This window comes from Cyprinodon tularosa, unplaced genomic scaffold, assembly GCF_016077235.1.
Source record: "Cyprinodon tularosa strain WSP-4 unplaced genomic scaffold, ASM1607723v1 ctg466, whole genome shotgun sequence".
Classification (NCBI taxonomy): domain Eukaryota; kingdom Metazoa; phylum Chordata; class Actinopteri; order Cyprinodontiformes; family Cyprinodontidae; genus Cyprinodon; species Cyprinodon tularosa.
In genome coordinates, this window is record NW_024039192.1 from 143,358 (window position 1) to 215,446 (window position 72,089).

The 72,089-nt window shown below is 40.2% G+C and overlaps 5 protein-coding genes across 5 annotated transcripts; 3 read left to right on the forward strand and 2 right to left on the reverse strand.

Annotated features, from left to right (window-relative positions):
- Positions 1-1,187: 1,187 nt before the first annotated feature.
- Positions 1,188-2,340, forward strand: zgc:112437 (uncharacterized protein LOC550468 homolog). Its single transcript, XM_038301331.1, has one exon. It carries the CDS (start codon positions 1,289-1,291, stop codon positions 1,919-1,921), a length of 633 nt encoding a protein of 210 aa, XP_038157259.1. The 5' UTR covers positions 1,188-1,288; the 3' UTR covers positions 1,922-2,340.
- Positions 2,341-2,831: 491 nt separating this feature from the next.
- LOC119794021 (claudin-4-like) lies at positions 2,832-5,023 on the reverse strand. The gene has a single exon (XM_038301353.1). The coding sequence runs from the start codon at positions 4,894-4,896 to the stop codon at positions 4,261-4,263; it is 636 nt and encodes a 211-aa protein (XP_038157281.1). The 5' UTR covers positions 4,897-5,023; the 3' UTR covers positions 2,832-4,260.
- Positions 5,024-9,458: 4,435 nt separating this feature from the next.
- On the reverse strand, positions 9,459-10,569 carry LOC119794024 (claudin-4-like). Its single transcript, XM_038301357.1, has one exon. It carries the CDS (start codon positions 10,438-10,440, stop codon positions 9,796-9,798), a length of 645 nt encoding a protein of 214 aa, XP_038157285.1. The 5' UTR covers positions 10,441-10,569; the 3' UTR covers positions 9,459-9,795.
- Positions 10,570-27,013: 16,444 nt separating this feature from the next.
- Positions 27,014-28,158, forward strand: cldn3d (claudin 3d). Its single transcript, XM_038301358.1, has one exon. The coding sequence runs from the start codon at positions 27,266-27,268 to the stop codon at positions 27,935-27,937; it is 672 nt and encodes a 223-aa protein (XP_038157286.1). The 5' UTR covers positions 27,014-27,265; the 3' UTR covers positions 27,938-28,158.
- A 32,385-nt stretch (positions 28,159-60,543) lies between these two features.
- LOC119793994 (claudin-3-like) lies at positions 60,544-62,260 on the forward strand. The gene has a single exon (XM_038301329.1). The coding sequence runs from the start codon at positions 60,693-60,695 to the stop codon at positions 61,341-61,343; it is 651 nt and encodes a 216-aa protein (XP_038157257.1). The 5' UTR covers positions 60,544-60,692; the 3' UTR covers positions 61,344-62,260.
- The last annotated feature ends 9,829 nt before the right edge of the window (positions 62,261-72,089 follow it).

A 72,089-nucleotide genomic window follows, 5' to 3' on the forward strand; every position in this document is an offset into this window, starting at 1 on the left:
TTATCCATGGAGGAGAGTTTGAATCAATGAGCAACACTCAAGTTCTTTTTTTCCCTTTACATAAGAAGGACACTGCTGAACTTTTCTGTGGTCCAAAGGTCACATAACTACAAGCAATGTTTTATGTTTACTGGACACATCTGTGTTTCGTAACACTACAGCCACTGAGCTGCAGTCATAGAAATATTAACCAAAAACTCTAAAGCTGGCTGCGCAATCCACTCCAGCTTGTGTTCCTTTATTTTCTCCCCTTTGGTTAAACTGCAGTATGCCAAGGAAAGCATTTCCCAACTCCCACTCTAGCAATGATTGTCTAAGTCAAAACCTGACATCTTTGTGCTTAAAAATACAACTTTTTCTCTGTCTTGTGGAATGTTCAATGGACTGGAAAACTGACTTTTTGGTTGTTATTAGCTGTGAACCATTCTTATCAAATTCATTAGCAATTAAAAATTTGTATCCTTCAATTCAATTCAGTTTATTTATATAGCACCAATTCACAACACATTTCAACTCAAAGCACTTTACAGTTCACCAGATCATGCAGTCAAATTGATTAAAAGTTTTCTATCTAAGGAAAACCAGTGGATTGCATCGACTCATTGACTCTTCTGCAATCTCTCACACTAAGAATGCTTGTAGCGACAGTGGAGTGGAAAATCTTCCTTTTAACAGGAAGAAACCTCCAGCAAAACCAGGCTCGGTGTGAGCGGCCATCTGCTGAGGCCGACTGGGGTTCAAGTAGAAAGAAAGCATCCATACAGAAAGAAGCAGAGACACAAAAGGCAACTGTAATGACTCCTTTTGACCTCCTTTAATTAATAACTCTTAGGTATGTTGGTCATGACTGGCTGCAAAGTATTTAAAAAATTTATAATTTTGGTGAAAGAAATATATTTCCATATATGTTATTCTGGAAATTTAACAGAACCCAGGAAAAGGAAACTGCATTTTAGAATTTTTAAGAATAACGCGTCATTTTTACATTTGTTTCACAAGTAACATATAGGTGAATGTTTTAAAGTCTTAATCATCTTTTGTGATGTTTTTTTCTTCTTTTTGATACAGGCTGTAGCTCCTTTTTCCTCTTCAAGCGGATCTTTTTGGGGTTGAACTAAAGGGGTTCTTTTTTTTTCTTCTTGAGGGAAACACCTCTCAGGACAAAGCATGTGAATGCTGGAGCCAGAGCCCACCCCGACAGCCTCACATAACAGTTCTTCGCAGCAAGCAGAACCTCAGTTGGGAGCCAGGCGAAGAACAGAGACACCAAGTACTAACAGCAACAGAGATGGCATCTTTAGGACTGCAGATTCTTGGGGTTGCTTTGGCCATGCTTGGGTGGCTAGGAAACATCCTGATCTGTGTGTTGCCCCTTTGGAAGGTCTCTGCCTTTATTGGGAACAACATCGTTGTGGCCCAGACCATATGGGAAGGCCTGTGGATGAGCTGCGTGGTGCAGAGCACAGGTCAGATGCAGTGCAAGGTCTACGACTCCCTCCTGGCTCTGCCTCCAGACCTCCAGGCAGCTCGGGCCATGATCGTCATCGCTATCCTCTTCTCTCTGTTTGGCCTTCTGTTGTCTGTGGTTGGCGGCAAATGCACAACCTGCATCGAGGATGAAAGAACCAAAGCCAGGGTGTGCATCTCTGCAGGGATCTTCTTCCTCCTAAGCGGGGCTCTGTGCCTTGTGACTGTGTCTCTGCCAGCCAACAGCATCATCAAAGACTTCTACAGCCCTTTGATTCCAGATGCTCAAAGAAGAGAGCTTGGTGCCTGTTTGTATGTTGGCTGGGGAGCAGCAGGACTGCTGCTGCTCGGCGGGTCTCTCCTGTGCTGTCAGTGCCCAGCAGGAAGGGAGCGCTACAACGGAGGGAAATACTCTGCCCCTAAATCCACAGCACCAGCAAAGGAGTTTGTCTGAGCTGCTGAAGAACAGAAAGAAGCTCTCGCTGAGAAGGAAACAACGGAACCAGTCTCTACTCAAGATGAAATCTGCATTTTGACTAATTTTCTTTGACTAACACAGACTCCTTTTCTGTTGATGAAAGATGGATGGATTAACTCGTGAAATTTTAAGATTTTTCAGCTACTTTCTTAATTCTTCATTGCAATGTCAGATATTTTCTAACTCAATAGACTTTCTTTTTTTTTGAAATACAAGCACTTGTTTTCTATCTAAGCTTTCTGTTTTTTTTTTATAAAATAAACACATTTTTTGTCAAAAATGTCTTCTTCTTTTTTTTAGAAGAAACTACGGTATGTTATCTTTAATTAGCAGGCATCTCCTGTTATGTTTTACAAACAAAAAATAAAACGTGTGCTGCACTAAACTTAAACCTACATAAGACAATTATTTCTTTATCCAGATATATTTACCTAAAAATTAGTTGTGAATGAAATAGGGGCCTATGGGCCATGTGCACAAATGACTAGTTCTCTATTAATGACTAAATTTGTCTTGCACCACAGGTGGGTTATGCAGACACTGGAAAAAAAAAAAAGAATAAACACATATCATGTTGAGTATGAGTGATTATATTTCATCAACCAATGTTTTAGAATTGCTTTGCTCTTCTAAATAAAATTCCAGAGACTTATAGTTGCTTTAATTAAACTTAGCTAAATACAAATACTTTTATGGAAAAATAGCCTGTTTTACTGCAAGGAAAAGACAACAAAAAATCTCCAAAAATACCAAATCACACAAAGGAATTGTAAAGTTTTTCCATTACTTAATATGGTAAATGGGTTATTGTGTTTTAAGTATTCTTTGTTGTTAAGCATGTTACAACAGAAATCATAAATCAGTTTTAGATAGAAATATACTGTAGTTTTAAAGTACATTCAAATTCTATTTTATTTGCAACATCATGAAACATTTTGACAGCAAATGTGATGGTTTTGAATTTAACCTTATAACTCTTATACAGCTAAGGCAGCACATTCCTTTTAAAAGTGACCTTTGAGGAAAAAAAAGCAAAGAAATCATTTTGCCAAACTGTTTTTTTAATCAAGGTAAAATACAAACTAAAGATTAAAACCCGCTGGTGAAACATGACACATCAATAGTTATATAACTGCATTTTCTTCCAGCATTGTGCTAAAAAAAATGAAAAAAGCGATAAACAGTAAGGTTCTTTTTTGGCTGGGCTTTTTAAAAATCTTTTAATTCCTTAATAAATGCATCTATATGTGAAGAATTAAAGATGTTCAAAGCATTGCATTTTCCTAACCAGGCTGAGCAGATGTCCTATCACAGAGCAAGCTGAAAACATTCATGCTTTCAACACATTAAACTGTTCCCTGGCAACATGGGTTCAAGCAAACGCAGCCCTCTGTTGTCTTCCCAGTGACATCCATTTTACTCGAGACAGAAACACTAAATCAGTGTCTCCACACAAGCGCAGTCCATTACAGCATGGCCAACATCTCAGTCGGTTACAGTAAATTCCCAGGCGGCTCCTCAGCTGGATTCCTGTGAGTCTTATCACACAGCAAACAGTGTTCTCACAGAGGAAACGTCAATTTAAACATATGTTGAAGACATTTGGAAGATATTTGAAAATTCTGCAGTGTTCTGCAACTCTTCATACAGTGCTGCTCATTTAATGTCCATTTACAATTGTGTCATTGTGGAGAAATAGTGCAGTTAAAAACAGATCTTAGAACCATTACATATAAGCAATGCCCAACCCAGGCTATTCTGGGCAAGAATTTGATGTTTTCTTTGAAATCTTTAAAATTTTATCACTTGCAAAAATGTAAAATTCCTTTAATGTGCTTCAGGATTTTCTATATGTATGGAAACTAAATCCAACAAAAAAAAAATAGATCATTACAACTTGGAGGTCTTAATTTCGGTTTATTTTTTAAATTAAAAATAATAAAAGTACTTTAAAAAAAAAAAAAAGCAAAAGAGATTTTTTAGTATTTGATCCAATAATCAGAGCAGACAATGGGAAATTTGGTTGATTCAAGTTTCTGGCTGACTGGTTGGTACATCCTTCATAAAGGTTCACACGACTCAGATTCATCATAGCTTTGCTTATTTATCATAAGACAAAATATAAGTAAAATATCATTGGTTAAATAATGGCTTTAAAAGGCTACTCAAAAATCTTGCTAAAATATTTTAATCATCACAATTTAATAAAAAAGACTTCATGACTAAGAAAGAGCTAAGAAATAAAATGAAATGTTTTTTTTTTTAGCTATTACTATTATTTCAAAGTGACTTAAAAATGCCTCTAACCAAAGAGCTTACACATAGTCCATATTTGATGACACGGTCCTTGCAGGGCCGAACTTGGCTGGCGTGTACGGTCTGTTGTCTTTTGGGGGGCAGTTGTTGCAGAGCAGACCTCCTCCTAGAAGCAACAGGCCTGCAGAACCCCACCCAATGTAGAGTGCAGCTCCCAGCTCCCGTCTCTGTGCGGCAATCACCATGGGGTTGTAGAAGTCTCTGATGATTGCATGAGCTGACCAGGAGACGGGTATGAGGATCATCACGGCTGTTATAATGAAGATCACCCCAGAGACGATGCAGGCTTTGGCTTTGGACGCCTCGTCCTCCATGCAGTTGGTGCACTTCCCTCCAACAACGGCCATGAGCATACCAAACACCCCTACGATCACAGAGATGATCACCATAGCCCTGGCAGCCTGCATGTCACTAGGTAGAGCCAGCATGGAGTCGTATACCTTGCACTGCATCTGTCCTGTGCTCTGGACAACGCAGGTCATCCACAGACCCTCCCAGATCACTTGTGCGGTGACGATGTTTGCCCCCACGAAAGCGGTGACCCTCCACATAGGCAGAGCGCAGGTGATGATGGTGCCCAGCCAGCCAATGAAGGACAGCAGGATACCAAGAATCTGAAGCCCCTGAGAAGCCATGATGAAGCCAAATGAGTGAAATAGTAATTTTTTTCTTCTTTGTGGGGTTTTACAGCTCCGTGGTCCCACCTGTTTGGATATGCTTCCTCCACTCTGAACCTTCGAAAGTTTCGGTTGTGTGACAATAAATAGCTCCCGTTGTGGTCGAGACTTCTGGGTGGAGTTTCTGTTCTAATAGACAAAAGGTGGGTGAAAGCTGAACCCTGATATCTTCAGACTCTTACACACAACTCATTGTTATTGAAAGCAAGGCTTCAAGATTAGGAACAATGGCTTAGTTTGCAGCTGTGTTTAACCAAACACACACACATTTAGGTCAGCTTAGGCCTCAAGCAAATGTGAATACTTATGTTACTGCTGTAGATTTAGCTTCAAAACAAGCTTAAAGATGGATTCTTCAACAAAAGGACAAATCCAGATAAGATAAATTAACAATGATATTTTTTTCTTTACTTCAGGGTTGATAACTGCATATTTACAGCCAGGAACATTAAAGATGCATTAAAGGAAACGTCTGAAGTGTTGTTGTTGAGACTAGAGTCTGTAGGACACCAACATTTTATTACCCTATATGAGTTGGTAGAAGAGTGGACTAATCCTGGGAATGATAGGGGCTTGAATCTAGTTGCTTTATCTAATTTAGGCTAAAATTGTGACCATACAAATGCCATATGCTTTGATTTTATTATTTCTTTTAACTCATCCTTTCTCAGTTATAAAAAAACAAAAACAACTGTAAAGGTGTGAGGCCTTAAGTTTTTTTTTTCTGGGTTAACCACTGTGCAATAAGGATGTCTCTTTCAATTCATTTCATTTCACTTTATTTATATAGCGGCAATTCGTAACACATGTCATCTGAAGGCACTTTCCAGTTCACCAGATCATCCAGTCAAATTGATTCAAATTTTTCTAAGGAAAACCAGTTGATTGCATCGACTCATTGACTCTTCTGCAATCCCTCACACTAAGCATGCTTGTAGCGACAGTGGAGAGGAAAATCTTCCTTTTAACAGGAAGAAACCTCCTGCAGAACCAGGCTCAGTGTGAGCGGCCATCTGCCGAGGCCGGCTGGGGTTCAAGGAGACAGAAGCAGAGATAAAAAAAAGGCAACTGTAAAAGGCGGCCCCGTCCAGGAAACACACAGCCAGGCAGACGAGCTCCGAGCCAGCTCCCATGTCATAGGATGAAGAGAGCACATCGAGCCAGTCACAGTTAGTGAAACATGACTATATCTATAAACAAAGGTGTTGATGGCAGCAGGACAGCTGATATGTCTCTTCAGGATGGAGTCACAGCCAAACAGGAGCAGATCAGACTTTAACAAAGTAGACATTAACAGCCTGTGGAGTAATCAGTAAGTTGAACTGAAAGATTGTTGCTTACGGTGGCTGTGCTAGTACTGCAATCATTTCGTTGCCCGTAGTGTTTCATATTTTAGTCTCTGCATTTCTTACTTTCATGGGGGAGCTTATAGATCCCTTCAGGCGAATTGTATTGTCCAGCTGTTGCTGTTTTGTTTGCAGCTCTACAGTCTTTTTATCCTTTTAACTCTAGGCCCCAAACAGTTGGCTAGCTTCCCTTTTGTATCACAAGCATGAAACGGTGCATTCTGCTCCATATCGAGCATCAATATCTATATCAAACATTTCCACAACATGCTAGCATTATTCTATATGGACTCTGATAGAGTTATCTAATGATGTCTGGTAGCACGAGTTTGCTCAGAAAGAAATGAGATTTTCGACTTAGACGCACTTTAATGTGGTTTTGTATACACAGAGTGTATAGAAAAATAAAATTTCGTTTATCCAGCTTTCCAACAGTAAATGAGGAGAAGCTTCGCTGTGAAATGAACATTTTCATCCATAAAGTGCAGCAGTGATCAAAAGTAAACAGGGTGGGAGAAACATGGTGCAAAAACGCATTGATGTCGAAGGTTCAGAGCAGTACAAAAATAAATATATATGGTGCAAAATGCAGTAAAAATATTTGAGTTGAGTTTTATTTTGAAGATTCACTATGTAGTGTAAGAATGATGTTATCAGTATGATTCAGAGTCTCGATTTGCAACATGATTTAGAGTTTTTTCAACAGTTCAAAAGTCTAAAGTCAGTGGGGAAAAAGCTGTTACAGAATCTGCTGATCCTGCATCCAATGCTGCGATGCCTCCTCCCAGAGGGCAGCAGGGACAGCAGTCCATGGCGGGGGTGTGAGGGGTTGCTGATGATGTTACGGGCTCGGGACACACAGCGCTGGGATGAAATGTGATCAGTTCTGTCAATAATGATTCACATAGAATTCAGCAAACACACAATTAATGGCAGAAGGATCAAATCTTCATAAATAGCCGAACAGTAAATAAACTGATATTTAACACTCCATCATTTTCAAATTATTTTCTTGATCAGTAGTTAAAAATGCTGAAAGAGGTGAACTTTTAAAATATAATATGATGAAACAGAAATGCACTGAAATAAATGTGGGTACAAATTAGAGCGTCACAATCTTGCTGTCAGTATCTAAGCACAGCTTTAAAAAAAAGTTTATTCTCTCTCAAGTTAAGGGTAGAAAACTATGATTTTCCTAAAATATTTTTAGAATTTTGTTTTGTTTTGTTGGTTTGGTTGAACCAGTGTGTTAGGAACAAATTGCACTTTGTAAGTGCTTGTGCTTTTTAATGAATAACAATTTCTATTCATCAGCAGACATTATAGCTGGTCATTTCCATGCTTGAACTTCAATGTTCACACTAAGTCTATCAAGATGTGACTAATTTGATGGATTTTCTAGACCAGCGGTCCCCAACCTTTTTTCAGACAATATTTTCAACGACCGGCCTTTAAAGTGTGGGGGGTAAATACGATCAAATAAAATGATACAACTGGCATAAAATTAAATACAAACAGCATAAAAATAAAACTCACAATTATGTTGAATTAGTGGGAGCCCTGAGCTTGTTTCTCCGAAACAAACCGGTCCCATCTAGGCGTAATCGGAGACAATGACACACGAATTGTGCTCCTGATGTCCAGTCTTCCCAGTCTAGCTCTGTTTTGGTCGCTGTAACCGCAGAAAATCCCGCCTCACAAAGATAGGATGTTATAGATAGGATGCGTCTTGACCTGAATTAACCTGTGTCAAGAGGCACAGATGCTGATGTAATTGGGAGATAATACCCCAATGTCTTATATTTTTCAAAATAAAACATCACTCAGACTCTGATCGTCGATAAATCATAAATATATATTTTTTTCTGTGCGGCCCGGTACCAAATGACCGACGGACCGGTAACGGTCCGCGGCCCGGTGGTTGGGGACCGCTGTTCTAGACTAAAGTCTGATTGATCTTAAGCTTAACAATTGTAAACTTTAATCTGGCATTTTAAGATTTATTTCATATTTTCCTGTATCTGTTATTAAAGCACTTCTGTTTCAGTGTCTATAAAAGGTACTAATTGGAAGAACCTGGAAGATATTAAAGGTTAAAAGTAACCTTTAAAAACTGATTTAAATTACATGTGGCCCCTGACTTAAACTCATGTGAATGTTTTTTAGTTGCTTTGCCTGATATCAAACTGAGGAGGGAGTAAAATACGCGGGCAACGGCACAGACGCATCAAACAATTGCAGCTTATCACCCAAATTAAATAATCAAAATAACCAGAGGAGACAAAACAAAAAACATTTAACATATGAAGGTTTTCTTTGCTGTACAGCCAATAAATCATGTTTAAATTTATTATTTTACAATAGTTATTATGGTTACAAATAGTTTTGTAAATTTGTATAATTTTGTATATTTTTATTAGATATTATCTTGCTCATTACCTATTTGAAAGAATGTCTTGGTTGAAGAAAGAAAAATCTGTTAAATATGAATGAATTACGTTCTTAACTTCTAAAAGAAATGTAATAATCTGGGTTAATAATAACTTGAAAGATGGATCAAAAAGATTGCAACACCTTCTACCTTGGTTTAATAATCTGAAGGGGTTAGGTTTAACAAAGCCCTCTTTTCATGGTGTTGGTAAAGGAAATGTTCACACTCCTGACATGGCTTAGACGATTGAAATCATTGTGTGATAAAAGCTTACCTGTAATATTTTCAAAGAAACCTTTTATTCACAAAAAAACACCCTATATTGTTTGTTTTGTGTAGGGAAACACAATGAACTTAAGATAAATAAAGATAAGGCGTGAATATTTCTGCTAATAACTTGAAAAATTGCCCTTCAGATGTTGACTGTCTCAGTTCCCCTGCTCGGAGGCTGAACATTTAAACAAAGGCGGTCAGCACTCATCTTACTTGATTTTCCAGCCACACCTAAACCTGATCAACAGGAAAGACAAACAAAGGGCGTCTTTACACTGCTGGGCGGCTATTTCTTTTCAGATGGGCTTTTGTTTTGATTGAAACCTTTGTCAATCATTAAATATGTAAATATTAGGATAAATTTCAAAATATCTACTGTTAGAAAGCTTATAAAATATTTAAATTACATCATTCATGAACTCCAGTGAAAGATTGTTTTTTGAGAAAATGTTGTGACATCACACACTGACTCAGAGGTGTAAACAAAAGCATTTTTATTTACAAAACAACTACCACACAAAAAAAAACAACACTTGGCTGATGAGTAATTTTCCACATACAAATAACCAAAACAGAGCTTTCAAAAATAGTTACAGTCAGAAAGAGACGTAGTGATGTAAATATAAAGCTAGAGAAATGCATACTAAGGTCCACACATCATTTAACACCATAAATACAAGTAATGAACACGTCAAAGGAAATTTGTTCTTTGGGTGTGGTTCTTATCAGGATGAAGCGTTCTATCATTTTCACTCCCGACCCAGCAGCACCAGTTCATTAGTCCCAGTAAAATTCTCCAGAGCTGCTTTAAACATAGTCTTTTCCGGAAACAGGAGCCGAGGCATCAGATCTGGCGGCTGCGTACCTTGCAGAGTAGCCATCTTTATCATTGCGGGGGCAGTTACTACAGAGCATCCCCCCACCAATCAGCATCAATGCAGATGCACCCCAGCCGATGTAGAGTGCGGCCCCCAGCTCTTTCTTCTGCGACTGGTTCAGTATAGGGCTGTAAAAGTTTTGTATGATGGTGTGGGCCGTCCAACAGACAGGGATGAGACAGAGAACCCCGGCTATGATGAAGATGACTCCGGAAGCGATGCCCACCTTGATCTTTTTGGACTCTTCCTTCACACAGTTGGTACACTTCCCCCCGGCTACTGAAAGCAGGATGGCCAAGATGCCCACGATGATGGAGACTATAGTGAGGGCCCGGGCCGCCTGGAGGTCAGCGCTGAGGGCCAGCATTGAGTCGTAGACTTTACACTGCATCTGGCCCGTGCTCTGGACCACACAGTTCATCCAGATCCCTTCCCAGGTGATCTGCGACGTCACAATGTTGCTGCCGATAAAAGCCGAGACTTTCCACATGGGAAGGGCGCACACGATGATGGCACCAATCCAGCCGATGATCCCCAGAGCAGAGCCCAGGATCTGAAACCCAGTAGAAACCATTATGGTTGAATCTTTTCTTTCCTTGTGCTTTTGAAGTTCTCTCTTTTTCTCTTCTGGACGTAGGCCGTTTGACTCCTTGAGCTCCTTTGGCGTCAGATGAGCTTGCTGAATGGGTCAGGATTCAGAGGAGAGCAGGTAAATAAGCCATGAGGGGGAGGAGCTGTGGAGAAATACAGCACACCCTCATCAGTCCCTGAGAGGCAGATCCTCCCCTACCCCTCTGAACAATACTACAACTTGTTCACCATCTCTCATTTTAAACTATTGAGCTTAGTGGAAAACATCCCTCCAAAAAAACTAACCTTCTAATGATGATTAATCTCAAAGCTCTAAAATTCAAAATAAAACAATAGATTTTATTATTTATCGATCATCTTTCTTCCAGCAGTCACACCTGAAAATCAAGGTGGGTGGAGCCACATCCTCCGGCGCCGCTGACTCAATGTGTTTGAAATGACAACATGTGTGCCGGATGTAATGACCAAATATGGCTGCATATTTTTTCACTTACTACTCATTCAATTCCAATGAAGGATGTTTTGTACCATGATGTCACTCATGCTAAATCTACGCTTTCTGTTTGAATGTGTAGAAAAATCTTATTCACTTCCTCTAGTAAACCCAAATTGATGTTTTAATTTGTGACGCTTGTTTAAGGTCACTTTATCAGAGGTGAAATTAGTGGCACCCTCGCTTGTTCTTATAAACAAAAGACTCTCTTAATTTAATCTAGTAATTTATATCCTTCTGTTTCTCAGGTTGTTACAAAATATAGTTTAAATTTTTCTTTCTAATCCTGTCTATGGCCAAAGGTGTATAAAATAATTCTGTTTCGATGAACTTTTCTCTAAGAACTTGTTGCTTTCAGAAGATCAGTCAACTCTTATGTATTACTGTAATAGGACGCCACCTGTGTAACAAATCCTGTTTAAAAATTTTGCTTCTAAATATTCTACTGTGAATTGTAAGTGGTTTTATAACAAAGTAGAAGTAGATTTGAAATGACAGCAACTAAGTGAAACTTCTGCAGAGTCTATCAGCACATATGTAAAAACTGCATGATCATAGATAAGCTATAGAGAGCTACATGAAGTTTCTGCATTCTATCCATACAGCAGGAAGTGCAATGCAAAACACTGGGTGCAGGGGAGTAAAGCAAACTCCTGCTGAACTCTTCAGCTATGGAGGCATGTTCCCAATGTGTACTTGTCTCTATTGTGCCAAGTTTGGTGGGGAGAGGGTGATGTTGTGGGGTTGTTTATCAGGAGGTGGGCGTGGCCTCTTAAGTGGAAGAAACTCTTAAGTTTCAGCATGCCCAGAGATTTTGGACCATTCCATGTTGTCAGCTTTGTGGGAACGGTTAAGGCACCCCCCTTTTCCTCTGTGCAACAGTGCATGAAGTAAGGTTCAGAATGACAAGGAGGAGAACTACCGGTAGTGTTGCCCAAGTGCATTTCTTTTTAAACAACCGTTGAGGCAGCACTGTAAAAACGACAACTCAAAATTGTTCACCTTACTAAGATTTTTGCATTCACTGACAATAAAATTGCCAGTTGGAACTTGAACTGTCTTTTGTGAGCCAGTTGAACTCACTTTCATAAGTTTCTGATGAAAAGTTAATCTTATTCTATAAATTAAGTTGAGTTTACTTAGAAGTTGTAGTTGACACCCAGTCCGAGCAAGGTCAACTTATCTGCACATGCTCATTTCAAATTTGTCATGGCAACCGGCTGCTACAGGGTTTCCATGGATTTTCCCAGGAGCTCCCTTCTAAAGTTTGGTTCAGCCATTTGGTCACTCTGCTGGCGGTAACTTTCCCTGAGGACTCGTCCAAGAGAAAACTAAGGCACTGGTTTCCTGTTATCTCTGGCAATATTGCATTATTTGTAAGGTTTTAACAGGAGTTGGAAAGTAAAAGACTATATGCTAAAACCTGATTTGCTTTAAGCATAAGATTACTTGTGTACATTGTGGAATTGTAAACCTGTTTTTGCCAAAGTGGTTCAAATAAACATGCAAAATTTAACTGGTTTACTGTCAGGGCTGTGGCGCAGTGGGTAGCACTGCTGCCCTGCAGCAAGAAGGTTCTGGGTTTGATTCCTGGCCCGGGGGTCTTTCTGCATGGAGTTTGCATGTTCTCCCTGAGCATGTGTGGGTTCTCTCTGGGTACTCCGGCTTCCTCCCACAGTCCAAAAACATGACGGTTAGGTTGATTTGCTTCTCTAAATTGTCCTTAGGTGTGAGTGTTTGCATGAATGGTTGTTAGTCCTGTGTGTACCCTGCCCCACTTGGGACAAGTGTGTAAGAAAATGGATGGATGGTTTACTGTCAGTGGATGATTTAATGGGAGGGATTCAAACTCAAAAATGTAAGTTATTACAGGGGATGGTAATCTGAATTTAAAATAACTTTTTACAGATAATCTGAACTTAAAATAATAAGTTTTTACAGACTTGAAAGTTACTTGAATTAAAAAAACTTAGTTGGCAGAACTTGAAAAACTTAGCTGACACAACTTAATAAGTTGATGCCTTCAACTCAAAAATTCTGTGAGCCGGTTACCTTGAAATTTTGAGTTGAACTAACTTTTTCGTTTTTACAGTGTGTGTTGTTTTGTTTTAAGTCAAGGGTATAATCCAGGTAAAAAACTGCTTGCCAAAACTCAGTGACCTTCAAACCTGCTGGTGAAGATTCCCAATTCTCAGTCATTTTGGAATGACCTTCAAATCAAAACCAGACATTTTGTCTTAGCTGAACATAAACAAAGTGCATTATTTGAATAATGCATGATCAATGCATGTATTTTCTAATTTATGTGGAAAAAAAAAGGGCTTTTCTTAAATAACATCAACACTTTTGGCTAATCAAACTCATTATTAAAAGTTTTTTTATAAACTTTTAGCAGAAAACAACAGTATAAAGGCCAAAAATAACCGTTCCATTTCGGGATTAAACTTGTTTTATGGACAGAATCCTACTTTTTGGCTTTCAAATGGGAAAAAAAACTTTAATTTGACAATTCCTTGAATTTAACTACATTTAACTACAATTGTTAGCAACTGTAATCTTATACGCTTTATTGAATATCAGCATTTTCTAAATGATCAATAAGAAAACTGCTTGCACATTTTGCTAACATGCAGAGTAGAAAGTATTAAGTACATCCATCCATTTTCTCCCGCTTAGTCCTTGTCAGGTTTGCGGTGGGGCTGGTGCTTATCTCCAGCAGTCTATTGATGAAAGCAGGGTGAACCCTGGACAGGTTGCCAGTCTGTTGCAGGGAAACACAAAGACACACAACCATGCACACTCACACTTATTCCAAAGGACAATTTAGAGAAGCCAGAGTACCCAGAGGGAACCCACATGTGTACAAGGAGAACATGCAAACTCCATGCAAAAAGACCCCAGGCCAGGAATCAAACCCAAAAATCTTTGTCCTGCAAGGCAACAGTGCTAACCACTGCAACACAGTGCAGCCTAGTATGAAGTACTGAAAGTTTAATATCCTCACTGTTTCATAAATATGGTGGAAAGTGCTACTTATCTGTAAGATTAATGAGCACCAGGAATTGAGCAGATACATTTTCCTTCATCTGATCTTTACCCAACAGTTTTAAAAACAGTTATAAAAACAAACAGAATGTTTATCTTGGAAAGTAGATTTCAGATCCTCTAAACTGAATATCCAATGCAACCTTCTAAATACTCCAACAACTGCATGGATGATTGATGGTATGTTGTTTTGTTTTATTCATGAATTCATTAGATAAAAAGCTTTCTCATAAGTGAGAATGTAGAAAATAACCTTACTGCTTTAGTTTACTGCCATGCAGCTCAGTGGATGTAGGCTGCTATACGGCATGCATCTACACTAAACTAAAGCTATGAGCCTACAGAAATAGAAAATGTAGTTTAGGGAGAAGGGAAAAATCTTTTTAATATTTCCAAGAAATGAACAAAATAATGAAAAAATGAAAGTAGGAAAAAAGATGAGGTCAAAAGGTCAAAGAGGGACTGGATGTTTTTTGCGGATCAAACTGAAGGCTGATTGTGTAAGACGGATGTATGGGCCAAAAAGAATGTTTTGTTCTCAAAGGATCGCTGGAAAATAGCCTGAACTGCGTGTTAAATTGCTTTGAATGGTAACTACCATCAAATAGCAGCCTGTTTAACGGGGGATTTGATGTGTCTTTTGAACGCTGAACTGAGAATGGAACTCTGTTTGGCTCCTCTATGTGCTTTTCTCCACTTTGACCAAAAGGAGGCACTGTCTTCTACTTTAATAGCATTTCTATCATCTCTGTATGTTTGTTCTGCTTGTCAGATATGACTGCAAAGTATGACTGAATATAATCCATGTTAAAGTATAAGCCCTGGCTCCGAAGAAAACAGTCACATTAGCTCTTTTAAACTTCAGTGAAAATTTGCTTCCAGGCAGTTTTTGCAAATTTCTTTTAAACATAATTTAGAAGATACTTCATAACAAAAATAGAAATTGAAATTTGAAATTTTATCATCCCACAAGTTGAAGCTTATATCTGCTTAGTTCATGATAAATCTCACTCCCTTTCTAAAACTACTGTAGCTTTAATTAATTAATTGAACAATCAACCACTGACCTAAAAAATGATGTCAGAGGAAATCCCCATTTTTTGAATAATTTTCACACACAAAAAAAAATAATAATAAATAATTAAAAGCTATAGTATTAAATTGTGTTTTATAAAAATGATGAAGCTCAAAGCAGGTGTGGGGAAATCAGCTGAAACGTTTTATAGTTTTTTGCTTTGTTTGATTAATGGGAGGAACATGTTTACGAGCCGCGGTAAGAACAAGACCAACTATTCTTAGCTCCTCGTTACAACATTTAAAGAGCTTGTTAACCTCGTTAGGACCTGGTAGGCTTTTTACTGGTGCGATGCACTTGTTTTCTGTAATCTATAATCAGGGTTTCGACTGACAGCAGAACAGTCAGAGGTTTTATTTAAAGCAACACTAAGGGTAGGGAATGGAGATAGAAACATTTAGTTTGAAAACCTGTGTTACTTAAATGCTAAAGCTTGCTTAAAATGCAATAGTCTACATTAAAACATTCTAAACAGAAACTTATTTTGCCATTTTTGACAAAAAAATTAGGCCTGGGTTTTTAAAAAACAACACCAAACATTACATGCTAAGTCCCGCCCTGCTTTTGTCTCTTCCAAGCAAATCTTTTTGCATGTCTGCAGCAACCAATAACATGATAAGGACCAATAATGCAATAAATTGGCCATGTTAAAAGTAATAAAATCATTGCGGTAATAACTTCACTTATTTTTTTATGGACTGTAATTCCTTTTATCCACCGAGGTTCTTTTTTTTTTTTTTTTTGTTCGGTGTTTATTTTTAACCACCACAAGCCTGCATATTACTCCATATTAGAGGAAAATAAATGTCCTGCTTGCTAAGCTGATACCAGATGTGGAGAAAAAAAACGCTCAGACTTTCTTATCATTTCTTGTCATTTAGAATGTTTTTAGAGCATAAACAGTAGTGTATAGGATTTCCTGAAAGCGCGCACATGCGCGTTCACGCCGCTACGGAAGCCGGCAGACCAGACCAGCGCATTCAGCTCGGCAAAGAACTCATGCTCTTCCTCAACACTGAAGTCCTCAGACATTTTTCTTTCGTTGTTTCTTTCTTTGCACAGGTAAACAGCACATTTCTTCTTCTACGCTTGCATTATTGGCAGAGCAGACGCTGAATGCGCACTTTCATCTGGTTTGGTGTGCCGGCTTCCGTAGCGTCGTGAACGCGCATGTGCGCGCTTTCAGGAAATCCTATACACTACTGTTTATGCTCTAAAAACATTCTAAATGACTTTGTTTCGAGTAAATTATGGACGCTACCCACTCAGGACACTTGGAATACATTGGACGAGCAGTATGGAAGAATATTGACACGTTTTTTGTGGACTTTTATGGACCTTTCTGTCTCGGGCACCATAGACCTCCATTATTTGAATGTCAGCAGACAGCAAGAAGCCTCCCAGATCTCCAGATGCATTTGAGACATCAAAAAAGTACTCCAGAGTGTTGTTCAGCATGGGGGTGAGTAGAAAATGAAGGCTAATCATGTTTTGGGTGTACTATTCCTTTAACAATCCAACCTCTCTGATGGGCTTTCAAATACAAGCAGCATATTAGATGTTTCATTAAGGATAAAGGACTCTGCTGTACAGATCAGTGTGAGAATGGAAGAAGGTTTTCATGTGCTACATACAGATTTTCTTTTAAGCAGCCTTACATCATGACTTATTAAAGGCAAGGTTTGAGATTAAATTTTTTATATCCTCATCTCTCCCATGTGCAGTTTTCTATACTTAACAAAAGGGCAGCATCTTCACTGGCTGCTGCCTCAGGCACCTGTGCTCCATTGTATGTTGTTTTACTGATGGGGTGTTCTGGAACTATTTAAAGGCACAGCGCAGACTTTGTGACCTAAAGATTTGACAAATATGAGTTCTTTTAAATGATTCCTCAGGCCAATCTCTATCAATGCTTCGAGCGGAGTTCCCCTCTTGAAATGCCGACTATGTAAGTTAGCAACAGTGGTTGGCCAGGTCATGTGACCTGGAAGAACGTTTTCGCTTTAGGGCCACATGCTCTTATAGTATAATCATTGAGCTAAGGCTTTTGCTGTAGGATTTTTCTGCCTACTTGACATTTGGTCATGGCTGAGGCAGAAAGTTACAGGTCTAGTGTCCCTTGTGGCCAAAAGTTGCACAGTGTGGCTTTAATTTCCTTCGGGCTTAAACAGTAGTTTTGAATATAGTTAAGTTCGTTTCGCATTTCCAAACATTCTGCTTTAACTCATTTTAACTTACAGAGAAAAATTGAAGAAGCACTTTTATAGGTGGGCGAATGAGACAAAGCAGATATTATAGTTCTGCTTTTACTGCACAGATTACACTACCATCCATTAACTTGAATAGGTTTTCTGAAAATGTAATTTTATACATGAGTTTTGTGGGGGAATATGTAACCAAAACAAACTATGGCTTACTTCTGGTTTTAGGGAGCTGAATTGGATCAAACAAAAGGCTCACAGCCGAGGAAACTGGGTCTAATCTAAGTAGACAAGAACAACTACATCCGCAGGCCAAAAAAAACTGCCTCTTAGGTAGGAATCAAACTAGAGTATGGAATGCTTTGAAAACCTGAGTACCCACAGGAGCCCTCAACTAAGATAAAAGGTTACAGTGAGTGAGAAGATCCCAAGTACTTGATATAAACACCACAAACTGCTACTCTGAGGAAGACCCCTTAGCCCCATGTAGCTCCTCAGGTGCAGAGAGTTTCTCCCTGAGATGGGTTAAAGGCACATTGATAATTTCCTTGTAAGGTTTTCTTTTGTACAATAGCTAATAAAGTTAATTATTCTCATAAGCATAACAACTTCCACCACACATTTGAAAAAAAGCCATTTACACTTCCTACAAACTTGATCACATTTCACTCTAACACAAAAGCACAAAATATCCCCCGGATGGATACGCCTCTATCAAGTCTCTGGAGCTGTGAGATTCATACACCTGAATCTGATGTGATTGCAAAATATTACAAATTAATTGATAAACATCTATCCAATAAAATAATACTTTTAGCCAATACTGTTGCATCTGTTTGCGAAAACTAATAAAAACCGTTTATGTTTCAACTTAGTTAAAAATTTCGTCTAAAATTTAAACCAACCTTTTAACATATGATATGTGCTCACTCTATTCTAATATGTCTGCAGTATTTTCATCACACAAACTAATAGCAGGTGGCATACTTGTCAAATTCGTTGAACACTCTCTTATGTTTTGCAAGAAGTTGTTAAAAAAGTCAGTTTTTCTTAAAATTACAAGCAGATGAATAAATATGATTTAACTGTAATTTGAACCAAAAACTGATTTTATTAACAATTCTTGCAAAATTTGTGAAAATGCAAAGGACCTTAATATTAGTTTGATTGTCTCTTGTGGACTATATTTACTTTCATTTGAAAGGAATGTGTAGCCTACATCTAATGACTTGAATTTTTTTACAGGATTTCAGTGTTTTCATAAGCATACATCTAGATAACTCATTGGAACATAATTTAACTTAAAACGTGCTTTTAACTGGCATGCTTGCATTCTTTAAATGCAAATTACTTTAATACTGATCTTGCATTCAGTACTTTTTATTTACGAATGGGATATAGTATTACAGCACAACACATCTAACCTATTCTTTCTTTTCTGCCTTTATTTGCCTTCTCTGATAAGCACATCTTTCCAGTTCCTCTAATACCTCCACAGTCAACTGATGAGTTTCCAGTCCCCTTTTAGGATATACTTCGGTTACTATGATCACTGTGTTGCCATCAATTACATGTTTAATCACTGATTTTTTTCACTGGTATTTCCCAGAAACATAAGCTGTTCATTTACCCATATACACGTCTTTGTTTTCCTTTTTATTATAGATTTTTCGTTTCCGTTCATATAAGCTTCGTGGAATATTGGGAGGAGTTAAGTCCCTGAGAGTTGTTGAGACAAAGAAGTAAACAAGGAAATGGATAATCCTTGTGCAAACTGAAACTCATTTATATGTTGTCACTGATAAAACCACGCAGCGAAACCTACCATAGTACATTTAGTTTCAGTATAAAAGTATGGAGGCAGGACCAAATCTGATATCATTAAAAATAAAAGCAGCTTAAAAGAAAATGAAAATATAACAAAATATACATATATAACAATGCAGATAAAAGCTCGTATTTACATCTTCAGAAGGCAGACTTTTTTATGGCAAGATATGCTGACTGAAAAGATACATTTTAATCTTCTAGATCTAAGCCATAAAGCAAAAAAAGAATAAAATAGGAAAATATATTATTTCTATTTAAAAGGAGAAGTCCTCTCAAATCAAAAATTGAGAGGATCCCGTTATTTTAGGATGCCAACCGTTCCTTCAAATATATGTCAGAAATACTTCACATTCAATAATTTTAAAACATATTTTCTGTTATCCCATCCCATTCTAGATACAAACCATTTTTTTCCTAGCAAATAGATTTCCATTGCCGGTTTTTAATGTAGTCTTAATAAAACCTTTCCTTAAGAAACCTTCTCTCCATTTAAATGATTTGACCAATTATTAAAACTTTAGTGTTATCTTTGCTCAGCACTACCACTTTAAATTCCTATTTAACAGGTTTTAAGAACTTTGTTTTTTCATCTCCAGAATATTGCAGAAAAATAAAAATATCCAGTCCAGGAGTGGCGCTCAAAAACTATTCCATGTGTTTGTTACTGTAAGGCTGTACTATTATAATTCATTACTATCAGGAAATATTTAAAAGCCTTCACCTGATACTGAAGCTGAAGCCAGAGTTTCTGATAAGAACTAAAAGTAAAGATATCTGTAAAGATTTTCAGTCATCCAGGTCATAATCAAGCCGGCTTGACATGAAGTAGGCTTGAAAAGTAGACGAGTTCAGTCTGGGAAACTGGTCGTCAAGATTTCTAGAAGATGTTTCGCCTCTCATTCAAAAGGCTTCTTCAGTTCTAACTAGAGGTGGGGAGCACTGAGACTAATATACTGTAGGTGTAACAAAGAAGAAGGGGAAAAAACAAAACAAAGTCTCCCATAGTGGCGAACTTATACATGGAAGAAGTGGAAAGCAGAGCTCCACACTCATACATGGGGGGGAAAAAAAACCCAGTCACTGGTTCAGACGCGTGAATGAAACATGGGTCAAAATAAAGACCAAGGATATCAACACGTTCACAGACAACATCAAAACAGTGGACAGAAAACATCAAGTTCACTCGGGAAGGTATTAAAGATGACAGCCTTGCCTTCCTGGAGCTCAACATAGACGTCTACAGGCAACCACCACACACACCGACCAGTACCTCCATTTTGACTCACTGGAACACAAACTACGCACCATCAGAACCCTCCAGACACAAGCAGAAACCATTCCCACCATCAACAGATGGAAGATGAGAGAACAGGGACATTTCAGGATAGCCATGAAGAACTGTTGTTAACCCAAATGGGCTTTTCTTAAAAAAAACAACAAGAAGAGGTCTGCTGAGAGGGAAGAAAAGAGCAGAAGGAGCACCATCATTCCATATGTGGCTGAAAAACTCAGTAAGATTTTCAACCAGCATCGGATACCTGTGCACTTCAAAACCGGGAACACCCTGAGACAAAAACTGGTTCACCCCAAAGACAAGACACCCAGAAACAAGACCGACATGTTTCACGCTGTTCAGTGTAGTGAACAGTGTGCAGACCTGTAAATTTGAAAGACCAAGCAACCGCTTTATAGGCACATAGCTCAACACATGAGGGCCAAAGTTGTAGAGGAATTTCTAGAATTTCTGAAAGCAGAATGGGAGGCAGATCTTTTAGTTATCAGGCTCCTATCCGGTGGAACCAACTGGCTCAGGTTATCCTGAGCTATCTCTATAGGTATAGGCTTAGACTTCTGGAGGACAAAGGGACCCATATTTCATCATTCTGCTTCATTCTATCTCTATTCTCCCACTCTGCAGAATCTGTTAGTTCAATCTCTAACGTTCTGCTCTCTCTACTTTTTCTCATAGTAGCTTCATCTGGTCTGTTCCTGTTTGGCTGTGACTCCATCCTGGAGAGAAACATCTGCTGTGCTGCCATCAACACCTTTGTTTATAGATGTTCGGAGTTTGTCTGCCTGGCTGCGTGTTTCCTGGACAGGGCCGCCTTTTACAGTTGCCTTTTGTATCTCTGCCTATTCCTAGTAAAAGGGAGTTTTTCCTCTCCACTGTCGCTTCAGGAATGCTTTGTGTGTGTGATTGCATTTGAGTCAATGAGTTACTACGATCACCTGGTTTTCCTTAGATAAAAAACTTTGAATCAGTTTGACTGTATGATCTGGTGAACTGTAAAGTGCCTTGAGATGACGTGTTCTGAATTGGCGTTATATATATAAACTGAAATGAATCGAGTCAGCCGTTCACCTACCTATAAAATCTAAAGGACACACATTTGAAGACAACAACAGCCATATTCTGGCCAAAGAAGAAAGATGGTTTGAGTGAGAGGTTAACACCTCACCCGCCCTCACCTGACTCTCACTTCAATGACGCATTGACTGAAACCACTCAAACGGCGGAGTTAACGACCCATCAGAACCTCTTAACAACCATTAACATGCCCCATGTTTCCTCCTTGGCCCTTCTTGTGGGGGGCATCAGAGCCAAATTTTGTTCCCCTTAATTCTTTGTTAGACCTATAGTAGATCAGTCTCAGTGCTCCCCACCACTAGGTAAAACTGAAGAAGCCTCTTGGATGAGAGGTGAAGTGTCTTCGAGAAAACTTCAAGTCCAGTTGCCTAAACTGGACTTTTTTAACCAGTTTTTGAACATTTATGGCTAGGATGTACATACCTTGTTTCTTTGTGCTTCAGGGTCAGGTACTTTAACAATGTATGAAACAAAATCTGCTTAAAAAAAGTCTAAAATAAAGCCCATTGTCATTATTATTACCTTCTTTGGGCCAGGAATAAGTCTTGTACTCAATGGTTTTCTTCCAAAGACTTCTAAGAAATATGATGTTGAAATATTCTGGGAGCTTTAGATAAATAAGAAATGTATATTGGACCTTGAGTCTGTAATAATAAATCAATCAATTTACAGCAGCTGCATTTTCCTCCACAGACGGGTTTATCGTTGGATTGCCAACTTGAACTTCTGGCCAGAGAAAAAACACATAATAACTAGTCAGCATTTCAAAGCAGAATGTTTTCAAGATGACTTGGACACCAGATACAGCACTGGGACTTGATCAACAGCCGATACTGTGACATCACAAACCAGTAGGTGGCAGTAGTGTTCTTTTATAAACATGGATGTCTCCAGTGAAGCAAATTCAAATGAAATTACTCTTAATTAAAAACACCTTTCATTTATTGAACAGTATGTAATAATTTCATATTTAAACTACTTTCAGAATTTTGAATTTTGAATATTACTGGACTTTTCCTTTAACTAAATAGATCACATGATTATCCGGGGAGGTACGTTGATGTCAACGCTTCATGTTTTTCCCCCCTTACAAAGTTCATTGCTTTATTTCATGAGCAACAAGAAACTGTCAAGTAAAATGAGAAAATTGTCTTAGCAAACCACTCAGATATAAATTCTATAAATGTACAGCTCATTCTTGGTATGGTTAAAATGCAAGAAGGAATGACGTCACTGGTTTATATGAGCAAATAAAGGATCAGGAAGGGAGCTCTTACTGTGTGTAATCATTACTCATAGACAAGTTGTTTTTTTCTTTTCGTTCTTACCTTATTTAAAGAAAACCGTCCAAAAATATATTTCTAGACAATTTCCTATTTGCGAAAATTAAGAAATAGCATGAAAAGATTGGGTCAAGGTCAAGAAAAATAATGATTGTGCAGAATCTATGCATGAACACATTATCCATGTAAGACCAAGGCATTGATAGCATTTTCTCTAGGTCCAAAATGGTGGTTCCAAGAGAGAATTCATATTCCTATTCTAATCGGATCCTAACAGATCCTTATCTGTTACATTAAAATTATCTTTTGATTTAAAAGATACTTTAAATATAACAAGGTGTGTGTTAAAAATACTTTTCATGTAATATTCTTATTCTTAATGTCTTGTTTTTATTATGTACAAGGGCGTAAACATCATATTTACCAGAAATAAAGGCTTGAAAAAACTTTTTTTTATATATATATTTTAAATATTTTTTGCTTATTCAGTTAAGTAATAAAATAATACATTGGAATTTATAAAATGGTATTAAAAGTGTGCAACTGACTTGGTAAAATATAAGAATAGGAGTGTCAAGGCAGGTTATTTATATAGCACATTTCAATAGCAAGAAAATTTAAAGTGCTTTACGTAGAAAACAGAAAAAGACAATAGGAAAGGTAGATTGCATAAAGTGTCTGAATATGGTAATTAAATAATATATGAACTCAATAAAATAAATGAAAAAGAGAATAAAAATAAATAAGATAAAAATAAGATAATTTTTAAAAATAATGATAAAATAATTAATAGGAAAATTTATAGATTCTGACCCTTGGTGTTTAGAGTAAACCTCAGAGGTCTGGATGGTTGATAGAATGACAACAGGTCTGTAATGTATTTTAGTACAGTAAGAGAAGTATTTTAAATTATATTATCTGAGATACAAGGAGACAATAAAAGGATTCAAGTGAAGTGCTCCACTGTCATAGTTTTAGTGAGGACGCAGGCAGCAGCGTCATGGATCAACTGCAGCTTTCTGGACGACTATTTAAACAGACACCTTTGCAATCAGTTCTACCAAATATGAATGCATTGATTATTTTTCAAAGATCCTGTTGAGACATTAGTTCATTAATGCTGGAGATGTTCTTAAGGTGATAGAGGAGCAACTTTTTTTTACTGTCTTTATGAAGGTTCAGATTCGAGTCCATCCCTACACCCAGATTCTGAGCCTGATTAGTGGTTTCCAGCTGTATTGACTGAATGAGTGAGACAATCTAAGAAAACTTTGGATGCAATCTGAAGTAAGAATATCTGATCAACTCAGAGCCTTATACAGTATGATAAATTATATTTATATAAGTAAAGATAAACCCATGAAAAGGCAGAATTATCCTATCCATCATATAGTATATACTTCTCTTACTTAGCGACCATCTCTAACAATAAGGAAATCATACACCCATATTCTTTTATGTTTCTAAGACGTTGTTGACTGTTTCAACATGTCTGGCTGTTAGAGGACTTTAGGACCCTGTTGGCATTAACACAGCCACGTCTTTATCTTTTACACGTGTGCTGTTAGCACGCTTAATATGTTCGCCCTACACAGCTGCGATAAAAAAAAAGCTGAGCAAGAGACAAGACAGAATAAAAGCATTCAGTTGGAATAATTGTTAATGTAAGAAGAAGAGCAAAATATTTTTTGCTTTGCAAACCATTTAGTATAGAATATATTTTCCAACATGCTTAAACATGGAGAAATAACAGAAGGTAAAAATCGATGAGTCATACTTTTTGCTTCTGTCCTTGTTCTTACCTAGTTTGACCTACTTTCATTTCATTTACAGGACCTCGGGAATGATAACAGGATAACCTCTGTAAGGTCCATTAACCTTTAGAGAACTTTGTTTTATTGTTGCTTGCATTAAAACTACCATAAGTAAAGTTTAGAGACAGATGGATGGATGGATGGATGGATGGATGGATGGATGGATGGATGGATGGATGGATGGATGGATGGATGGATGGATGGATGGGAACATTTTAAAATTTTTATCTATAAAGACTAAAGTCGATTGTCCAATACAGTTCATATTGTCAGTACAGTTTTTTTAATAGGCACTAACTATGTTGTTTAAAGTAGACTATTCTGTAGGCTTATGGGTCACTGAAACATTTTAGAAATAAAGCGGTGCTGTGAAACGTGAATGAGTCCAAGTGTTGTAACAAATATTAGGTCTTTGGCTGATAAGTAACCCCTATTAGAAGATAGCTGGCACTCCTGCTGTTTGACCTGCACTTATAGGAATGTAGAAATTAATATGTTTATTATTAACCTGCCGCCAAGATCCAGTACAGACTGAATTATCATGATACTTGTTGTTTCCCTGACACAACCACTATGTTAAGTCTCATTCAGGTCATGACACAAAATGCATAAAGATTTCTAGACTATCGTTACATTTATATAAAACTGCTAACTAAAATCAAGTAGCATGGCATTATCCTTTTTATTTGAGATAGAAAAGCATTTTTTTGTCTGCTGCTAAAACAGGATTCAGTCTATCATTTCAGCTGCAATATTTTCTAAACAACCCATTGGCAAAAGTATAGGATAAATATCTGCTAGATTGTTTTAAACATGCTTATATTGCATAATATACTTTTCTCTCATTTACCTCATCTCAAGTAAGAGAATGTACATGCTTGGAAACATGTATCCCCCCTGCCATTTGTTGGTAGAACTATGCAGACTCCCCTTATATGCTTATGATGTGTGAAATCACCCAGTCTCATAAAAGTACAGGCCTTTGTAATTGTTTTTTTAATTTCAGGTAAAGAGACAAACCCTCCGTTGCAGGATGTTTCAGTAATAAACATGGAAGAAATAATTCGAACAGGTCTGATATATAACAGTATGGAGATTGTTAAATGTTAATGTCTGCTCTGTAATGTACCAGGTGCATCCTCACCTCTGCATCTTGATATCAGAATTATGCCTCAAGGGGAACTTTGAAATAAATTATGATACTGCCATAAAACCTGTGCTGCTAAAGTATATATGCTGTACATATACTATTTACCCAACTGTATTCAACAGTAACATATATAGCGATTAATTTATTCTTTCTGAGGATCTCTTTGTCACAAATAGGATTCTAGGAGAGTTTTATCAACAGCCTGCATGAAGCAGACTAGGGGGAGGAGGGATGGAAAAGAGCAGGTAAGGTTATGGAAGAAGGGGTTACAATGCAGAATTAATCAAGTATTAAAATAGCAAGATTGTTTTTTTGTTTTTGTTTTACCAAATCCAGTGAGTGGGAGACCATCTAAGCGTATTTTGTCCTGGGTGCAGGTGAGGCATGTAGAAAATGTAAAGTAGAATGGTTAAGCACATGGTTATGAAAGGTTTGTTTGGGGTCTAAATAGTTAACCCTTTAACCTTTCTGGCTGTGTCTGTAAACACACAAACACAGCAAGAAAATGGAGGCAAATGGTCCTTTGTAGAAGTGAAAAGAGGCTATGAATTGCTAAAAGAGGTCTATAAGTCTATGAGATACTTTCATGAGAAAAAAATATAAACCCAACCTTGTGTTTTTATTGTATTTTTCATGGTGTGTAACTTTATAAAAAGATTTGTTAAAGATATTTTCCTTTTCACTGCTAAAGAGGGTAGAAGTTGTTCTCAGAGATCACAGTAAACACCTATAAAATGCATTTTCAGACATTTGTAGTTTGCCATTAACTACCATTGCACTGTGTGAAAGTGTGACCCAGTACAAGTTTTACCCATGAATAACTGTAACATATTGACAAAGCAATAAAGTTGTTATATTCAGCCAACAAACTCAGAATTAAAATTGAAACATACAACAGAAAGCAAAAAAACGTGTATTAATATTTACCCTTTTTCATCTCACAACACTAAAATTGCTCTGAGCAAACTGACACTAGAACCTCAAAGACACACGTCTTTATGAAGCTGTTTGTGCATCCAAAAAGGCTGCTTATAGTCCCTCATCAGCCACATGAATAGCTCTACTCTGGCAACTTATTAAACTACAGGCAGCAATAAAACAGGCACACCTGCAGCTACCATGGAGCAAAGGTTAAACCACAGAAACACTCATCTGGAAAAAAAAGGCTGAAAAACAGCATCAACACACCCAGGTGATAAAGGAGGCCAAGGACAAGAAGGTCTCTGATTGGCTTGATTTGAACCGTGAAGCCATCTCCTACTGTAGGAGGGTTAGTTCCAGCTCATAATAAAATAGGTTTATCCACCATTTATGAGCCACAGTTCAACGGGAAACGTCTGAAGCAACACATTCGAAAGACACTATAGTGGAAACTTTTCTCAATCCGGCAGCTGAACTTAATTTTTAAGGAGAAATCATACCGACTGGAAAAGGAAACAAGTACGATAAGCTTGGAACAAAAAAAGCAGATACCGCTTACTCTTTGAGGAAGACTAGAAGGGAAGGGACGTCTACCTCTGGAGCAGGAAAGGACATAAAAAGACAAAGAATGGGGTCATTTGGACTTGAGCTGGCTGGCATTAGTCTGTCAGTGGTGGGCTGGCTGCTGAGCCTGGTGAGTTGCTTTCTGCCCATGTGGAGGGTCTCAGCCTTCATTGGCGCCAACATCGTCACCGCTCAGGTGTACTGGGAAGGTCTGTGGATGAGCTGTGTATTCCAAAGCACGGGCCAGATGCAGTGCAAGGTCTATGACTCCATGCTGGCTCTACCGCAAGACCTCCAGGCAGCTCGGGCCCTCACCGTTATCACCATCGTCATAGGAGTGGTGGCTCTTCTCATATCCTTGGTGGGAGCCAAGTGTACCAACTGCATCGAGGAGGAGGTGGTTAAAGCCAGGGTGATGGTGTCCTCAGGAGCGGCGTTCATCACGGCAGCCGTGGCAGAGATCGTGCCCGTTTCCTGGTCTGCGCACACCATTATCATGGAGTTCTACAATCCAGTTATCCCCTCCGGGCAGAAGATGGAGATCGGAGCAGCGCTGTACCTGGGATGGGCTGCCGCAGCACTACTTTTAATCGGGGGGGCCATTCTTTGCTGCAGTTGCCCCCCACAGGAGGAGAAACAGCTGAGGTACAACATAGCACCTCAGAGTCGTATGGCATACTCTGCCGCTCCCAGGTCAACGACTCAAAGCTCCTACAATAGAAGAGACTATGTCTGAGAGAGACGAGCCAAAAAAAAAATAAATCTGTTGTTTAGATTGAGTTTTGACATTCAGTCGTTATTTATACATGTTCAGATAATTCATTTGTTTAACCATAAACAACAGTTAAACAATTGTGTTTTGTAGATTACTAGAAATAACAATAGGCATATATGTTTTTATACATTTGAAAGGATTGAAAACCTTCCACATAATGCTGTTTACATATGTTCACTAAAGAAAGCAAAGAAAGCATCCTGTTATAAGAGGTTGCAGAATTACATTTTTGTTAAAGAGACACAGTAAAACCCATCTGTGCCCATAACCTGAGGTTCTCTTGGAAATGTGCATATCGATGTGTAGAGGTTATTGCACTGTCAGAGCAGATTGTAGCTGGAATAAATATTGTATTTTATCATTTTCTGGATGGATTTGAAAACTGTAAACAGGGGCTGCGCGCCAGCTCTCAGCTTAATGGGAAAGAAGGTCAAAATGACGGAGTTGACTGTAAAATAGAGTGAGGGAAGTAGTCGGGATAAGATCTGTTTGGTTTGCTTGATATGTGCTTTATTCCACATGTTTTACTGCTATTATATTTTCTTTTCCTTTGTTGTCACTTTTTTAATTGTTGAAGCTAATGTATCTGACTTTTGTTTAGCATATCTCTGAACTTTGTTATGTGTTTCTTGATATTTTTAAATGTATATGGAAAATGCCACAATATTTTTTCCTTATTGAAAGTGTCTGTGATGCCACAATAACATGAGATATTTTGTATTTACATTATGATTCTAAATAAAATAAATTAATAGAGATTTTTTTCAGTGAAATATCTGTCTGTTTTTTTTTTTTTTGAAATTCACATTGTATTTTAATTGTAATTGCCTAATTTTATTTTCAAAAAGCTTGAGATTTCAATAAATATTTGAATAAATCTGGTCATAAAGGACCATGATAAAAAGAAATATTTTGTATCTACATCTTCTTATGATTCTAAAAAAATAAAATAAATTGACAAATTTTCACAATAATACTTTTCTGGACCATTTTTTGTTTTGAAATTCACATTGTATTTTATTTGCAATTGCCTAATTTTATTTGCAAAAAGCTTGAGAGTTAAATAAATATTTGAATAAATGTGGTCATAAAGGACCACAATAAAAATAAATATTTTGTATCTACATCTTCTTATGATTCTAAAAAAATAAAATAAATTAACTAATTTTCACAGTAATACTTTTCTGGACCATTTTTTATTTTGAAATTCACATTGTGTTTTAATTGTAATTGCCTAATTTTATTTGCAAAAAGCTTGAGATTTAAATAAATATTTGAATAAATGTGGTCATAAAGGACCACGATAAAAATAAATATTTTGTATCTACATCTTCTTATGATTCTAAAAAAATTGATTAAATACACTCACCGGCCACTTTATTAGGTACACCTGTCCAACTGCTCGTTAACACTTAATTTCTACGCAGCCAATCACATGGCGGCAACTCAGTGCATTTAGGCATGTAGACATGGTCAAGACAATCTCCTGCAGTTCAAACCGAGCATCAGTATGGGGAAGAAAGGTGATTGGAGTGACTTTGAACATGGCATGATTGTTGGTGCCAGAAGGGCTGGTCTGAGTATTTCAGAAACTGCTGATCTACTGGGATTTTCACGCACAACCATCTCTAGGGTTTACAGAGAATGGTCCGAAAAAGAAAAAACATCCAGTGAGCGGCAGTTCTGTGGGCGGAAATGCCTTGTTGATGCCAGAGGTCAGAGGAGAATGGCCAGACTGGTTCGAGCTGATAGAAGGGCAACAGTGACTCAAATAACCACCCGTTACAACCAAGGTGGGCAGAAGAGCATCTCTGAACGCACAGTACGTCAAACTTTGAGGCAGATGGGCTACAGCAGCAGAAGACCACACCGGGTGCCACTCCTTTCAGCTAAGAACAGGAAACTGAGGCTACAATTTGCACAAGCTCATGGAAATTGGACATAAGAAGATTGGAAAAACGTTGCCTGGTCTGATGAGTCTCGATTTCTGCTGCGACATTCGGATGGTAGGGTCAGAATTTGGCGTCTACAACATGAAAGCATGGATCCATCCTGCCTTGTATCAACGGTTCAGGCTGGTGGTGGTGGTGTCATGGTGTGGGGAATATTTTCTTGGCACTCTTTGGGCCCCTTGGTACCAATTGAGCATCGTTGCAACGCCACAGACTACCTGAGTATTGTTGCTGACCATGTCCATCCCTTTATGACCACAATGTACCCAACTTCTGATGGCTACTTTCAGCAGGATAATGCGCCATGTCATAAAGCTGGAATCATCTCAGACTGGTTTCTTGAACATGACAATGAGTTCACTGTACTCAAATGGCCTAAATAAAGTGGACGGTGAGTGTAGAAAGAGATAAATAGAAAGAGATTTTCACAGAAAAACATTTCTGGACCATTTTTTGTTTTGAAATTCACATTGTACTTTATTTGCAATTGCCAAATTTTATTGGCAAAAACACTGAGATTTAAATATTTGATTTAATCAAATAAAGATAAATCAATGCGATCTTAAATTGAAGAGGCATTTTTTTCATTTAATGTTTTTTTTTTATAGACTTTTCCTGGTTAAAAATTATGTAACAGATTTTGCCAAGGAAAAAGTATGAAAAGCGCTACACTAAGATGAAGTGTGACGAGACACCAATGATATATGTGACGGGGCAGCGCGGTCCCTCCCGCTGATACGCATGCACGCACACATACATACACAGAGAAATGCACGTGCGCACACACCCATTCAACTGCGAGTCCCTTCCCGTGTATGATAGTTACAGATCAATCGCTTTACTTACTTACATTTGCCTCTTGTGTGATGTGGCACGACCAAGGGTGCACACTTGGTGATGCTCATTAATCGGAACTCATACATTTACCCTTAAACACATACACACGTTTGCACTTACCCATGGAGCGTTGTTTGAGAGAAAGTGGGCGGGGCATTTTCAGGGTTTTTTCTTTCCTGTTTGTTTTTCCTCATAAAGGAAGTCAGTGATTTCCGCTGGCAAATTTAATTGTATTTTTTTTAAGATAGTAACTTCAGAATGGAAACAGAAAATTATTATTTTTTTTTTTTCTAGGAATAAATGGTTTTTTTATTTTTATTTATTTTTTTTCCCTTATTATTATTAAAACCAATACTCAATTGTTTGCTGATCTAATTGTAGGGCGGGGCTTAGGATTTATAAGGAGAGCTGCTGCCCTTACTGAGTCAGTCTGGCCTTGTTACAGAGAATGTAACATTGCTGTGCAGCACAAAAGGTATTTTTGTCTGAAATGATGTAAATACTACATTTGTTTCCATATTATTTGGTTTTTTTTGCATTTTCCCCTGCCTCTCTGCTCTTATTTTTGGGAGGTGTGAAATAAATATGATAAACTGAAGACGTCGACATGCCCTCCATGATTTTTTTTCTCATGATTTTGGAGCCAAGTTGACCGTATCGAGGTCTAACACAGAGGCTGTTAGGAAGAACCCACGACAGATGGTGTCAGGAGTGGGATGGCATGTCGAAGGAAAACCATCCGCCTCCCAAAGCAGAGGACTGGACTGCGCTCTCAGCAGCAAGAGGAAGCTTCCACAGAAACAGCATGGGAAACTCAACTGTCTACATCCGCAGATGAGAAGATGGAGCAGCCACAGACTCAATTTGGTGAGTCAGGGAAGGAAATCGTGTCTCTGCTACAAAACTTCATGGAAGCACAGCAGAAAAAGGAGGACTCATTGATAAACATTCTTCAAGACCTGAAAAGATCTATTCAGCCAGCAGTACAGAAACCTCCATCGAGTACTGGCTAAGTAAGTAGTCCAAGATATCATCTGCCAACTCCAGCCTCACGTCGACCGTTTGATTCAAGCTCATCATCATCCTCCTCCTCCTCTTCTTCAACCCCAACTGAGTCCAGAAATAGTCGGTCAAGACAAAGGTTTCTTTGGGAGGGTCATTCGGATCCAAAGATGCTCCCATACGCAGCTGGTGAGGATATAGAGGACTATTTAATGCGGTTTGAACGTATTGCCAAAACCTGGAAATGGCCAGAGACAGAATGGGCATGCCGACTTGTTCCATTGCTTTCTGGTAAGGCGTTAGCAGCCTACACAGCAATGGATGAAGACAGGGCCCACTGCTATAATGAACTGAAAGCAGCATTATTGGCAAAATTTGACATATCTCCAGAGACCTACAGGCAGCGGTTCCGGTCAACTGTGGTTCCACCTGATGAAAGCCCGGCAGAAACCTACTCCCGACTGAAGGGGCTTTTCCGACGCTGGATTCGACCTACACAGCCCACTAAGGAGCAGATTGGAGAGGCCATCATTCTGGAGCAGTTCCTGCGAGTTCTACCGCCTGAGATGAGGACATGGGTGAAGGAACACGAGCCGAAAGATGGACAGCATGCAGCAAAACTGGCGACACAGTTCCTGAATGCACGCAAGGGAGGCGGCGGTTCAAACTTCATCAGCAGGAACCACAGGGTTACAGCGCAGCCGGTCCAACTGAAAGCTACAATAGAACGAAGCAACCGGGACTTTCCAGGTAACTTCTCCAGGGAACCAGACCACCACCAGCTGGGTAAGAACCTTGTTTGTTATTATTGCCAACAACCGGGCCACAAAGCTTCTGTGTGTCCAGTGCGCAAAGCTAAGGTCACGGGGGCCTGTTATCCACCCCGGCTTGAAGAGGGGATTGTTGGGACTGAAAATATTGGCAGACACTATCAACAAATAACTGTTAATGGACAAAATGTGACTGCTCTTTTGGACACTGGAAGTTTCATCTCGCTCATAAAGCAGAGTCTGGTACCAGTGGGCCAGACAGATTATGGAAGAAAAGGGGACATTTTGTGTGTCCATGGTGACAAACATACATACCCAAAAGCAGACTTAACAGTTGTCATTGATGAGCAACCATATCTGTTGACATTTGGTGTTACTGAAAACTTGCCAGTAGATGTAATTTTTGGTCGGGATTTACCAGTGCTTTTTGACTTGTTGAAGGAAAAGCAGTCCAATCAGATGGATTTTGATAAGGAGGTCAATACCCAAGTAAATGTTAATATCTCTTGTCCGGTGGTCACCAGAGCCCATGTAAAGGACGGTGTCCAACCATTACCAGACCTAGACAGTAGTTTATGTGAGGGTGGCACAAAAGGGCCAAGAAAAACTCGAAGCCAACGGCGTTTTGAAAAAAGTTAAGGTTAAAAGAACCTGATCAGATAGATGCATTGTGGGACATACCAGAAAACATTTCTCTGTTACAACAAGAGGATGAGAGTTTGAAACCACTATTCCTTAAGGCTCAAAAAGAAAAAAATGGAAATTGTGTGGTTGAACCAAGGTATGTTGTTGAACGTGATGTGTTGTATAACATTGAAAATAAGCGCAAACGTTTGGTAATCCCCGCTAGATGTAGACCTCTCATTATGTATTTGGCACACACATTGCCATGGGCGGGACATCTGGGTCGCCATAAAACATATATACGTGCAGGTGCACGCTTTTACTGGCCAACAATGTACACCGATATTCAGACTTATTGCGCCACCTGCCCGGTATGTCAAAAAACATGTGCCACCCACAAAGCTGATAGGGCATTTCTTCAACCCCTGCCTGTCATTTCTACACCATTTCGCAGGATTGCCATGGACATTGTGGGCCCACTAATAAAAAGCAGCAGCGGCCATCAGTACATCTTGGTTGTGTCGGATTATGCTACGCGGTTTCCTGAGGCTTTTCCACTTCGTACCATCTCTGCTCCCATGGTTCTCCGGGCTTTAATGCAGCTGTTTTCTAGGGTTGGGATCCCAGATGAAATCATAACCGACCAAGGTACAAACTTTACCTCCAAGCTTATGCAACTGTTTTACAAACAGCTTGGTATTTCTCCAATAAAAACCACACCATATCACCCACAAACTGACGGTCTTGTTGAAAGATTTAATCAAACATTAAAAAGGATGCTCCAGAAGTTTGTGGATGACACTGGTAAGGACTGGGACCGCTGGCTGCCTTACCTTCTGTTTGCTTACAGAGAGGTTCCCCAGGCATCAACTGGCTTCTCACCCTTCGAATTGCTGTATGGCTGGGATGTCCAGGGGCCTTTGGATTTGCTCCGAAAAGGTTGGGAGTCACCATCTGCAGGTGAAGACAATAAAGGGATTGTCCAGTTTGTGCTGGAGATGCGGGAACGACTTTCCAGGTACCAGGAAGAAGCAGAACTCAACTTACGGGAGGCACAGAAGAACCAAAAGGCTTGGTATGACAAGCATGCCCGTCATCATGAGTTCCAACCTGGGCAGAAGGTTTTGTTGCTTCTTCCTACCTCCAGCAATAAACTTCTAGCAAGGTGGCAGGGACCATACACAATCAGCCGGAAGATGGGTCCTGTTACCTATGAGGTACACCATCCAGACAAGAAAAAGAATCACCAGACTTACCATGTCAACTTATTGAAAGAATGGAAGGAGTCACCATTTCACCACAGTACCAAAGTTCTGATGGTCCATAAAGTTGACCTAGAGGACGATGAGGACACCGATCCAGAAGGTCTGATGACAACTGCTCCTCCTAAACTGGCACATCTGCAAGCAGAACAAGTCCTACAGCTCCAAGGTGTGTTTAAAGAAGTTTCCTCTCTTTTTTCACCCATTCCAGGCAAAACCACCCTGGCTCAACATGACATCAGGCTGAAGGACAAAACACCGGTTCGCCAGCGCCCTTACAGGGTTCCCCAGCAACTGGTGGGAAAATTGCAACTTGAAATAAAAGAAATGTTAAAACTTGGAGTGATTGAGCCTTCTAATTCAGAATGGTGCAGCCCAGTTGTCATTACTTTCAAGAAGGATGGGTCACTGCGTATATGTATCGACTTCAGAAAAATCAATGCAATTTGCGAGTTTGATGCTTATCCAATGCCTCGAGTGGATGAATTGCTGGAGAAGATTGGTACTGCCAAATATATCACCACGCTTGACCTATGTAAAGGCTACTGGCAGATTCCTCTTGAGAAGAGTTCCAGGCCTTATACAGCTTTCAGAGTGCCAGCTGGATTGTTCCAGTTTACTGTGATGCCATTTGGGCTACATGGGGCACCAGCCACCTTTCAGAGGCTGATGGACAAAGTTCTTCAGGGCTGTGATCATTGCAGTGCAGCCTACCTTGACGATGTGGTGGTCTTTAGCAATTCGTGGGACGACCATGTCCAACATTTGTCCCTGATCTTAGGAAAGATCCAGGAAGCGGGATTAACCCTCAACCCTTCAAAGTGCGAGTGGGCACAAAAAGAGGCCCGATACTTGGGCTATTGTCTGGGAGGAGGAGAGATTCGACCACAAGTGGATAAAGTGGAAGCCATAAAGAACTGTCCTAGACCTCGAACCAAAAAAGAAGTCCGGTCCTTTCTGGGGCTGGCTGGTTGGTACAGACGTTTTGTAACTCACTTTGCAACTATTGCAGCTCCACTAACATCACTGACAGGAAAGGACAAAAGGAACCCTGTAACTTGGTCAGATGAATGTGAAAAGGCATTCAGCATCCTGAAGACACTGCTTTGTTCTTTTCCTGTGTTAAAGAGCCCAGACTTTGATAAAAGGTTCCTAGTACGGGTTGATGCCTCTGCAGTTGGCTTGGGAGCAGTTCTGGTCCAAGGAAACCCAGGAGATGAACATCCACTGCTGTATCTTAGCCGCAAGTTACACCCACGGGAGACCAGGTATTCTACTGTAGAAAAAGAGGGCCTGGCCATCATTTGGCACTAGAAAGCTTGAGATACTATTTGCTGGGACGTGAATTTGACTTGGAAACTGACCACAGAGCCCTAACCTGGATAAACTCCATGAAGGACCATAATAGTAGGCTCACCCGATGGTACCTTTCACTACAACCATTTAGATTTAATGTTCAGCATCGATCTGGCAAAACCAATGTAGTGGCTGATTACCTGTCCAGGTTGCCACACTTCGTCAACCTTAGGGAGGAGGAAGATAATGTGACGGGGCAGCGCGGTCCCTCCCGCTGATACGAATGCACGCACACATACATACACAGAGAAATGCACGTGCGCACACACCCATTCAACTGCGAGTCCCTTCCCGTGTATGATAGTTACAGATCAATCGCTTTACTCACTTACATTTGCCTCTTGTGTGATGTGGCACGACCAAGGGTGCACACTTGGTGATGCTCATTAATCGGAACTCATACATTTACCCTTAAACACATACACACGTTTGCACTTACCCATGGAGCGTTGTTTGAGAGAAAGTGGGCGGGGCATTTTCAGGGTTTTTTCTTTCCTGTTTGTTTTTCCTCATAAAGGAAGTCAGTGATTTCCGCTGGCAAATTTAATTGTATTTTTTTTAAGATAGTAACTTCAGAATGGAAACAGAAAATTATTATTATTTTTTTTTTCTAGGAATAAATGGTGTTTTTATTTTTATTTTTTTTTTTTCCCTTATTATTATTAAAACCAATACTCAATTGTTTGCTGATCTAATTGTAGGGCGGGGCTTAGGATTTATAAGGAGAGCTGCTGCCCTTACTGAGTCAGTCTGGCCTGGTTACAGAGAAGGTAACATTGCTGTGCAGCACAAAAGGTATTTTTGTCTGAAATGATGTAAATACTACATTTGTTTCCATATTATTTGTTTTTTTTTTTGCATTTTCCCCTGCCTCTCTGCTCTTATTTTTGGGAGGTGTGAAATAAATATGATAAACTGAAGACGTCGACATGCCCTCCCTGATTTTTTTTCTCATGATTTTGGAGCCAAGTTGACCGTATCGAGGTCTAACACAGAGGCTGTTAGGAAGAACCCACGACAATATAGTAGAAAACACGCTAGCAAACACACAACCGACACAACCAGATTTGAGTTATGATGCTAACCTGGGAAATGAAGCTGAAAGACTCTTATCAGCTCCAGTAAACCAACTCGGGGGGCCACACCTTCTCTGAGGCCACTAATCCTTCAAGATCCCCTTCATTTAGCTTCTGGCCTTTTCTCTCACACACGCAAGCAAACGTTAACCCACCTCCACCCCATCTCCTCCCTCATTCTCAGACTATTCTCAGGCAAACTCACCCTCTGGATTATTCCACCACCGGGGGGAAGAATACTCAAATCATTTTATCGGTTACACATCCAAGCGTAGGTTGATTCACAGCATTGAAGTTTTCTGCGGGGGCCTGAGCGCCAAATAACTTATTTCTTTATCAGCCTCTATCTCCTTGAAGACCAGTCGGCCTCGGCAGATGGCCTCTCACACTGAGCCTCGTTCTGCTTGAGGTATCTTCCTAATAAAAGGGAGTTTTCCTCTCCACTGTCACTCCATGCATGCTCAGTGTGAGGGATTTCCAGAGAGTCGATTGAGTCCTCGCAATCAGCTAGTTTTCCTTAGATAGAAACCTTTTGAAGAATATTACTGTGTTACCTGTATAAATAAATGATTATTTTCTAATTGCAGCTTTTTTCTTTCTGAGTCTCTACAAGTTGAATTATTATAAAAGAGCTGTGAGAAATTAGATAAGAATATATATTTCCTTAGATCTAAAAACAAAAATCATTTCTGTAAACAAACAAGTGTTTTACATTGATCTGATAGCTTTTTTCTATCACCTATAACCTATATCCTGAGACCTGGGGATGTTCTAAGATGTACACCATACCTGTACTAATTGTTTTATGGAAGACCTGTAAAAGAATGTGTGTCACGGAGGAGTAACCCATGCCATCAGATAAGAATGCAGAGAAACAACCAGTAATTACATCCGGCTGACTGGCTTACAGACCTGTGTTTCTCTGTTATTCACTCTGTGCTTAATCTTACCTGTAGGTGTTTGTTTTTTCCAAGGAAGAATATCTTTCCAGAGTGGGATCAAAAGCTCTAATCAAGAGCTATTGTACAAACAAAAGGGTAACAAAAGAAAACCATTGAAGTCATGAGGTCATTGAATTCCCCTATTTTGTGCTTTTAGTTTTGATTTAAAGAATTTGTTCTCAAATTAATAGTTTTTCTATGCTATTGTCCCTGGATTTTTCTATTGACTTGTCACAGTGCTTCTATATTCTGTTTACTGCACTTTGTATACCTGTTTTGTGTTTTTTTTTTGTCATCCAATAAATATCTTTGAAAAAGAAAAAAATATTTGTATAGCACAATTCAGTACATAGACAATTCAAAGTGTTTAATTAAGCAGTTAAAAAGTAGTCAACTGAAAGTGCAATCACATTTTTAATCCCACTCGTATTTAAGCAACTGCCTAGTATTGCCTAATAGTAAATCCCCCCCTGGTTTGCGCCCATGGCGACCAACAAGCTTCCTAGAAGACCATCCATCCATCCATCCATCCATCCATCCATCCATCCATCCATCCTTCCATCCATCCATCCATCCATCCATCCATCCATCCATCCATCCATCCATCTATCCATCCATCCATCCATCCATTATCTGACACGCTTCTCCCGCATGGGGTCGTAAGGTGCCTATCTCCAGCAGTCAATGGGCGAGAGGCGGGGTCCACCCTGGACAGGTCCCCAGTCCATCGGAGGGCCTTCCTAGAAGACATGAAGCTATTATGTCATGAAAATTTTTTTGTAAGTAAGTTGAGCGTTAATGGTGCTCAATGTTCAGTAAATGAAGAATCTTTAGTTTTTGCGTTTTGATGTTTTTATTTCATTAACTTTGTTTTGTTTTATTGATTGCTGGATTGTGTAAGAAAGGCAATTTTAAACTCAAACTTTCTTTCTTTCTGTTTTTTCTTTTTTTGGCGGGCAGCAAATAGAAGCAAGGTTAATACTGCGACTGCGGAGTTTAGACCACGGCCACGACCAACATGTAAATGCAAACCTTTTATTGATTGCTGGATTGTGTAATAAAGGCAATTTTAAACTCAAACTCTCTCTTTTTCTTTCTTTGTTTCTGTCTTTCTTTCTATTTTTTCTTTTTCTCTTTTTGGCGGGCAATAAATAGAAGCAAGGTTAATACTGCAAAGTTTAGAGAAGTCTTGTGCTTTTTATGCAGGCCGGGCGCCTCCAGCCGCATTGCTGCCCCCCTCAACACACAGGCTTGTGACATATCATGGGCATTATTACGCAGAGAAAGTTCAGCATAGGACAGTTTTAGAAGACTCTGAGACGTGGGCATATGCTGGATAAATCGTCAAGGTGTGACAGCGCCATTAGTGGATAGCTGTGAAACCGAAAGTCATTTTAGGTTCATTATTGAGAGGGACATAAGTAATAATTGACATGTTATTTTCAAAGAACCATCAAAACAAGACATACATGATATTATTATTTTAGTGATAGACACTGAATTAAGTTTGGTTGAATGATAGAAATCATAAAAAAAAACTTTTAATTATTAAAAAACTTTTTTGATCTTTTAGCACTATAGTCTGACCTTATTGTTTTCGTAAACCACTCAAAGCAAATAAAAAAGTTAATACAAGTTATCCATGTGATTTGTTACTGTGTTATTTAAGCCACTTCCTAGACCTGTGACATTTATATTCTGTAAAACATATCACACTGCTTAACACACAGCAGACTTCCGCAGATTTCTTTTTACTCCATTTTTAATATTCCAAATCTTACATAGCTTGCTTGAAAATCATAAATAAAAGTAAAGTGAAGGTAAACAAGCAAATGTAATCAAGGTAGATGCATAATAAATTGTTCAGTGTCTGTCTTCTTCCTGATCCACAGATAAGAATTATTTGAATAGTCAAATGTTTTAGCCTGAGGTTCATGAGGATGTGGTTCCAACACTTTTTCTAGAACTGAATATGGAGCTAACCTCTGTAGTCTTTATTAAAAAAAAAGTAAAGTCTGTCTATTTTTAAGGTTTGGCTTAAAACTTTCCTTTTTGGTAAAGCTTATAGTTAGAGTGGCTCAGATTATCCTGAGCTATCTCTATAGTTATGCTGTTATAGGCTTAGACTACTGGAGGACATAAGGACCTCTATTTCATAATTTTGTTTCATTCTATCTCTATTCTTCCACTCTGCATAATCTGTTAGTTCAGTCTCTAACGTTCTGCTCTCTCTGCTTTTTCTCATAGTAGCTTTGCCTCATCTGTTCCTGTTTGGCTGTGACTTCATCCTGGAGAGAAATATCAGCTGTGCTGCTGTCATCAACACCTTTGTTTATAGATGTTCGGAGATTGGCCTGTTTTTCCAGTGTCCTGTTTCTCTGACTGTGACTGGGTGGATGTGCTCTCGTCATCCTCTGACATGGGAGCTGCCTCAGAGCTTGTCTGCCTGGCTGTGTGTTTCCTGGACGGCGCTGCCTTTTACAGTTGCCTTTTGTATTTCTTCTTCCGTCTCCTTGAACCCCAGCTGGCTACATCAGATAAAAGCTCACAGTGAACCTTGTTCTGCTGGAGGTTTCTGCCTGTTAAAAGGGAGTTTTTCCTCTCCACTGTTGCTACAAGCATGCGTAGTGTGAGGGATTGCATCCTAGTTAATATGTCGATGCAATCAACTGGTTTTCCTTTGATAGAAAACAGTTTGACTGGATGATCTGGTGAACTGTAAAGTGCCTTGAGATGACATGTGTTGTGAATTGGCTCTATGGAAATAAACTGAATTAAATTTATGAGAAAATCCAAAGCCCTAGAACTGTCTGTTCTACAAGCTAACAGAACGTTACCACAAAAATATTAAACACCTGCAACAAATGCAGGTCTAAATTATTAAATTGGTGTAGGCAGCTGTATTTTAATAGCCCGTCCAGTAGTCCATCCTTTTATATAAGAGACTAAGAACGCTGGACAGTAATTAAATTACAGTTATAATCAACTAATAATAATTAATTGGTTTTATCCTCAATTTGATTGATTTTAATTAACCCTAACTTCCAGTTCTAGTTATTTAATATATCTATAGTTTTCTGGTAAAATTGCACAACATTTATATAACTTGAGTTTGTCAGGAAATAGGATTTTGTCATGAAGCGGTGTTTGTATGGAGGACCCAAACGCAGAGACCAGTAGGCAGAGGTGAATTAAAGCCTGTTTATTCTGGTTCACAGATCCAGAAGCAGGAATCAGAGTCCAACTGAAAATTACAAACGTACCAGAACCAAGGAGACATCAGGGATTAACCTAAACCAGAAGCCAGGGAGAGACGAGACAAGGCAGGCAGATGATAGACGGGAAGCAAGACGAGGATCCAGCAAACAGGAACTGAAGAGGGAGGGCTTTTAAAAGGGACAGAGACAAAGAGAGAGCTGACGAGGAAATTGGCAACAGGTGGTGGCAGGACAGAGAAACGGAGCAATGGAGGACACAAGAGGGCAGCAGAGGACAACAAATGGATAACCAAGGAAAACAGGAACAAACAGACCAAGACCCTGACAGTATCCCCCACTTAAGGGCGGATCCCAGACGCCCTAAAATGTCCAGAAACAGAAAACAACCCACCTAGGGTGAGCGGAGGGGGAACCAGGGAGGCAGGCACGAAAACAGATCAGAGTCCGAAAACCAAAAGAACCCACCCAGGGTGGGCGAGGGCAACGAAAAGTCACTGGAGGCCGGCCGTGGGGCCGGAGCTGAGAGAGACGCTCTGGAGGCCGGCCGCGGGGCCGGAGGCAAGGCAGACGCTTTGGAGGCTGGCTGCGGGGCCGGAGGCGAGGCAGACGCTATAGAGGCCGGCCGCGGGGCCGGAGGCGAGGCAGACGCTCTGGAGGCTGGCGTCTCCAATGCTGCAGGAACCCTGGAGGAGGACGTCGCGTCCGCTTCAGCAGGAAGCACCGAGGAGGACGTCGCCTCCGCTTCAGCAGAAAGCACCGAGGAGGACGCCGCCCCCGCTTCTGCTGCTCTGCAACAGGCTCAGACAGGGCCGTCCACTGCGGCTCCGGATCAGGAACAGAGGATACCACCGACTGCGGCTCCGAATCAGGAACAGAGAAATCACCGACTGCGGCTCCGAATCAGGAACAGAGGAAACCACCGACTGTGGCTCCGAATCAGGAACAGAGGAGCGCGCCGATCGCGGCTCCGAATCAGGAACAGAGGAGCCCACCGATCGCGGCTCTGAATCAGGAACAGAGGAGCCCGCCGGTCGCGGCTCCGAATCAGGAACAGAGGAGCCCGCTGACTGCAGCTCCGAATCAGGAACAGAGGAGCCCTCTGACTGCGGCTCCGAATCAGGAACAGAGGAGCCCGCCGATTGCGGCTCCGAATCAGGAACAGAGAAGCCAACCGACTGCGGCTCCGAATCAGGAACAGAGAAGCCAACCGACTGCGGCTCCGAATCAGGAACAGAGGAGCCCGCTGATTGCGGCTCCGGATCAGGAACAGACTCAGACGGGGCCTCCCACTACGGCTCAGGAACCACCAAGGAGGGGGCCTTGAAGGGTTGGAGCGCCCGCTGAGGTGCCTTGGGGGCTTGGAGCGCCCGCTGAGGGGCCTTAGAGGCTTGGAGCGCCCGCTGAGGGGCCTTAGAGGCTTGGAGCGGCCGCTGAGGGGCCTTGGAGGCTTGGAGCCCCCTCCGAGGGGCTCTTGGAGCTGATGGCGGTGGCAGGAACAAAAATAATCATCTCTCTCCCCATAAAAAAGCTCCAAAGGTCAGACTTCTGTATATGTGGAGGGCTGAGGAGTTCACATGCCTGGTTCTCTGCTGGGTCCATGTTGTTGGCTGGATCCTTCTGTCATGAAGCGGTGTTTGTATGGAGGACCCAAACGCAGAGACCAGTAGGCAGAGGTGAATTAAAGCCTGTTTATTCTGGTTCACAGATCCAGAAGCAGGAATCAGAGTCCAACTGAAAATTACAAACGTACCAGAACCAAGGAGACATCAGGGATTAACCTAAACCAGAAGCCAGGGAGAGACGAGACAAGGCAGGCAGATGATAGACGGGAAGCAAGACGAGGATCCAGCAAACAGGAACTGAAGAGGGAGGGCTTTTAAAGGGGACAGAGACAAAGAGAGAGCTGACAAGGAAATTGGCATCAGGTGCTGGCAGGATGGAGAAACAGAGCAAGGGAGGACACAAGAGGGCAGCAGAGGACAACAAATGGATAACCAAGGAAAACAGGAAAAAACAGACCAAGACCCTGACAGATTTAAGATGTTTCAAGTGGTAAAGTACACTTCACAACTTCATCTGTGTTTCCACTTTATTAAGGAAAAGCCAACTCTTAAATCAGAGTTGCCGTGGCAGTTTCAGGCCAGAAACTCAGGCCAGTTTCTCTGTTTACTGCGTCTGGATATAGTGTGGGATCTCTGGATAACCGCAGCCGTAATATCGGTCTTTATCCTTTCATTATTTTAACAAAAACTTTGTTTTAGGATGTTTCTATCTAGGTCAGTTCATCAACACTATGATAATACTTGTAACTTAGCTTTTAGAGAGGAAGAGTCCCTCTGACAGGCCAATCAAGCTGCTACACCAGTTAATCTAATCGGGTGTTAGTAGAAGTGGAACTCCCAACAGAGAAATGTCAAACTAAGGGCTTGAATTACCCAGTCCTGATATCCTAGTGACTGAAAGCATGATGGAGCAATATTACTTGCAGCAACAAAAAGTATAAATTCTACTTAGACAGGCTTAGACAGGCTCTTTTATTATCCCAAGTGAGTAGATAGTTACCCAGTATATACATCTATAAATGCACATGAGATCATTTGTTGGATGCTGTCTGTCACCTTCTGGAGATATATTTTAAAGTCAGTTAAAGGAAAGGTCCAGTCATATTCAAAATTCAAACTTCTGAAAGTACTTTAAATATGAAATTACATACTGTTCAATAAATGATAACTGTTTTTAATTAGGAATTTAATTTGAATGTGCTTCACTGGAGGCATCCATGTTTGTCAAAGAACACTACTGCCACCTACTGGTTTGTGATGTCACGGTGCGGTATCGGCTGTTGATCAAGTCCCAGTGCTGTATCTGGTGTTTGTCACAACGCGCTATTATCCAAGTCATCTTGAAAACATTCTTCTTCCAAATGTTGGCTACATATTACGTGTTTTTTCTCTGGCCAGAAGTTCGATGGCAAATCCTCCCTCTTCAAGTTGGCAATCTAACGATGAACCCCGTCTGTGGAGGATCAGGAATCTGAAAGGTGAAATAACTCTTTATTTTTCCACTTTTACCCGATGTATTCCAGCATCCAACTGCCATGCATATGGGCATTGTCAGTTTATCTATAGCTCTGGTGAATTTCAATGGTGAAGTCCTCTGGAAATCTTCAATAACTGTTGTTGATTGCAGATGTGTCTAGTAGTTCCCATTGATTTTGCTGGTAATGCGGGGAGAATGGCGCTAGGCTTACCGCACCGTGACGTCACTGCCGGAAGATGTCAGGAGTGAGGTGTTACTTTATTTGGGCAAAAATGGCTGCTAGTGTTGCACCGATACTGATACCAGTATCAGACAGGGCCCCGATACTGCCCTAAAATGGTGGTATCGGTATCGGCGGTACCAACAAATAGAGCACCGATACCATTTTGAGAGCCATAAGTTTATTCAACTATTGTCACCCACTCCTGGTAGGCAATAAAAAGTTCTACTGGATTCACTCTATATTAGATTTTTTAATGCTTCACAAAGGTAGGCAGCAGCTTGAGAAAGCCATGATGGCAATTATTTTACATAATTATGGTATCGGTATCGTCCGATACTGCACAGCCAGGTATCGGTATCGGGGCCAAAAAATGGCAACGGCGCAACACTAATGGCCGCTCCCAGACTCAGTGATCGTGACGAAAATTATTATTTTTATTTTTTACTCATTAACGCTAAATTCATTAAATCTCTGCGACCTTATTACTTTAAGGTATAGATAATGAACCATTGATCATTCCTTGCTGACCAGACTTTTCCTTTAAACTCCTTTTATTAGGACTCAGCTGTCTACAGCTTTTACTTGATATAGATATTTCATATTCAATATCACTGAACTTTTCCATATCAATGCCTTTTGCACCATGACTTTAAACTGGTTTTCCTTTTCTCTTACACTGCTTACATTCTGATCACTGCAGCACTTTATAAATGGCAATCACAATTTTGTTTTGATGACAAAAAAGTAAGTCTAAATCTAAGTCTAAAATATTTGTTTAAAAATATATATTAATTGTATATGTTGACTAACTTTACGTTAAATAAATAACATCTTAACTAAAATTATTTTCTGTTTGCGCTAATGACATCTGAGATTTGCCTGGTTATTATTATTATAATAAAAGAATTACAGGGTTAATACATTTTTAGTAGTTTTTTTTTAAACTAATCATGCATTTATGTAGCAACTCTGGCGAGATGCAGGTTGATAAAAAAAATCTATAATGTCAAATACTTAAACGCTTTAGGGATTAAACCTCTTGGGATTTATTTGTAGCTGGTCAGACATAACACTGTAAGGAAAGGGAGAAGCTGTTTTATGTTCCCTTTACCACCACCGGCTGGACTTTGGATGTAGTGCAGTTTCTCTCAGGCTGATTGTCTCAGAGGTTTCAGTCATGGGAAAGCACCGAGACAAAATACATGGGATTCCTACCCGATAGATACAAATCCTGAGGTGTTTGGTCATCTTCTTAATCTAACTAGCAATTAGCAGCTAATATCCTCACTCTGAATGTCACTTGGTTCATCAATACAACAAGCTGCATCTTAAAGTTCATTTAATGCACACAGATGAACAGAAAGAGTAAAAAAATAAAAGATCCTAATGTCAGGTCTGAACACCTAAAACATTATACAAACAAGGAAAGAAAGGCACAGAGTCAGAATTCTTTTTACTTGCGAGGAGAGTAGGAAGACTGTACAGCTACAATCTCCAACCCACTCTGCCAGTCTCAGCTATTTATTAAAGTCGGGTTGTTCCCTATGTTACACCAGCTGAGACTGCACTAAAGGGAAGGGAAACAAGATGACCAGACTTGCAGCCTCACCGCATACATCAAAACAAAGCATGTGATTGGTGTGTGGTTAAATATGTTAGAATAGATGTTTCTAGAGTGACTGGTTTCAGCTGAGAAGAGGATGTTCAGGCCTCTTCCACAACATGTCTGTTGCACAACATTTATCTGTAACAGTCTTCAGCAAGAGTTAATAAGCAGTGAATCACACATTATACATATAAATAACAAATATTAAGTATCTTATAAATTATTCCAACACATAACAAGACATGTAATAGGCACCGTGTTTCAGGGAGCTTTTTTCCTCTTGATATAAAAATTATGTACAAACTGCATTTTTTTTCTCAGATCTCAGATTAGTTTAATGATCTAAAACATCTGAACGAGCACCTTAGCTGTTTATTTTTGATGAAGCATTCTCTGGAAACACATGTTGTGTTGACTTTAATGTACTGTTTAACTAATTTCCCACAGCTTAGATTCATTGTCCATTTGAAAATGTAATTGGACCTCACGACGAACAGTTTTTTTTAGATCTACTCAAAAGTCATGTTTGCAAATATAATTTTTCTTTTCTTACTAACTCTTATGTGAAATGTTTGGTTAGAGTTTAACCAATACTGAGAATATTATTTACTCTGTGTGCTAAAGGTGTTTGTAGCGACTCCTTAGCAATCCTTGTCGCTTGAGAGGTGGAGATAGAGTCCTGTATGTGTATGACGCGCTGCCGTCTTTGATCAAAAATGCACACGGAATCCAGGAATAAGCTTTGGTGTTTTAATCCTGCCCAGAGGCTCATGTAGTCACTCACAACAGATTGGAACGTACATGATGTGACATACTGATTCAGATCATAAAGCAAACGGTCAACAAGAAATACGGCTACCCCGCTCCCCTCTCTCCTACGGAGTGCAGGTAAACACACCCATTTAAGCAATCAGCTGTCACCGCATGTGTCACCACAGCAACTATGCCCACGTGACACATACACATGCACACCCATCATTATGGCTCCTACACACCAGCCCCTTAATTATTATTCAATAATTACCAATTAACGAATAGGTGACATAAATGCAACAACAATAACCAACATTTTTTCAAACCTGGGAATTAGTATCCGTCAATAATACAAAATTTTAAATCCACACTGAAATCTTCATTCTTCAAGATGAGGTCACAAGTCAAACAACAACTCCATAGTAACAAGAAATAGAATGAAACTCTTACAAAGTCAAATCAGGAAGTACTGAATAGACTTCTTCAGCAATCCATAGAGTCCACAGAATCCTTTGTCGCTGTTAAGGCTAGTTCGTCCTTAATCATCTTCAGCCTCCTGCACTAAACAAACCTTTGTAATAGGCCTGTCCAAGCAGCTAGTCCGAGTTTTTATCCGCACCTGACGAACAAATCCTCTTCGGTCTGGGAATGTTTGAATCACTCGTCCCATCAACCATGAGTTTCGAGGCGCTGTGCTGTCCATAATGAGAACAAGGTCGCCTACATTGATGTTCCTCTTCACTCTTGTCCATTTCTGGCGCTCCTGCAGCTGAGGTAAATATTCTTTCACCCATCTCTTCCAAAAAAGATCAGACATATATTGGACCTGCTTCCATCTCCTGCGTGCATATATGTCCATTGGTTGAAAGACTCCTGGTGGTATGGATGGACAGGTTTTTAACAATAGGAGGTGATTAGGAGTTAGCGCTTCCAGGTCATTCACATCCATTGAGGCCTTTGTGATTGGTCGGCTGTTGATGATGGCTTCAGCTTCACAAAGAACTGTGTGCAAACCATCCTCATCAAGGGTTTGTGCTCTTAAGGTGGAGTTGAGTACTTTGCGGATAGATCTTATTAGCCGTTCCCATGATCCGCCATGGTGTGAACCAGCTGGTGGATTAAAGTTCCATTGTATTCCCTTTTGTAGCATAACATCCATAATCTGCTCCTTGTTCCACTGTTCAATAGCTGTCCTTAGTTCTCGCTCTGCTCCTATAAAGTTGGTACCATTATCAGAACGAAGTTCTTGGACTTGGCCTCTTCTTGCAACAAAGCGTCTAAATGCATTGATGAAAGAATCAGTGTCCAGGGATGGTGCAACCTCAATGTGAACTGCTCTGATGGCAAGGCAGGTAAAAATTACACCATATCTTTTGACTGTGTTTCTTCTGCTTTTCACTTCAAAAGGTCCAAAGTAATCTACTCCGACACGAGTGAATGGTGGTTCATCTGGAACAATTCTTTCTTTTGGTAAATCTGCCATCTGTTGGCAAACTGGCATAGCATTAAGGCGTCGACAGATAATACACTTTGATAGCACTTTCCTTATAGCTGTAGTCGCACCAATTAACCAGTATCTCTCTCTCAATTTGGACAACATTAGATTACGGCCTCCATGTCCTACTTGCTGATGAATATGTCTGAGAAGTAGGTGTGAAACATGGAGATTTTTGGTCAGTATGACAGGGTGTTTCATTTCCACAGGCATAGCCAATCTACTGAGTCTACCCCCAACCCTTAGGACTCCATCTTGCAGTCGTGGACAGAGCTTCAGAAGATTGCTAGATACTTTAATGGGTTGTCCCTTTTCTAAACTGGCGAATTCCTCAGGAAATTGCTTTTGCTGACAATATTTAACTATGGCCAGTTCAGCCTTGTCCAAATCTTCCACCCCGAGTGGCTTGGTCACAGTACTTTTCTTGAAGTTGTTCATCTCCTCTTTTACAAAGGACTCCATTTGCTCTCCAGTGAGGTCAGACTTTTCCAGAGTCAGATGTAGCTGTCTCCTTTTCTCCACACAGGACAGAAGCCAGTTTTTTATTTTCAGAATCCATGCAACAGATCTCTTTAAATGTGTCCAGGAAGAAAAATACTGGATCAGGCGAGACAGAGGCTCTTCTTCTGTATGTATGGCATTAACCATTGATATTCTCTTTACCTCAGGATCTTCAGGTGACAGCACAATGATATTTTGTGGACTGACAGGCCATTCACTCATAGGCTGCAGCAAGAACTGAGGTCCTGACAACCACGCAGGATGGGTAATCAATGCATCAGCTTTCACTCCCCTGGAGGCTATGTCTGCTGGGTTACTAGAACTGTCCACATATCTCCATTGTGTGGCATCAGAGACCTTGAGAATTTGTGATACTCTGTTGGCCACAAATACTTTATAGCGTGAGGTCTCATTTTTAATGTACTTGAGAACTGATTCACTGTCTGTCCAGAATATAGATTCCAGCAGCTCCATTTGGAGCTCCCTTCTCCACAGTACATCCATACGGCTTGCCATAGTTGCAGCTATTAGCTCCATCCTAGGGATGGTTACAGATTTCAGAGGAGCAACTCGAGATTTTCCCATTACAAAGGCAGAATGACGCTCAGAATTCTGGTTCTTTGACACCAAGTAAGTAACTGCTCCGTATCCATCCTCACTGGCATCACAGAAATGGTGCAGCTGTGCTGTCTGGGTCTTTCCAAAATTGATTGGTTTGAGACACCTACTGACCTCAACTTTGTCCAGCAAATGGAGTTGTTTTAGAAATTTCAACCAGCTCTTCGAGACTGACTCGGGTAAAGTCTCATCCCATCCTAATCCCATCCTGCACAGGTCTCTAAGGATTTTCTTTGCTGTCAAAATCACTGGGCTCAGCATTCCAAGAGGATCATAAATGGAAGCGATGGTTGAAAGTATTCCTCTTCTGGTAAGTGGTCTATCCTTAAGCTTCACCTTGAACCTAAATGAGTCACTTTCAATAGACCATTCAACTCCCAGTACTCTTTCAACTGGCAGAGAATCCAACTCCAGGTCCAACTTCTCCATGCATCCTGCTCTATGACTCACAGGGATTATTTTGAGTACATTTGGTCTATTACTCATCCACTTAACGAGAGAAAACCCTCCTTTGGAGCATAAAGCGACCAATTCCTGGTATGAGGTCACCGCTTCTTCCTCTGTGGAAACTGATACAAGACAATCATCAACATAAAAACTGTTGTTTATCTTGTGTACCACTTCCTTACTGAAGAGATGCCCATAGTCTTCAGCACATCTCCTGAGAGCGTAGTTAGCACAGCTGGGAGAGGATGTAGCCCCAAATAAGTGCACTTTCATCCGGTACTCGGTAGGTTGCTGTTGGAGATCTCCATCTTGCCACCAAAGAAACCTGAGCAGATCAGTGTCATCAGGCATGACTCGTACCTGATGAAACATAGACTCAATGTCGGCCATTATCACCACAGCTTCCTTTCTGAAGCGAGTCACAACTCCGATCAGAGAGCTAGTAAGATTAGGGCCTTGGAGCAGTTGAGCATTCAGTGATGTCCCTTGGTAACTTGCTCCACAGTCAAACACAACTCTGATCTTCTTTTTTGTGGGATGGTAAACTCCATGGTGTGGAATATACCAAACTTTTCCATCAGCTCGATCTAACTCCTTCTCTGGAACCTTCTCAGCATAGCCTTTGGTCAGAAGCTCCTTCATAAAGGTGTTATAATCATTGTAAAAAGTTGAGTCTTTCTGCAACCTCTGTTTAAGGTGATTTAGACGCTGCTCAACGAGTTTTCGGTTATTTGGCATATGGATGGTACCTTTTTTCAGTGGTAGACCAAGCTCATAATGGCCGTTTGAATGTGTAATTGAATTATTGGCCATTTCCAGAAAACGCTGATCATCCCTTGACATGGCTGGTTGTTCATCTAAACTGTTCTCTGGAAAGTCATTTTTAAACTGCAGTTGCCAAAGTTCTTCTAGATTTACAACAGAAACTCTGTTAACAGTTATCTGTGGTTGTTTACTGTGTACAACATCATCACTGCCACCTCCAAGTGGTCCATTTACAGTCCATCCAAGCACTGTCCGAGTTGCAAATGGTCCTCCATTCCTACTGCAAACCACTTCAAGTGGCTCCAAGGCTTTTGGCACATTGGTCCCGATTAAGAGCTCAATTTCTGCATCTATCTGGGGTAAATGAATGTGAGTTAAGTACGGCCATTTTTTAATATCCCTTTCAGTCGGAATATTTCCTTTGTACACCGGCATAGACTCTTGTGTGTACACTTTGGGCAACTCAACAAACTCGTCTCCGTGCAATGCAGCGACCTCCAGTCCAGATACAGTATTGCTGCTCACAACCCTCTGTTGGCCCATAGTGCGAAGTAGGATGTGTTCTTTCCTCCCAGTAAGATGCAGCTTATTTACAAGGCTCTCTGAACAAAAGACAGCTGTGCTTCCTTGGTCCAAAAAGGCATATGTTGTAACAATTTTACATCCACTTTTAGATTTTATCTGGACAGGCACAATTGGCAGCTTGCAATCTTGGTCTCCAGCCCCTGTAAGACCACTTGACACCAGCATGTTCATACAAACATCTGACTCTTTCTCAGCTTCCTTTGAATCTTTATCTCTGTGGAGTATAGTAGGGTGTTTAAGGCTACACTTTAAACAGGAAATCCTATTGCGGCAATGCTTACTAATGTGTCCTATACACAAACAGCCGAAGCATATGCCATTTCCCTTTAAGAAATCAATCTTCTTCTCGTGTGCCATTTTCCCCAACAGTGTACACGTAGTCAATTTGTGCCCTGCTCCACAGAAAATACATGTATTCATTGCATTTATTCTGATTTTGTTCTCTTCTTTCACAGGCTGAGATTTGTTCTCCACTGGTCTGACAGTAGTTGCAAAGCTGGCTCCTTTGGATCGAGGCATTAACTTTGGCTTGTATGATGCTTTATTTGTTATCTTTGGAGAATCTTGTATATTGCCAAAGACAGGATCTGTCAGAATCTTGACTTGTTTTTCAAGGAAATCTGCAATATCACTGAACTTGACTCTTCTTCCTTGACATTCCTGTAGCTCACATGCTTTAGTTCTCCATCTGTCTCTCAGCTTGTATGGCAGCTTCTTTATGACATTCAGCATATTAGAAGGCATGTCCAAATCATGAAGATACTGCATATCCTCCATTACATTACAGCAGCTTCTGAGGAATAGACTGTAGTCCTGTAGAGCCTTCACATCCTCTGACTTTATCGTTGGCCATGAAAGAGCTTTTTCCATGTAGCAATGTGCAACCTTCTGCTCATTCCCAAATTGTTCCTTTAATAAAACTTTGGCTCTTGAATATCCATGATCTGGATTTAAATGTTGGCAACTTCTTACAAGTTCTTTAGCATGACCTTTAGTATGCTGTTCCAGGAAGTATAAACGGTCAGAATTATTTGATGTGTTCCTTTCAACTCCATTCTCAAAGGCCTTTATGAATGTATAATATTTTAACGGATCACCATCAAATATTTGAATCTCTCTCTTTGGAAGAGAATTGAGGCATTGTTGTTGTATTAACAAAGTAGTTATTTCATTTTGCTTCCTCATAATGTCAAAAACATCATTATTTTCCACAGCTGATAGATTTGAATTTATGTTTGCACCAAGTTCTTGATGAATATATTGGTTATTGACTGGTTCCTTATGAAACACGGACAATTGTGGACCTTTGTCACATGAATATGTCATGCTCTCTTTCACAGTGTGTTTTATAGATTCTTTTTCATCCTCCAATCTGGTTCTTTGTTTTGCACGTACTGATGGATAGAATTCATCTGCATTCACATTAAATTGCTGTTGAGATTTTTCTCTTTTCAAATATGAGTTCATTCCATCTGATGCTTTCGATCGTTTTCCACTTGTTGAGCTCCGATTTTTGAGTACTTTTAATTCCGCCATTCTTTCAGCAATTTCAGTATCCAGTTGTAGTTTCTCCTTCCTTTTGCGCAGTTTTTCCTCCTCTTCCTCCAGCTGCAATCTTGCTTTTCTTTTACGGAGCTCTTCCTCTTCAATTGCATGCTTTTCTTCCAATAGCCTTTGTCTTGCAGTTAAAGCAGCAAGCTCAGCTTCAGCTCTTAAATGTGCAGAAGAAATTGTAGAGATGTTGGATGAAGATTTATGAGATTCCACATTTGAAATACTGTCACTTGGTTTAATGTCATCTCCATTTATATCACAAATGTTTAATAAAACTCCATTTGTTCCTCTTTGCTCCACAATATGCCTGGATTTATTAGTTTCAGTTATATCCTGTTGTTCATGTAAACTGTTGTGTTGTTCGGTTTTCTTTATCCATTCTTTTATTTCATTTTGAAAAGTTTCTGTGTATTTCATTATGCTTGACAACCATTCAACTTGTTTATCAACTTCTTCCTGTGGCAGTAGAAGCAACAATTGATCATGAGCAGTATAAGCACATTCACACAGCTTCTCCAACCTTTCCAGAAATTCCTTTATTTGAGCCACATTCTCTTTTTGTTTCATTAATTCTTTTATTTCTGGTATCAGTCCTTTCATTTTATTCACAAACCGTTTGCGTTCATTTTGCAATCTTTCAACCTTATACATCAAACTCTTCTCAGTAGGTTTGCTTTCTCTTTTCGCACACTCTGTTTCAGAGCGCAAAGTATCACTGTTTGTTTGACTCATTTTGATTTTCCTTTTTATTCTGGTTTGTTCTTCAATAAAAAATATCAAATAGTCATAGATTCTCAGTTTGTGATAAACAGAGTAGTCAATTTCAACAAAGCATCATAATCCTTTGAAATTCCAAAGCATCGCATTATTCAAACCACCATAAGCAAATAAAGTGTGCGCAGAACCCTCATTGTACGTCATCCTTGTCCGATCAGCATTTTCATTCAGAAGCGGAGGGATTGGAACGCTCCAGCATTAATGCACACGGATTCCTTTTCACAAACAGATAAGAGACAGGTGGCTTACCTGTTCTTCAGTGAATGACGTTTGGGTGTGGCGCGTTTCCACATTAACTCTGGCGCAGCATGCACTTACTTGGCGTTCACCTGATGCCGCTGTGGCTTGAATTGCGAGTGATGGCTTTCATTAAAGGCCTTTCTTGTTGACAAAATGTAGCGACTCCTTAGCAATCCTTGTCGCTTGAGAGGTGGAGATAGAGTCCTGTATGTGTATGACGCGCTGCCGTCTTTGATCAAAAATGCACACGGAATCCAGGAATAAGCTTTGGTGTTTTAATCCTGCCCAGAGGCTCATGTAGTCACTCACAACAGATTGGAACGTACATGATGTGACATACTGATTCAGATCATAAAGCAAACGGTCAACAAGAAATACGGCTACCCCGCTCCCCTCTCTCCTACGGAGTGCAGGTAAACACACCCATTTAAGCAATCAGCTGTCACCGCATGTGTCACCACAGCAACTATGCCCACGTGACACATACACATGCACACCCATCATTATGGCTCCTACAGTGTTTATACAGAACTCTGTTTCCTTTTCGCTCTTATTTGTTCTTGGTGCAGTTATTCCAGTTTAAGCCAGAGCTTTGGTATCTTTTAAATGTTTTAAAAAGGCCACATAACAACCTGGAGGAAGCATAAATTGAGATACATGTGTTTTAATCTTTGCAAGAGATTGTTTTTTTCTTATATTACACACCACAGTGGCTTTGGTGCAGCTTAATCCAAGATTTAAAAAATCTGAAAGATAACTTCAACCTTATTACAGGTGGTGTCCTCACAGAAAACCGCAGGATGGAGAGAGGTCCTCCCCGTTACCCCGACAGATAACCCTAAATCTCCCTCACCATTTGTTCAGGGGTTCTCCTCCAGCGCCTCGGGGTCCTCCCAGAGCAGCTGGAGGAACTGTGTGTGGGGATCGGGAAGTCTGAGCATATTTGCTTAGACTGCTGACTCTGTGACACGGAATAACAGGGATAAGCGGAAAAAAATAAATGGATGGATGGATGGATGGATGGTTCTCCTTCAGGACCTAAAGAAGATAATAATTTGGTGAAAGGGTGCAATTTGGACAAACCACTACTGCACAACTATTTCAAACAAGGTGCTCATTGACATGGCTATCAATGCAGGCTGTGAAGTTCTGGAATTATTGAACATTTGACAATGCAGATGACGCCATTCTACCAGAATGGCTGGAAGACTGGTTTGGCCTTTCTGATACAGCACTAGTTTAAATCATAACTGAAAGTCAGGGACTTTTTATGTCTATAAATAACTTTACATCAGACAGAAAACATGTGGCGTAAACCAAGGGTCTATCTTAGGGCTCCTCTGGGCTTAGTGACAGTGGTGTCGGATGTAGGAATTTGCCCTGCAATTAAAGGGTTGACGGTTCTGTCATGTTGGGGTTCAGGTTTCAGAACACCAAGGAGTCAGAGTAAAAGTTTAACAGTTTATTGAAGATAAACACAAGGTTAGTTGACAGATACTGGAATCAGATCCGGGACTGGTCACACAAGGCTCTCTGCAGAGAGGGACAGTTAGGTTAGCCAGGCAGCTAATGATCTTGTAGCTGAGAGAATGTGCAGATCTGTACCTATTCAGAGATTCAGGCTGAGCGGCAGAGGGGGGGAACCAGGAGGGTCTAGAGACTGATCGACGGCAGAGGGTTTGGCAGCGACAGGACCTAGCTTCAGGCTTGTAGTGTTCAGAGCTTCTCCAAGACCTTCTTGGAGGAAGGTAGGCAGATCCGGACAGTTTGATCTTCAGGTTGGTTACTGAGAGCAGGCAGGCAGGTTTCCAGTAGAGACGCTCTTCCAGAGCTTCAGGTTTCAATCAGGTTCTTCCTAGGAGGCAGAGAGGACAAAAAACTGATTAGGTTCAAGTCAGGCTTTCAGGGAGTCAGAGAATCAAGCAGGCTGGTTGGCTCAGGCTTGCTAACCGTAACTGGCTTAACACTCTGGCGCTGAAGAGTAGTCCTGCCGCTGCTTATATGCTGGTCTCCCTGATGAGCAAATCAGCCGCAGGTGTGGTAGTCAGCTTCAGCTCCAGGAGACCTAGGGTGCCCTCTGCTGGAGAAAGGTGGACAGATCTCCAGATCCCAACAGGTTCAAGCCCCAGCTCTGGTTCTCAGTGTTGTTGTGTCCTTGGGCAAGACACTTCACCTGCATTTTCTACTGAGGGTTCAGAGTGCCCGGTGGCACCAGCATACGGCAGCCTCACTTCTGTCAGTGAGCCCTAGCTTGCCATAATCAGTGTGTAGTGCAATGCGCTTTGGTCAAGTCCCTGACTTGAAAAAGCACTATAGAAGTACAGACCATTTACCATTTGAACATCAACACAAGTAATCATAACTGTACTTTATTGTGATGTAAATCATCCAGTGCTGGGGAAATGCATAAAAGAAATTTATGCATGTATGTGGAAAACTCTTTTTCAGCTGAACCAACACAAAACAGAAGAAATCATTTTTGGACCACAGGATGAGAATTTAAATTTAGCACATAGCTTCAGTCATTTTAGCTAGAAACCACCAATAAGACACAATCTGGGTGTAGTAATGGACTTAGACCTGAACTTTCAGAAGGCACGTAAATATAATACCTAAGTTGGCCTTCTAATACCTAAAGAACATCCCATTGACTAAAGGATTAATGTCTTAGCAGGATCTTGAAAAATGTATTCATATCTGTCACTCCAAAAAAGTAAAAACAAAGTCTAAAGACGTTTCACTTCCCATCCAGGAAGCTTTATCAATTCAAAATGTTGCAAAAGCTTCCTGGCTAGGAAGCAAAATGTCTTCAAACATGGAAATAAAGTCCAGTGGATTGTTTTTTTTTTTTTTTTTTTTTTTTTTTAATGACTATGACTTGGATGACTGGGAACCTTCATCGGGGATTAGTGCAATACACTGCATGAAAAGTGAGATTTTCGTCCCCGTAAACTCCCGCAGATCTGCCTGATTTTCGTCAGTTTCCGACAATTTGCAACCCGTGCTTGTCCGCGTTTGTCGTGCCACAAATTGTCGAAAACGTACCATGACGTATGTGGAGAGCGATCAGCTGTACTAATGGCCCTAATTAGCATATGAATACAGCAAACCCGCGCGGCTGGCCAAGTCTGGCTTGAATAACCTTCTCAGTATTGGCTGAAACCACTATTCTCAAACAAATGAAATCGCTCGTGATTGGCAGCAAAACCACACGTGGCCACGCCAGGCTTTAATTTTCTTACTGAGTATTGGACGGAACCACTTATTTTTAAACAAGTAAAGTCGCTCGTGATTGGTTGGCATATATATATATTTACATATAAATTTACATATATATATTTATTCATATATATATATATATATATATTTATTCATTCATATATTTATTCATTCATATGTTTATTCATTCATATATTTATTCATTCATATGGTGTGTATTTATGTTATCCTACACTACTACACAATTATTATGCTACCATCAAGGACATGAATGAATTTATACAGGAAATGAAGATTTGCCGGGAAGCTGTTTATGCAAAGAAAGAGCTTTATTAAAACACACACAACTATATACAACGCGTATCCAAACACATGCGTTTCTAAAAATTAAAAGTCCGTGAACGGTCCGTTTGCTTCCTCGGGGTTGGAGGTAACAGGCAGCATTCCCTCCGAGGCAGGTCCGATGTGCAGACGCCTAGTGTGCGTGGCCCTGTACTTCGGCATCGCTTCTAACTGGGACTGCAGCTTAACACAGAGTTCAGTGAGATCCGGCCTACGAAATGGCGGCGACCGTACAATCCATCCAGAGACACCGCCGAGGAAGGCGGACTTCCAGAGTTCCACTTCCTCATCTGCTAGCACACTCTGCCTCGCTTTCAGCAGCTGAAAAAAAAAACAATGAATCAGCGCACTGCGTATGGACACAACACATCTATTAATGCACCTGAAAAATAGTCACCAAATAAAGTCTTACCCTCTTTCTTCTGGCCCGACTCCGAGCAGATAGCCTCCGCACGCAGCGTGTGGCTGGCTGCGTATATCTGAAGCTCCTGCATACCGTCTGAAAATACGTCTTACAGGCAGCTGGAAAACAATTAAATGAGAGTGGTATAAATAAAAAATCAAACGCAAGTCACAGTAACAAGGAAGGAGAAAACATTAAAACAAGTCACTTACACACAATGTCGTCTTTATCAACATCGTGCAAATCTGGACTTGCCGAGATGGGAGGTCTGTGAAAACAAAATGTAAAGCTATGATCGGTATCTATCCGTATCCATTTCCTTTTACCGCAGAATGAAAGCATATTCTTTAAATCTTACCCTTGCTCCGGTTCATAGCGCCTGCAATTAGTCTCCGAGTTGTTAAGACGGCGTACTGCTTCCTGTAATCACAAAAAATACACTTTAATAAAGCTTGTTCTTGCAAGGCTACTATTAGCCGCTATAAGCCGTAGCTCAGGCTAGGCCGCTTTTAGCTTAGCAGGCAGTAATCGAACATATATTTACCGCTAGCATCTCTTCTTTGAGTTCGTCTTGTTCGATGCAGAGTCGCCATCGCGTCCAAGAGGAGTTTTACCCCGAAATCCAGAAGCTCCAGACCGCTGCACAAAGCAAAGCATACATCCTCCACTGTGGATCCAGACCCCGCCGCTCTGAGTTGGCTACTTCCAACAGGATAATGCGCCATGTTATAAAGTGAATCATCTCAGACTCATTTCTTGAAACTTTTCCACTTAAGTAATTGTGAATTGAGCATATTGACAGACAACATTTTATTTTTTATCTTAAATGCAAATTTTTTTTTTTTTTATAATTACCGCTCTAAATGTATTGCTCTGTCAGCTAAAGATCTGTTTTGGTCTCTATACTTTAATTAAATAAATCAATTCAAGCTAAAATGTGAGAGGCTATACTAAGCCTGATCTCTTTGTATCAGAGATTTTCTTCCTCAGAAAGATGTCACTTGGGGTAAAACCCCCCCTGCAACCCTGGTTTGCATTTGTATAGCTCACAGCATGTTCATTTACATGTTAAAGCCTCCCCTAGAATTCCATGGGGGGGAGGCATGGGGGGAACACTGCCTAACAGAGTCCACGTAAATTTTGACAATTTACGGGAGTTTTCGGCGAAGCCTGCAAATTGTCGTAAACTGCCGCTAACCTGAAGTTCCACGACAATCTACAGTGCCGCATATTGACGAAAATCCCACTTTTCATGCAGTGATAGTGCCTTAGGGCTAAAAAGATGATGAAATAGCTGCAGTTAATCCAGAATGCTTCTTCCTCATTCTCTCTGGAAATCTAAAGCACATCAGCCCAGTTACTTCCTATATCTTAGAGCAGCGGTCCCCAACCTTTTTTGCACCACGGACCGCTATATGTCAGACAATATTTTCACGGACCGGGGGGGGGGGGCGGGACCGTTTTTTACTTGATCGTATTTACCAACGCATCCTCCCACCTCCCCACCGCGCCAGCCCCCCCGCGCTGACCGGCTGGGCGGGGGGGTAAATACGATCAAGTAAAATGATACGACTGGCATAAAATCAAATACAAATAGCATAAAAATAAAGGAAGCCGGTCCCATTGTGGCGTAATCGGAGACAATGACACACGAAGTGTGCTCCTGATGTCCAGTCTGCTCCGTAGCTTTGTTTTGGTCGCTGTAACCGCAGAAAAATCCTGCTTCACAAAGATAGGATGTTATAGATAGGATGAGTCTTGAACTGAATTAACCTGTGTCAAGAGGCACAGAGGCACCGACTGATCTAATTGGGAGAGAATACCGCATTTTTTTATATTTTTCAAAAAACATCACTCAGACTCTGATCGTCGATAAGTTTTATATATATATATATATATATATATATATATATATATATATATATATATATATATATATATATATATATATATATATATATATATATATATATATATATATATATATATATATATATATATGCTGCCCGGTACCAAATGACCGACAGACCGGTACCGGTCCGCAGCCCGGTGGTTGGGGACTGCTGTCTTAGAGAACAGACTTTAAATCAGTTCTATTAGTCTATGAATCCCTGAATGGCTTAGCACCAAAACACAAAGCAGACTGGTAACGTCTTTTGACTCGTCAGTCAAGCCTGCATACCAAGAACCAGAACTAAAGATGGAGAAGCAGAGGTCAGTTCTTATGCTTCACTAATATGAAACTGCTTTAAACCAAGTTTAAAAACGTGTTGAAAGTGTTTAAAGAGTGTGCTAATTAAACATTATTAGTTTAAGTTTATAATCCAACTTTCTTTCATGGTATTATCATTTTATTTTTTATTTTCATTATCTAAGCTAAATCCAGTGGATGAAGGCTAAGTTAAGGCTGGTCATTTTAATTGTCTTTTTATATTTTCTTGTATATTCATATTCATCAGTTTTTAAATTACCTCTATGCCACAGCAATGTGTATTCCTATTGTGTTTTCTCATATATATAACTGCCTTGCCTTGCCTTTTGTTTCACATCCTTCGTTTAAGTCAATAGTGTGGCTAAAAAAAACAGAGTAAGATAAAAAAAAAAAAAGAATTGTCATTTTTTTGTCAACTTGTCTTCACTTTGCCTGACAAAACAGACTAAGTCCTTCACTTTAGTCTAGTAAGCAAGAGGAAAACATATGAACAAGTCATTGGGGAGTGCAGTTATAGTAGGAAACAAAGTGTGGATTTTTCTTGGAAGTCAGGAGTCATTTTACTTCTGTTCTCCCTCTAACCACACACTTTGATACACAAAGTCACACCCTGCCTCCATCCATTCTCTATAGCTCCTATGCTTTGCTCTACGTTGACATTTTTTGGTGTGTGTGTGTGTGTGTTTGTGAAGACAGCCTCCTGTTGACATCATTGACACTCCTCTTTGCTCCCCTGAGGTATAAAGGATCCGGTTGCTGTGGCAGCAGCATTCAGCTCCATCCAATCCCTCTCAGGTGCTTCACTTCAACTGAATAACAAAGCAGCACAGTCTGTGCCTTGATCTAGCAGTCTTTGCTTGTTGAATACTCTGTGGACTTTCGGTAAAGATCTATTCAATATGTCGATGGGGTTGGAGATTGTGGGGATTTCCCTTGGATTCATTGGATTGATTCTTGCGATCGTAACATGCGCCCTCCCAATGTGGAAGGTGTCAGCGTTCATCGGCGCCAACATCATCACGGCTCAGAATGTCTGGGAGGGCTTGTGGATGTCTTGCGTGGTCCAAAGTACAGGTCAGATGCAGTGCAAGTCCTATGACTCCATGTTAGAATTGCCTCAGGACCTTCAAGCCTCCAGGGCAATGACAATCATTGCTATACTACTCGGAGTGCTGGGGATCATGATCTCTATTGTAGGAGCCAAGTGCACCAACTGCATAGAAGATGAGGCATCCAAGGCCAAAGTGGTCATCATCTCTGGGATTTTCTTTGTCCTAGCAGGCCTTTTGGTCCTGATTCCTGTGTCTTGGTCTGCCAGTGTCATTGTCCGGGACTTCTACAATGCAATGCTGTCTCCTCCTCAGAAGAGAGAGATTGGGGCATCTCTCTATATCGGTTGGGGTTCAGCCGCCCTCTGCCTGATCGGAGGAGCAATGCTGTGCAGCCGCTGCCCACCCAAGGAAAAGAAGTACAAAGCACCCAGGATGGCGTACTCTGCCCCCCGCAGTGCAAGTGCTGGTGGAGGGTATGACAAGAAAGACTATGTTTAAACCACTCTAAATTGTCTGAAGAATTTATTTTGAAAGTAGTTTGAATGTTAGTTGCATTTCTGTGTTTGTAAAGATGTGTCCTGCTTGTTCATTGCTGTCTCAAAGATCGGGGTAAGCCCCTTTGAATGACTCCGAAATGAAGATTTTCTAAACTTTTTCATCTTTGTCTTATTTTTTTTTGGTCAACATGTTAATTTACAAACTCTTGGTCTATTATGCATGAAGAACGGGAGCATTAGAGCTTTGTTTTTTTGTTAAAAATGATCATAATCCCTTCAAACGTTACACTGGAATTTGTAACTCTAGTCTCTGCGACTGTGAAAATTTAAACCCACTTTCGACTTTTGCAGTAGATAGCTGGTGGCAAGGAGTTATGTTACATTGAAAATTGCTGGGAAAACGTTGCGTGTCATGTCACCTGACTATGACAAGGAAGAGCTGGCTCTCGTTTTACATGGATTTGTTTGGATGATCGTTCAGTGTGTGCCTCTCTGTGCGTGTTTTGCATGTAATATTTGCTTAAGAAGGTTTCAGCTGAGACTGAAACTAAAGATGAATCATTGATATCATTTCATCTTATCAAGATGCTTTTTGAGTTTCACCCTGTACAAACAAAATCTTCTTTTTTTTTATTAATGTTGAAATGTTTTTTATTTTTTTCACTCTCTTCTTACACTTCATATCGATATGTGTTTTAAATAATCTTATTTACCACATTTGGGTGACAAATAATAGGTCATAAATCACTAGATCTTGAAAGGAAAAGCTTCATCAACTGTGTTTCCTTCACTGTTCTGAACACAATGGTAATGTTTTAAATGTATACAAATATTATCACAAATAATGTTTCTGTACTTGTATGAAGAAATATTTTTTCATTCATAACCCTGTTAAAGATTTCAATAAAAGTCATTTTTCTTATGAAACAAATGTTGACCTTTTTTTTTTTTTTTTTAAAAAGGAAAAAAAAACAGAGACTCGTTCTGTGGGCTTCTAGTGCAAACAAGCTTGAAGCAAAGTCAAACAGCTCAACAAAGGTAAAGTGCTTTCGGAGGTGGACTTCTTTGTTAAGCCAGCAGCTGAAGTGCAGTTTTAGCCTGATATGTCTGTTGTGTGATAGGGTTGTAATGACAAACACGACTGAACAAATAAAACAGTAAAATAGGATGTGGAAATGAGAGACCAGAATGTATCCTACTGCATCTGATATAAACTTTTATGATTTGAAAACACATTTAAAAGGTTATTTATAGGTACACACTAATGGTATTATAAGATACACTATATTGCCAAAAGTATTTGCTCACCTGCCTTGACTCACATATGAGCTTAAGTGACATCCCGTTCCTAATCCATAGGGTTCAATATGACGTCGGTCCACCCTTTGCAGCTAGAACAGCTTCAACTCTTCTGGGAAGGCTGTCCACAAGGTTTAGGAGTGTGTTTATGGGAATTTTTGACCATTCTTCCAGAAGCGCATTTGTGAGGTTGCACACTGATGTTGGACGAGAAGGCCTGGCTCTCAGTCTCCGCTCTAATTCATCCCAAAGGTGTTCTATCGGGTTGAGGTCAGGACTCTGTGCAGGCCAGTCAAGTTCATCCACACCAGACTCTGTCATCCATGTCTTTATGGACCTTGCTTTGTGCACTGGTGCACAGTCATGTTGGAAGAGGAAGGGGCCAGCTCCAAACTGTTCCCACAAAGTTGGGAGCATGGAATTGTCCAAAATGTCTTGGGATGCTGAAGCATTCAGAGTTCCTTTCACTGGAACTAAGGGGCCAAGCCCAGCTCCTGAAAAACAACCCCACACCATAATCCCCCCTCCAACAAACTTTACACTTGGCACAATGCAGTCAGACAAGTACCGTTCTCCTGGCAACCGCCAAACCCAGACCCGTCCATCAGATTGCCAGATGGAGAAGCGCGATTCGTCACTCCAGAGAACGCGTCTCCACTGCTCTAGAGTCCAGTGGCGGCGTGCTTTACACCACCGCATCCGACGCTTTGCATTGCACTTGGTGATGTATGGCTTGGATGCAGCTGCTCGACCATGGAAACCCATTCCATGAAGCTCTCTGCGCACTGTTCTTGAGCTAATCTGAAGGCCACATGAAGTTTGGAGGTCTGTAGTGATTGACTCTGCAGAAAGTTGGCGACCTCTTCGCACTATGCGCGTCAGCATCCGCTGACCCCGCTCCGTCAGTTTACGTGGCCTACCACTTCGTGGCTGAGTTGCTGTCGTTCCCAAACACTTCCATTTTCTTATAATACAGCTGACAGTTGACTGTGGAATATTTAGGAGCGAGGAAATTTCACGACTGGATTTGTTGCACAGGTGGCATCCTATCACAGTTCCACGCTGGAATTCACTGAGCTCCTGAGAGCGACCCATTCTTTCACAAATGTTTGTAAAAACAGTCTGCATGCCTAGGTGCTTGAATTTATACACCTGTGGCCATGGAAGTGATTGGAACACCTGATTCCAATAATTTGGATGGGTGAGCAAATACTTTTGGCAATATAGTGTATGTTTGAGGGCTGCAGGTTTTATTCATTTTTATAGCTGGTTTTAATATGTGTGAGTTATATAATACCTTTTTTTAGAAAAGGTTGACAGAAGATTGCAGTTCACAAAAGCAAATTTTGTAATTAGGCTATAAGAGCTGTAAACCAACCAAGATTGTCGGTCCACCTTGTATGAACAGAAGCAGTGAAGAGACACACGTTAACTATGGTGGAGCTGCAGAGATCCACCCCTAACGCGTGGTTCACACTGCAAGGTTTTAAAATTGTCCAAGGATTTTATCTTGATTTTAACACAACAATCATGAATTTTATATATAACACGTTTGGTCCATTTGGTTCTACTGCGGGGTATAAAACCACATGGCAAGCATAGCACAATACAAATGAACACTTAAAAAAAGAAAGAAAAAGTTTGATAAGAGATCTCAAAAATCCTCTCAGGATCAAATATGAGTTCAGACCAAATAAACATGGCCGACGAGGAAGAAGATATGACAATTATTGCTCTACTAATTTTATGAGAGGTTTTGGACTTATCTGGCTTCAATATGATAATAACATTTATATGATAAATGTTATGACAACATGATAATAAAATACAGATGATATTAATATTTGTCCTGGTTTATTAGCTTGGATGCTGGACTTTTTAAAGCTTTGACCCCCAACAGGTCAAAGTGAATGGTTGCATATCACCGCCTCTCCTCTCTTGGACTTGGCGTGACAGCGGCGTGTTCTCTCCCTCGTCTTGTTTAATATTAATTGAACTTTATTGATCTCACATTGGAGAAATTTACCTCTGCATTCAACCAATCCACGTGGAGAGCAGTGGGCTGCCATTGTGCGGCGCCCGGGGAGCAATCGTAGGTTAAAGGTCTTGCGCAGAGAGGCAAAGTGGCAGTCTGTGGGATCGAGCTCAGAACATCAGGATTTCAGGCTCTAAGCCCTAAACACTAGGTCGCCATTCTAAATAGATGCTAATCGCAAAACAGACATACAGTATCCTAACGTATGCTGATGACACAGTTATCTTCAGTCTTTCACAACATAGGGAGGCGGAACATGTCCCTTTGGATGATTAATTTATTTCAGTCTAAACAATTTGAAACTGAATATTAAAACAAAAAACAAATATTTTTGGTACAATTATCAACAATCGGCTGATCTTTAATCTGAAATTTAATATGATCTGCATTTAATGGACTAATGAGACTTATTTTTTAGGAACGGTAAACATAATGTAAAAAAAAAGTATTGAGCATCTTTGATGAGACATCAATTGAAACAGTTTTAACATTTTCTATCATCGCTTGGTGTGGTAGTCTAAATGTTCAAAACAAAAACAGTCTTGATCATTTTTTTTAAGGCAATAAATAACAATATTGGTGTTGCCCAGCCTTACCTGAATGGCATATTTATCTGTCAATAAAAGCTAGGATCATATTACACTTCCTAGACCAACCGCTCCATCTGGAGTTCAAGCTTCCTGGGTGGAGATTTAGGCTTCCTAAGAAAAAGCAACAGATGGAAAAAATGTCTTTGTACCAATAGCAATCAGATTTTCTTATATATTCTTTTTTATTATAATAAATTATTTTATCTTTCTTTTTATGAGTTATGTGTTTAACATGTTGAAAAGTCACACTTTATGCATGTATGCTGAATGGATTGCAACGGAGCAATCAGGAGCTCTGCGGGAGGAATAAGTGCAGGAACATGTTAATCAGCTGACTGCCATGTCAGATGATAAAGAGAGAAGCAACATAACAAACCAGTGCACACCCCTGCACTTATCTATTCAATGATAAATCTATCGCACACTAATGTACCTGATATAATGATTAACAATTGAACTTTATTGATCTCAAATTGGAGAAATTTACCTCTGCATTTAACTCATCCCCTTGCCACTCCCCGGGGAGCAGTGTGGGGTTAAGGGTCTTTTGCTCAGGGACCCAGAGTGGCAGTCTGTGGGAGTGGGACTCGAACTCCAAGCTCTATGCCCTAACCACTAGGCCACCACTCCCCTGATAAAAATGCAGATTAAGGTGCAGCCAGACTAACGTTGACAATGAAAGCTGAAAAACTTCCCTTCTTTAGTTAATCACTAAAGAAAATGTTATGCAAAATGACCAGAAAGACAGAAATTGTCTAGAACTTGTGCTGCATACATTTGTGTTGACCATATCCTTAGTTGCATTGTAACAATATGTCTGGTATGCATCAACTCCATGTTTGTTTTTTACTGAATAATTTCTTGTGTGGCTCCCAACAGTAATTGTAATTTTTATCATTTGCAAACTGACAGGCAAATGGAAGCAGTGCTGCAACAAACTTAAGCAAATACAACAAAATAATTGTAATACATACAAACATGGTTCCCTACGTGATATTATATCATTATTTCTCTAAGGGAGAACTCACTGTGGAGGGCTGAAACTGACAGAATTAAAAAACAGGTGCAATAAAAGTGAGCGAAAATTTTTACCTTCACTCAGGGTAAATTCTTTAAGGAACACAGCTGCAAAAAAGCAAGAGTAATCTTGGCAAGATTTGCAGATCAGGTCAATGCATTGGTGATATTTCTAAAAGAATCTAGGTTATATTTTCACATTACAATTATTCAATGTAAAAGAGAAGATAATATGTTTTGTGTGTGTATGGAATATGAGTCTAGGTGCAACACAAAATGCACCAAACGGGACGAACAAGGGAAGAGAAGATTAAAGATATAAGGTGAGGTCCAGCTCTAAGCTATTATTTGTAACAGTAACCAACTAAAGCATCCTTTACATGGATAAAGGAGTTCTACTAGTTTTACTATTTTATATAGAATTCAAATTATAAAGTTAAATATATGATTTACAAGGAAATAATGTATAGCAGGACATCACATTCTCAGTATTTCTAACTTTTTATCAAAAACATAAAAATGCTCCCATATGTATCTGATTTAGTGCTTATATAGGAAACTCTGATGACTTTAGAAAAATATTTAAAAGAAAAGATATCTAATCTAATCATTGTCTAATAATCCTCTCCTTACTGAGGTACCTTTACAGCAGGGGTCTGCAACCTGCTGCTCCATATGTGGTTCTTTGAACCCTCTACACTGGATCTTAACAGTGCTGAAAAGTTTATAAAGAGCTAAATAATGTGGTATAACAAATGCCAGTCTTAAAAGCTTTAGTGAGTTTTATAAGATGGAAAAGAAATATATTAAAGGACCAGAAATATGAATAGAGCCATCTTTTTTCTTTTAATAAGCTTGGAAATTATGTGCTGTGATATTTCAACAGCTAAAAGTAAATAAATAGTAAAAAAAAAGTTGTTTAAGATGTCAACTAATTTCTTATATGAGATGATAGAAATAATTAAAAGAAGTCATGTTATATGTTGCGGCTTTACAAAACTTTTACTTGGTTTGATTTAGGGCAAAATTGCTCTTTGGATATGAAAGGTTGCAGACCTCTGCTTTAGATTCTTTGCTCTCGAACCTCAACAGGTTCTTCCAGAAAAGAATACACAATTTCTGACGCTTCCTTTTTTTAGATTTCAGCTAAAAAGTCCAAACAACCCTGCTACTGGCCAGGGTTCTGAAACGGATGAAAAAGGAATGCAGGAATCTACCACGGAAATGTGGAATACAGCCATGCAAACGACATACAGTACATTGTAGGCTGACAACTTGCAAATGGAGGAGACATGTGAACAAAATCTAAAAATTAGCTGATCACTCTGACTAAGGGATAATAAATATCACGCTTTAAAATACATTAAAGTCATTTTCTGTTTTAATTATACCCTTATAGGCAAAAAGCCTGGTGATGAAATTAGATCATGATATTTCATTAAGGAAAAAACAAGCAAATTGAATAAAAATAGCCTCGAGATACGCTGAAACTTTCCAAACCTGAGTAAAGGGAAAATGTTAGTTCATTATTTGCTACAGTGTAATCTGATATTTTAGAGCTCTTTTTACAGAGGTTTTGGTTATATATTTATTGTTTCAATTGTTCCCCTTTATTAAACCTGACTTCTCTTTCCTCATTTATCACACCTGATAAAAAGTCTCTTTTTTTTCTATTAAAGTGACACAACAAACATTTGAAATAAACCCAGAGGAACAATATATTGTTTAAATATAGGATCTAAAAATCCAAAGAACATTTTTATTGAGTGACAGATGGCAAAACTAAGGCCTTGCAACAAGAAGCTCCCCGGTTCAATTCCCTGTTTGAGATCTTTGTAAGGCTCAGAACAGAGGACCTAGAATTCAGGTAAGACATACAGTGGAATAACTTAAAAGTTTTATTTAAACAAGCTGGTCTGCAGAAGTGGTGGATAGGACGTCTAAGACAGGAACATCTGTAGGAGAGAAGCACAGCGAAATGACCATGATAATCTGACGGAGGATGCTTATGAACGTGTGAGTAACTAACCTTGTTAGACATTTCAGTCCGTGCCCAGAAAATGAAGAAGATAAGGCGCAGTGGACGCTGCCAGAGAATTCCAGAAGCCTAGAAGGCTCCAGAACTGACAGGAGATCAGATCCGAGCAGACAAAGGAAGGCAGGAAGGCAGGATAATCCACAGCGTGAATCAGACAGGAGTCTGAAGACAGGTCAAGCAAACAGATCAGACAGGAGCAGGAAGGCTTAAAAGTCAGAATACAGAAACAGGTTATAATCAGGCAAAGAGAAAACTATGGTAACGCTCGAAAACTCTCCAAAGGCTCTAAAATCATCTAGCACTGAAGGTTTGGACCAAAGTGTTTAAATAGAAGCAGGAGCAGGTGGATCAGATGAGCAGTGATGAGAAACAGGGTTGCGCTAAACAGGAAAATGAAATGAGTAATCAAGCCTTCTTTAAACAGTTAAAAAAACGATCGATCCATCTATTTTCTTCCGGGTCACGGAGGTAGCAGTCTAAGCAGGGATGCCCAGACTCCCTAATCCCCATACACCTCCTCCAGCTGCTCTAGGGGGACCTCAGGGTGACACCAGCCCACCTCAGAGACATAGGCCGTTTCAATATGTGTACTTGTGCATTCTCACGTGCTCGTGTACTCGACAGGGCGACAGTGGCGTTGGAGGTAGGAGTTTGCCCTGAAATCGAAGGATTGACAGTTCAAGCCCCGGCTCCGACTTTCAGTGTCGTTGTGTCCTTGGGCAAGACACTTCACCTGCATTGTCTACTGATGGTGGTCAGAGGGCCCGGTGGCGCCAGTGTACGGCAGCCCCGCTTCTGTCAGTGAGCCCCAGGGCAGCTGTGGCTACAATGTAGCTTGCCACCATCAGTGTGTGAGTGTGTGCGTGAATGGGTGAATTAATGTAGTGTAAAGCACTTTGGTCAAGTCTCCTGACTTGAAAAAAGGCGCTATATAAGTACATGCCATTTACCATCGAAAAACGTCATCAGCTCCAGCCCTAGTATTGTTCCAATTCACAAGAAGAGCAGACAGAGAACAGACAAAGTCACCGGATGTTATTCTCGCCCCTCCCTCTTTACGGGGTATGCACCAGAGCAGACCTCTCTGTTTGACAGCTGTCCCAGCATGCAATGTGGCAGGAGCAGCTTCCAGGGCTCAGAGTATTAAATTAAAAGTATTCTTTCAATTTGATACTCATCATAGTTTTAAACGACACTATATGGCCTATTTACTGATTTAGTACGTAATAAAAAAAAAAAGTTCTGATGTTAAGCAGACCGCTGCAACCAGCAGAGGTCTGAGGGTAATCGCACCCAGTCTGCAGCAGCCCTCTCTTTGGCATAGCCGCGTGTGAAGTACTGCTGGCTATGATATTGATTTTTTTTGTTTTATTTGGCAAAATGTTAATTTTATTTTTATTTATCTGACTGTGTTATTATTATTTCCCCACTAAATGAAAAAGTATGAATTATTTTCTAGAGAACATTAATAACAGGAGGTGAAAAGCAGCTCCAGATGAGCTGAGCCTGTGGTAGCATCACAAGTACACTTCTGTTCTGTCAGGGCTCCTGTCTGTGTGTTTTGTTTTTGTGTTTGTCTCCCTTCCACCAACAGGAGGCGCCTGGTTCCGGTTCGCCTCCTCACACACCTGCTGACGGTTACCTCATTAACGGAGTGCTCTTAAGCTGCTGATTGCCACTACCTCGACGCCAGAGTGTTTGCCAGTTTTTGGTATGCTAGCAAAGCTGAGTTTTTACTGAGTAAGACTGAGTTCTTGTCTCCCTGAGTTTTAACTTTGTTTTTTGTCTTTGCCTCTCGGCAGGAAGTCATCAAAGATCCTCTGCTTCAAATCATCCATCCATCCCTCCCTCCCTCCATCCATCCATCCATCCATCCATCCCTCCCTCCCTCCATCCATCCATCCATCCATCCATCCATCCATCCATCCATCCATCTTCCTCCGCTTATCCGGGGTCGGGTCGCGGGGGCAGCAGCTTAAAGGAGAATTCCGGTTTTTAACACTTTTAGCCCATTTTCTGTAGTGTCCAGGATGAAATTGAATGATCGACACCAAAATTTTGACAATTGGTCCTGTCTCTGCTTTTTGGCTAATTTAGAATCCCCCCCTGGCTGCTTCAGAAAGGCTTTCATAGTGCATGTCCGATAATGTCCTTAAAACAACCTTAAACGTTCTTTTTTTAAAATATGCTACTCACCGGGTCGTCAGCGCTGTTCAATGACGTTCCAAAAAAAGTTTTGTGAAGAAAAAACGTTCCTGTAGTGTTTTATTTAGCATTTTGTAAATCCCATTGAGTTCTGTTGGAATAGTCAATATTCCCCTGCCACCGGAAACGGTAATGGGGCCTGTTTACACAGTTGTAGTCTTTTCGCTTCACTCTGTGTACTCCGACGTCGAGGTGCTAACGTCTCTGTTAAACACTTTAAAAAACTCTGTAAAATGGAATACGAAAGGTGGATTCTTGATTCTCGACGTCGGAGTACACAGAGTGAAGCGAAAAGACTACAACTGTGTAAACAGGCCCCATTTCCGTTTCCGGTGGCAGGGGAATATTGACTATTCCAACAGAACTCAATGGGATTTACAAAATACTAAATAAAACACTACAGGAACGTTTTTTCTTTACGAAACTTTTTTTGGAACGTCATTGAACAGAGCTGACGACCCGGTGAGTAGCATATTTTAAAAAAAGAACGTTTAAGGTTGTTTTAAGGACATTATCGGACATGCACTATGGAAGCCATTCTGAAGCAGCCAGGGGGTGATTCTGCATGAGCCAAAAAGCAGAGACAGGACCAATTGTCAAAATTTTGGTGTCGATCATTCCATTTCATCCTGGACACTACAGAAAATGGGCTAAAAGTGTTAAAAACCGGAATTCTCCTTTAAGAAGGGAGACCCAGACTTCCCTTTCCCCAGCCACTTCTTCCAGCTTATCAGGAAGAACCCCAAGGCGTTCCCAGGCCAGCCGAGAAACATAGTCTCTCCAGCGTGTCCTGGGTCTTCCCCGGGGCCTCCCCCCAGTGGGACGTGCCCGGAACACCTCACCAGGGAGGCGTCCAGGAGGCATCCTAGCCAGATGCCCGAGCCACCTCAACTGGTTCCTCTCGACATGGAGGAGCAGCGGCTCTACTCCGAGTCCCTCCCAGATGCTTCAAATCAACGAATAAAATTTCCCACTGAGCCTGAACTAATAGTCTGTCTTCCCCTCATCTTCCAGTTCCGGCCGAGCAGAGTTCAGAGGAACTCTGCACCAAGCTTAACATCTTCAATAAAATCTGTCAAACTATCTCTCTGTTTGGTTTCACTGCATGTTGGTCCGAGCCTTAGATAAAATCATGACATGTTCTAATTAACCCTTATTTATGCTATGTGCTCCTGTTTTCCCCAAGTCCATACTTTACAGTGTTCTTCATAACAACATACTTGGCGAGGACATGGGGCCGCACTCGTGTTCCTGTGAATTGAGAAACGGCCATAGTCCTTCCAGCGTGTCCTAGGCCTCAGTTATAACAAAAATCAATGACAGAACATTTTTTAAAAATGCATCTATTTCCTAAATAACTTTCAAGTAAATATGTAGTAACCTCTACAATAGAAAAACTTTTTTTCCCCTTTTTGATATGCCAAGAGCTGACCTTGCAAGTAGGATACCTATCCAACAATATACCTCTGTGAGGATAAGGTGTTGAGGAGCATGAATGCATGCATTACATCCTTTCTAACAACAATCAGAGACTAACACTGAATACAGAGAAAAATGTGTTGA

Excerpts from the sequence above, each read along its gene's own strand:
- LOC119794021 (XM_038301353.1), bottom strand. The coding sequence starts at position 4,896 with ATGGCTTCTCAGGGGCTTCAGATTCTTGGTATCCTGCTGTCCTTCATT.
- zgc:112437 (XM_038301331.1), top strand. The coding sequence starts at position 1,289 with ATGGCATCTTTAGGACTGCAGATTCTTGGGGTTGCTTTGGCCATGCTT.
- LOC119793994 (XM_038301329.1), top strand. The coding sequence starts at position 60,693 with ATGTCGATGGGGTTGGAGATTGTGGGGATTTCCCTTGGATTCATTGGA.
- cldn3d (XM_038301358.1), top strand. The coding sequence starts at position 27,266 with ATGGGGTCATTTGGACTTGAGCTGGCTGGCATTAGTCTGTCAGTGGTG.
- LOC119794024 (XM_038301357.1), bottom strand. The coding sequence starts at position 10,440 with ATGGTTTCTACTGGGTTTCAGATCCTGGGCTCTGCTCTGGGGATCATC.